Here is a 72089-nt window from a genome sequence, read left to right on the forward strand (position 1 = left end):
AAACTATGTTTATCTATATGTTCAGCAATTTTGTCCTTTATGATAGTCTCTAGCATTTTGCATGGTACTGACTTTAGACTTATGGAAATGGGAACAACAAGTGAAGTGATCACATTTGCAGATGACATAAAGCTATTCAAAAACTGTGAGAAATTGCGAGAGGACCTTGCGAAACTGGAAGGCTGGGCATGCAATTGGCAGAGAAATTTGATGTGCACTTAGGGAAGAGTAACCCCAATTATAGCTGCAAAATGCAAGGTTTTAGATTGGGAGTCACCATTCAGGAAAAGGATCTAGATGTTATCATTGATAATACTTTGGAATCTTCTGCTCAGTTGGCAGTAACAGCCAAGAAAGCAAATAGAATGCTATGAAGTATTAGAAAATGAATGAAGAATAAAACAAAGAATATCATAATGCTTCTGTATTGCTTCATGGTGCAAACTCACCTTGAATACTGTGTGCAGATCTGGTCACCACATCTCAAAAAAATATATTTATTTATTTATTTAATGTATAGTCTGTGTATCTAAAATACTAGGTGGATTACAATGGTACATCCTCAATAATGAATTAAAATTATAAATTAATCACAATAAAATATAAAATTTTAAACAGATAAACTTTAAAACAAAAATACTAAAACAAATTATCAAAACATGCCTTATTTGCTCATTACCGACATTAGCATTTAACTTGCTCATATAAATAACAACATTTGCTCATGTACTCCTTATCCATAATATATTGGGCTTGGTAGTGTGTCCGTCAGTGCTCGCGCATGTTCTCCAGCCCACCGATAGATGGCACTATAATATATCGGGCTTGAGGCGCAGGCGGCTCCCTGAACGCCTTGGAGGCTCAAACACGCCGCAACACCAGGTACAAGAGGTACTCCTGGAAGAATTCTGCAGCGGCCATTGCGAGACAGGCTGAAAATAGCTGAGGAGACCCTGGCATGCCGCGAATGGAGTGCGTCTCGTGACACACGCTCCGTTCGTGGTGAAGATGAAGACCCGGTGCGCCATTCACGGCGAAAAAGTAAGGCCCCCGAGTGCTGCAATCACCGCACCTGGGCCTTCATCTTTGCCACGAACAGAGCGTGTGCCGTTGTACACGCTCCATTCGAAGCATGCTGAGGTCTCTGCTGCTATTTTCTGCTCAAGGCGAAAATGGAAGGCCCCCGTGTGTTGTGAATGGCACGCCGGGCCTTCATCTTCACCGCAAATGGCATGCCGGACCTTCATCTTCGCCGCAAATGGCGCGAGTCCCATGGCATGCTGGTGAGAGAGAATGTGTGTTAGGGAGCGGAGGGTGGGAGAGAGCAAGAGGGTGTGAGAAAGAGCATGGGGAGATGCTGGTGAGAGAGAATATGTGTGTGAGAGAGGGGATGACAGAGAGCATAGTTGGTAAGAGGGGGTGAGGAAGGTGTGAGAGAGAGCATGGGAGGTAAGAGAGAGTGGGTGGGGGGATGCTTGAGTGTGGGTTTCAGAGAGAGGGAGCCTATATGAGGGGAGAGAGATGTTGGTGAGAGAGAATGTGTATACGAGAGAGGAGAGGGGGTGTGGGGGAGTGCGAGAGACAGCTTGGTTGGTAAGAGGGGGAGTGCGGGGGATGCTTGAGTGTGGGTTTCAGAGAGGGAGCCTATCTGAGGGGATGTGTGTGTGTACGAGAGAGTGAGGGAACCTGTATGTGGTATGTGTTTGTGGAAGGGACAATCTTACAGTGAATTTAAGTTTTCGCCAAATAAATAAACTTTGTCAGCCCTGGCTTTAGCAAATGTGCCTCCATGTCCCTTGCCCTCGGTGAAAACAATTTTGTTTTTCCTTTTCAGATAACGCTTCCATACAAGAGCATATGTGCCAATAAAAATGCTCGCCACCCAGGCATAGAATGGGTACAGTTGCTAGTAGTAATATAACGACCTTAAATATTCATGTAGAATACCTCAGATATTCATTTAATTAACAATTATGTTGCTTACAACTATAAAATCAGCTTTGCTTATAGGAAGTATTTCTTAATAATGTGAACCTTTAATTATAATCAATATAAAACACAACAATTAAAAAAATTGCTGGAATAAATATGTTTTTAGTATTTTGTGGAATATCATTAATGAAGACATTTTTCAAGGTATCTGGTAGTGTATTCCACAAACTGAGTCTTGCCACATAGAATATTCTCTCTCTACTCTCTTCTAATTGTACTGAGTGGAATGATGCAATTGACAATAGATTTTGTGAAGATTATTGTAGAGTGTGGGATGGACAATAGATCTTTAATAATGAATTAAAACTAGGAAGGGCCAGGTTATTCAGTGCCTTGTAATCCAAGATGATTAATTTGTACTTTATCATCCATGGGATTGGGAACCAATGAAGCTGTTCAAGTATTGGTGAAATGTGCCCCCTGGATACCAGTTCCTGTAATTAAGGGAGCCGCCACATTCTGCACCAATTGTAATGCTTTTATTGTACACTCTGGAAGACCCAAATATAACATATTATGGTAATATAACACTGAGATTACCAAGGAGTTTACAATTGTTTGTAAATCATTCTCATTCAGATATGATTTGATGTATCTAATCAGTCTTAACTTATAGAAAGCATTTCAAACAACATTATTGATTTGTGGTTTAAAAGAGAGTGATGATTCGATTACTACACCTAAATCCTGTATTTTTGTTGAAATTGCAATCTCGTTTCCCACAAAAATACATTGTGATGGAGGAGGATATGGAATGTAGCGAGATAGATAAAGGATTTCTGTTTTTTTCTTTTAATTTATGGAAATATTCTGTGCCATTAACCAATCCTTAATTGAACTAAGGAACTGGAAGACGTATATAAGAGCATTATCAGTTCTTGATGAAACTTGAATATAGAGAGACGATAATCTACTCCTAAATTGGCCAGAAATTGACATAATGGGAACAAACATATGTTAAAGAGTACAGTAGACAATGAGGAGCCCTGTGGACTCCAGCATCTAGGTTATGTGATGAAGATTTAAATCCCCCTATTGTTACCTGTTGACAGTGATTTTTAAAGTAAGAACAGAACAAGACATAAAGTGTATTAGTTAAAATATGTAGCTATCATTAAAAACATCCATTGTACCTGAAGACTGGAGGGTGGCCAATATAACCCTAATATTTAAAAAGGGCTCCAGGGGTGATCCGGGAACTATAGACCAGTGAGCCTAACTTCAGTGCTGGGAAAAATAGTGGAAACTATTCTAAAGATCAAAATCACAGAGCATAAAGAAAGACATGGTTTATGGAACACAGTCATTTATGCACTTTTGCAATGTTCTTGTAATGGCGGAAACGCATACATCAGAGGTTCTGTCCATGGTAGGAGGAATGCATCTTGTGACGTTCGACGAGTGCTGGTCCAGACTGACCTTCGCATTGAGTTCTGTCGCGAAGAGGTTGATCATTGGTTGTCCCCATTGTTCGAACAGAGTATCCGCTACTTGCTGACTGAGTGACCACTCGTGAGGGTAGAATATATGACTCAGACGGTCGGCTTGACTGTTGATGGCCCCCCGTAGATATGTCGCTTGAAGGTGTATTGAGTGATGTAAGGTTTCCTTGCAGAGGAAATGTAAGGTTTCCTTGCAGAGGGACCATGAACTGGACCCTCCTTGTTTGTTGATGAGGTACATGGCCACTTGATTGTCGGTGTAGACCATGACTCGCCGGCCTCTTAAGTACGGAAGGAATGTTTGGAGAGCGTTCTTTATCGCTCTGAGTTCGAGTAGATTGATTTGTAGGTTCTGTTCCTCTGGGGACCAGAGGACTTGTTCTTGCAGATGGTCTAAATGAGCTCCCCAGCCCTTGCAAGAGGCATCAGTGGTAAGAACTATATTGGGGGGGGGGGGGTATAGTGAACAATGCTCCTTTCTTGAGCGTTGGTTCCTTGAGCCACCACGCTATATCTTGCAGCATGGATCGAGTCAGCCGCACTAGGGTCATTAATACTTGAGGGTGCTGTTTCCACTGTCGCTTGAGTCCCCATTGTAGTCGACGTATGTGCAGTTGCGTGTTTGGAACAGTATGAATGGCTGCCGCCATGTGACCCAGGATTATGAGGACCTGTGGCGCTGAAGGTTACTTGAGCAACTGGATGGAGCGGAAGAGTTGTCGCATCTCTAGTCTCCGCTCTTTTGGCAGAAAAGCTCTTGTGCTGATTGTATCCAGACATGCCCCAATGAATTGAAGAGATTGCGTTGGAGCCAGATTGGATTTCTGATAGTTTACTATGATTCCCAAACATTATAGGTAGTGGAACGTCTGGTGAAGGTATTCGTTGAGACTCTGCAGTATGGATGTCACTATGAGCCTGTCGTCTACATAAGGAAAGATTTTGATGCCTTTCTGGTGGAGATGTGCCACCACCACTGCCATGCACTTGGTGAAAACCCTGGGGGCTGCTGAGAGGCCAAAGGGTAGTACTCTGTATTGGAAGTGTTCTTCCCGAAACTGGAAGGACAGGTATCGCCACGAGGAGTGGTGGATAGGAATATGGATGTAAGCATCTTTCAAATCTATTGAGCACATCTAGTCCTTGGCTTGAAGAAGTGGTAATATAGGGATACCATTTTGAACTTTTCCTTGACTAGGTGTTTGTTCAACTCCCGTAGATCCAAAATTGGTCATTGTCCACCTGTTTTCTTGGGAATCAGGAAATAAGGTGATTAAAATCCCTTGTGTCGAGCATGTATGGGAATTCGTTGGATCGCTCGTTGTTGAAGTAGGGACGGAATTTCCTGTGTCAGTCGAGTTTGCTGACCTGGACTTTGATTGGATATTAGGAGGGGTAGATTGGGTTTGTTGCGGAAACGAAGTTGGTATCCCTGTCTTACAATTTCTAGAACCCATAGGTCTGTAGTTATGTTCTCCCAACATGGTAGGCATAGTGTGATCCTCCCTGGAGGGTGCAGTGGTAGTGATGATGGTGGTTGTATTAAAAAGATGGGGTAGGTTTGACCTTCTGTTGAGGCTGCTCTGCTTGCGTTCTCTGTGGCCTTACTCTACCCCTTTTCGCCTGAAGAGGTAGGAGTGCTGTCCTTTGCGGTGGGTTGTACAGAGTAGAGCGAAACTGTTGATATTGTCTATAGGGACGCCGATGATATTATTGTCTGCGGTTGGCAGAGTAATATCTACGTTGTGTGGCAAAGGATGATGACTGTGTCAACAATTGGACAGCTTCTGCCTGGTCTTTCAAGTTCGCAACCATTTCTTGGAACTTGTCTCCGAAAAGATTGTCATCCCTGCATGGTAAATTCGCTAGACGCTCATGAAGGTCTTCTCTAATGGTGCTGGAGCAGAGCCAGGCCATTCGACAGGTGGAAATGGCCAATGCGGATGTGTGAGTTGACGACTCGAATGACTCGTGCACTGTCCAGAGAAGGTATCGAATGCCTTCCTCGAGGTCCTGTATCGGCTGAGTTATGGATGGCGCCTCCGGAATAGGTAAAGCCGCCTTTAATGTCTGCAGATTCTTGTATAAATATTGGATCAGGTAGAATTGATGTTGACTGATTCTGGAGGATAGCATAGACGATTGATACAACCTTTTATCTGAACTCATCCAGGATTCGTTGGTCCTTTCCTGGAGGAGTTGATGCATGAATTCTAGACCACTTGGCTCGCTGCATTGCAGATTCCACAACTAACAAAGAGTGTGGCAGTTGTGTCGTAGAATAGAATTGGGACTTCTGCATTCTAAATTTGAGGTCGGTCTTTTTTAAGACCGGTGGGATAGTGTAGGGCTTTTCCCACGATTTCTCAAGGACCAAATTCAATACCTTGTGGGATGGTAAGGAAGCGGGTTCAGCTGGAACATCAAATATCTTAAGTAGTCCAAGCATTTCTGCCCGAGGGTCCTGTAGTTTTTGGACCTGCAGGTTGAGTACTCTCCCCATTTTGTCCAGAAATTTGGGATATGATATGTCTTCTGGGGGCAAGTAAAGTTCAGGTGTATCCTCCGGAGGATCAGAAGGATACCCCGTTGACGATGTGCATGATGATGGAGGGGAATTCGAGTCTGTCCTTACAGGGGATTGTTCCCCTTTGGATTTTTGGTGGGATGGTCCTGACGGGGAGGGGTTCCTCACCCACTCTGGTGACAACACCGGTTCAGGCGAAGGTGGTGCACTACTCGCAGAGGATGAGGGAAGTTGAAAAGAGGATTGCAGCATTTCGAAGAGTCCCAATAGGGCCGACGACAGTTGGAAAAATGCCTCCTTGGTTTGTGGTGGCATTCGCGGTTTGCCCTGTGTATCCCCATGAAGTGGTGATGGATCTTCCTCACCCAACCCAGTCTTCCTCTTTTTTTTTTGTTTGTAAACAATTTTATTGGTCTTTTCAAAAACATAGTACAAACATCCCGGGAGGGTTGGTCACTTCACCCTTCCCAGGCCAACCACAGCATATCCATACACATATGGTCCCGCAATCCACCCACCCCCAACCCCTCCCCTCCCTTCCTATAAACATTTACAATGGATCTCCCGAGTATTCCACAAAGCAAGAGTAGAACATCAAAAACTGTCAAATCAAGTCTTTGAGAGGTCACCACAAAGCTTAGGCAGCTGAAAGCTATACGCACTCGTTAAGAATCCGACTTCTGGCAGGGTGTGGAAGAGTTTGAATATAGGGGTCCCATATACTCAGAAATCGCCTTCTAGATGTTGGAGAATATCTAGTTGACATTTGTTCCATATGCATCATGGCATAAAAAAGATTCCTCCAGGTCCAAAAAGAAGGCAAATGTGTACCACGCCAGCCCATAAGTATCACCCGCTTCCCCACCACACCAGCCTTTTGCAGCAATAAATGGGTGCCAGGATCCCATATTCTTAAAGGGGGTATACACCCAAACATGAGCCATAGGGGTGCTACCGGGATTGAAATATGCAAAATCGTCGCTAAATAATGAGCCATCTTGGTCCAGAAAGCTTTAATAACTGGGCATGCCCAGAAAGCGTGCGCCAAGGTGCTCTGCTCCTTATGGCATCGGGCACAAGAGCCTGAATGAGCAATCTGTTGCCTCTGCGCCATCTGGGGTGACATATATGCCCTGCCTAAAAATGTATATTGTAACTCACGATAGTAGGTATTATACAAGATCCTGGCAACCCGAGCATAACAAACTTGTAAGACTGAGGAAGTAACCACAAACTCCCCATCCCTATTCCAACAGTCTGCAAGTGTAGCAAAAATCTCTACAGTCCGCAGCTTGGACAGCCTTTCATAATACTGTGACAGGGAGGGAGTCCGAGTACCCGATAGATCCAGTAAGTTTTCCAATCTCTGAAAGACTCGGGCCGCAGAAACACAGCTGGTATAGTCTTAATGTAGTGAGTGATTTGCAAATAGGAGAATTCAGAAACCACGTTCCTCCCATAGTACTCACGCAAATCAGTGAAAGAGATCGGAGTCCCTTGTTCAGTGAATAAATGCCCCAAATGTGTAATACCCGCCTCCCTCCACCTCTGAAATGCCCGAGAGGTAGAACCTGGGGAAAAATCCGTGTTGCCCGTCACCAGTAGCAAATATGCACTAACACGAAGCATTTGAAGGAGTTTTGTCACTGCTACCCAAGCCTGTCGAATCGGCTGCACTATCCTGGATTGAGTCAAGAAGGGGGAAAGCTTCGCTGCTTCTACCTGAAGCGCATAGCACACATTAATTGGGTGGAGGAAGGCACTTTCCGCGGTGAAACTAGTATGAGATGAGGCTTCTAGCACCCAATCTCGAATGATTCGCAAGTTGCACGCCAGTTCATACAAGGCTAAATGCGGCACCCCCAATCCCCCCATACCCCAGCGCTGTTGCAGCCAAGACAAAGGAAGCCGCGCCCTGCCACCCCGCCATAGAAACTGTCGTAGGGAACGATCTAGTTGAGCTACATCACGCATTCACAGATGAAGAGGCAAAGTTTGAAGAAGGTACAACCACTTAGGGAGAATAACCATTTTGTACAGATTTGCCTGGCCACACAAAGATAGAGGAAGATTTTGCCACGCAGTGAGCGTGTCCTGTGTTGTCCGCATCAAACGCAGAACATTAACTTGATAGACCAGGGATGGATCAGTGGGAATATGAACTCCCAGAAATCAAAAAAAACCTGCAGCCCATTGGAATGGAAAGGTACCCCGCCAACGCTCCTGCAAGGCATCCGGGAAAGCCAACGCCGATGACTTATTTTCATTGAGCCGAAATCCCGAAAAAGCTCCGAAGGAACCGAACACGCTGAGCAGGAATGGTAATGAAGATACAGGCTCAGTTAGAAAAACTAGGAGATCATCAGCAAATGCGGCACATTTAAAAATCTCCGTGTTGAAACGCACCCCTCGAATATTGTGAACCTTTTGTATCGCTAGCAACAGAGGTTCTAATTGCAGGATAAAGAGAAGTGGGGACAGTGGGCAACCCTGACGTGTGCCCCTCAAGATGGGGAATATCTCCGACCGATCCCTATTAGCCAAGATTGTTGCTTGTGGTCCACTATATAACAACTGGACTGCCTGATAAAAGAAGCCCTCAAACCCCATGTGCCTTAAAATATAGAACAAATAGTTCCACTCAACTCTGTCGAATGCCTTTTCGGCATCAAAACTAATAACCAAATGGGGAGTATTCATATGTCGACACATTTCCATAACCACTAAGACCCGACGGATGTTGGAAAGAGCGTATCTTTTTCTAACAAAGCCCACCTGGCTCAGTCCCACCAGGGAGGGGAGAAAAACGGCCAGGCGGTCTGCCAATATTTTGGCTAATAACTTTTGGTCAAAATTTAATAAAGAGATAGGTCGATACGACTCGGGTAACAGGGGGTCCTTCCCCGCTTTGGGAATAAGAGTGATATGGGCATGATTCATCTGATAAGGAAATGCCCCCTGCTGAATAAGAGTCAAAAACAAAAAAGCCAAGGGTCCCGTCACTTTATCGACCAAACACTTGTAAAATTCTGCCGAAAACCCATCTGGTCCCGGAGTCTTCAACCTCTTAGACCTGTGTATTGCCATTCGAATTTCCACCTCGGAGATAGGTAAATTCAAAGCCTGCTTTTGCTCCTCAGTAAGCTTGGGAATAGAAAGGGAGTCACCAAAACGCGAGCATGCCTCCTCCGACCAATTTTCGGCCTGATAGAGGCACTGATAGTATTCTCTAAAAAGGCGCAATATAGATCGCGTATTTGTCTCCACTTGCCCATTGGTGTTCTTTAGATCAGCGATAAACCTAGTTGCTCTAGAAGATCGAATCAGATGAGTCATCAGTTTACCAGCCTTGTTACTATGCTGATAAAGCTGGTGTTGATAATATAATATACTCTTCTTTGCTCTCTGATGAAGTACAGTATTTAAGGTACACTGCACAGAAAATAGTCATCCCTATTCTGTCTAGTATTAGAATGAAGGAGACGAGCCCTAGCCCTGCATTGTTAAATGTAATACCCATTGATTGAGAGTCTTCCGATGATGTGAGGTGTATGAGATGATATCCCCCCGAATAACTGCCTTAGCAGCATACCAATAAAGAACAGGTTGTTCACCATGTACATGATTCAGAGCAGCATAATCAGACCATCTTTCTTCTAGGAATTTATGAAAGTGTCTATCCTCAGCCAAGTAATAAGGATACCTCCAGTTCCGAGCCTTCCTCTTTTTTCTTACTGGTGGTGGGGGTGCTGTTTCCCCCATTTCCTGAGGAGACCTTGGGGAATGATGAGTGGACTTTCGCTTTGGGGAGGATGAGGAGGATGAGGACATGAGTCTGATGTATTCTCCCTCGGATTGCAGCACCGATGTGCGCTTATCACTTCTGGGAGACAAGGATTAGTCCGAGAATCGTGAGCTATGGAGTCTCTTGGGGGGAGGGTGCGAAGTAATTACTGCTCCCCTCTCCGAGGATGGCAAAGACTGCAGGTCGCTGCCAATAGATTTTGCGATGTTATGGCTTTGTTTGTTCTCACTCTCTGAGTGGGTCACCCCTCTCAAGATCTGAGTTGAGCTGTGGTGTTGTCTTCGGTGTAGTCGCTGGGTGTGCTTGTTTGGACCTTGCATGCGTCGACTTTGACATATGTGGTGTTGGTGAGGCAACTTGCGTCACCGGTATTGGTCGCTGCGTCGGAGCCAACACTCCTGGTACGGCCATCAACGCTCCCTGCGCCGACCTCGACGCCTCCGGCGTCAACCCGGGTGTTTCTGGCGTTAATCCCAATGCTTCCGGCATCTACCTTGAGTCCTGTTGCAGCGCCATCGATGCTCTGTACGTCGGCTTTGCCTTCATGTGCATCGATCTTATGTGCCTCGATGCATGCTCCCTTGAATGCGTCGATCCTTTGGAGTGCTCCGATCCCAGCGTTGAAGGAGTCGATTGCTTTGGTCGAGTCTGCGACTCGTGTCGCGCTGGCTTTGATGCCGATGACACCCCTGCTGAGTTACTTGACGCAGGTGTACTGGAGTCCCCCGCTCCATGCAGCCTAGGCTCCTGCGATCAACGCTTTAATGTATGCCTCGTCGAGTCGTGGCTGTGAAGGCCTTGACTCAGGACTCGATCTACCACTGATCCTCCAGTCCTGGAGTTGGAGGATTCCACAGATGCCGCCCTCTTTACCTTTGGAGTCTTGCTTCATGGGACCCGGTGACGAGTGCGCCTCCAAAGGTGGGGGCATAGGACCCCGATTGTGCCTCTCTAAGGGCTTGAATCTTTTGGGCCCTCTGACACCTTGCTCGCAGCGACATCCTGCCGCAATGCTTACATGTGGCTTGCTGGTGATCTGGCACAAGGCATCAGTAGCAGTGATCATATCCATCTGTGATGGACGTGATTTTGCCGCAACTGTAGGGTTTGAACCCTGAAGGCCTCGGACTTAGTTTTTGTGACATTTTTCTTCTTTTTTTTGACTAGGTCTGAGGAGAAACTAAGCTCTGCGTGCGCTCCCGCACATGGAAAAAACAGACTGAGGAGAGACTGTTTTTCTGCATGGGAAGGCACGAGTAGCCGCACAGAGCAAAGCTCTGTATTCTACTCAGAAGCTCAGCCTCCTGGGCCCTGATGGACAGTTCCCATGTCAGCATGGCTAATTCAGCCCTGCTATCAACTGGAAAAATTGTGTGTCACTGAGTCGGTGAGTTGGCTCAAGGCTTCCTCAAGGTATTGGCATCTATCCATAATATCAATTCTTGCCCCTTTATCAGCCAGTTTGTTAATGATTGAGTTATCATTACGGAGAGAATCAATTGCCTGTCTTTTTGTTTAGGACAATTTTTTCAATGTCCCAGAGAACCAAATCTTTAAATACTATGTGGGTCTGGAGAATTAGGAGGCATCCAACAAGATTTCCAATATAAACCCTTATTATCAAATGAAATAGGTGAATTTAAAAAAAACCACACAGCAATCTTTAGTCTCCTAAAGAATTTATGAAAGTCAGTCTGTGTTGAAAAAGGATCATAAAATGTCTATGGTATAAATGAAAGACCTTTATTCAATACATTAATTTCATCTTGTAATAACAACCTACAAGATAAATTGAATACAGAAACTGGATCATTCATTAGTGGAACATTGGCAAATGTGTGGACATTCTTTAGATGATTTCAAGTTTTTAGTTGTGTATAAGGTCAAGTTATACACCACAATGGGAAGGGGGAGATTTTTTGAGTGTTCTCAAATAAAGGGAACAACATTTTATCTGTCAGTGGTGTTTGTTGTTTCTTTGCTTTAGAATGAAGATTAAGGATTCCATAGGCTTAAATTAGAAGTGGTAGGATTCCGGTGCGGGGTGGGGGGAGGAGTCAAGATGGCGGCAACTTGGTTGCTCAGTTTACTCCGCTCGGTGCTCTGATTTGGATTCTTGTTTTTCCTGTTGACGACATGCCTCCTAAGCACAAAGGGAAAGTACGAGTGTTTCCCTCGGCACCTTCTCTCCCTCCTGGGCAGCGAACCATTCGTGAACTGTCTACAATCCTGCCAGACACCTTGGAATGCCCTCCTCCTTCTTCCCGTAGCAACGCTGACTTTAAATTTCCAATATAGTAATCCTACACTAGTTTAGTTTAGTTTAGTTTATTGTATTTTATATACCGTCACATCAGACGTGCCTTCACAACGGTTTACAGAGATCAAAACATATAATAAATACAATACATTTATAAATAGTAACAACTAACTCTATTAAAAGCAGCAGCAGCAGCACAGGACTCAGCTGCTCACTCCGTTTCCACTCCCATTCTGCCTTTCTAATGCTGCGGGGGGCTCCTGCACTTCTCCCATGGTTCAGGCACAAGCACTACCCCCTGCAGCACCAGCGCCACTCTTCTCCCTCTGGGCCTGCCTGTCTCATGCCATGAAGAGCTCCTCATGTTCTTTTGGCTGACAACAACATCATGGCTCAACCAGCCATTGACTGCAACCTCTAAAAATAACCTCATTGTCCCCATACTTGCCAGGCCCACCAGGCTTCACCAGGCTTCACCTGCCATACCAGGCCCATTACTCCAGGGACCCCTCCTCCAAACCTCCCCTGGGACCAGGGACCCCATCTCCAAAATGCCCCTGGGACCAGGTATTATTATTTTTTTTTTTATTTTCACACAAGCATTTGTCCCCTATTTAATTAGTACTTTCACATATCTATTTGTCAAAATGTACAATGTAGGTTTTTCATTTACATATTGCATCTAATCTGACTAATGGAAATAAGCTCAAGACTGTACCATATGATAACTACATCTGTCTTATAAAATGGCCTCCTTCACATTTTTCTTCTAATGATCTAATTCAACAAATTTCCGTATTTAGGAAATGGATGCAACTTTATTGAAAAAAATACCGTTTATTGTTAATAAGCAGTTCATCAATCAAAACCCCAACCAGAAATTAACTTGGGGAATTGAGAAATGAAAGTCTTTGATCCTAGTGTGTGACTGTGAAAGTGGCCATTCAGGGTTTTGTTTTGTTTACTTTCAGAATCGTTGTGAAAAAGAAGCTCAATGTTATTTTAAGGAAGTGGTAAATTACAGAGCTAGATATGACCATAAACCTCACGGTTTGTGTTGTCAGTATTGAGAAACCAAGTGCTGAACTAACAGTGAAAAACAGGTATACCTCCTTTGTAGTAACATGTACAGTTCTGGAGACCGTATTTTCAAAAGCATATAAACCAGTTGGAGTCGATCCAGAGGGTGGCTATTGAATTATCAGTGGTCATCATTCTAAAGCATATGGAGATAAATGTAAATATTTAACATGTATACCCTATAAGAAAGGTAACATAGGGGGGATATAATAGAGACATTTAAATATCTCCAAGGTTTTCATGCACAGGAGGTGGGTCTCTTTCAAAGGAAAAGAGGCTTTAGAAGGAGGGATCATGGGATGAGCATGAAAGGGATTAGAATCAGGAGTAATCTAAGGAAACATTTCTTTACAGAAAAGGTAGGGGATGGATAGAACTGCCTCCCCATGGAGGTGGTAGAGACGAGGTCAGCATCTGAATCAAGAAAGCATGGGATAAACACAAGGGATGTCTGATGGAGTTGTAAGGTTTATAAAGCTGAATAGTTGGTGTGGATGGACAGACTAGATAGGTTGTATGGTCTTATTCTACTTTCATGTTTCTATTTCCTCCCACCCCACTTCAACTATTATCAGAGCTACTTTTTGAATAAGAGGGATAACAATTATCCAAACAAAACACAAAATCATCTTTAAACAAATATAAATGATATCAGATCTACGAAGGCCAGAATGGACTACCTGTACCTATGGCTTCCTGTTCGGATATATTCTGCCCTGTTGACAATAGCCACTATCCCAATGTTGTGTGGGCTTTCAGATATTATATAGTTGCTCAAAAAGGCTGGCAGTTGTCTCTTATACCAGAAGGCTAGGAATGCATTGTTATGGGTTAATAGGATGAATAGGAAACGTATTGCTTGACTAAATGATGCAAGTACACAACTAGTTTTTGTTCTGAGACAAAAGTTTACCATTTTCCAGTTTGAATTTCAACATCATCTGATAGGCTTCCAGAGATGAGTTAATTAAAATATCACTTCCCCTGATACAATATAACCCTGCCCAGATTCACTTTGGAGAAGTTTCCAGAGATGGGTTAGTTCTTTCTGCAAAAGAAGCTCACAAAAAGTTCAGTGAGCTTGGCTCAGGCACTGCTATCGTGGGTGGTGGTTTTTCCCATAGGAGATGTACTGATGTGGAATATAAATAGTGCTTCTGCATGAGGCTCAGGGAGTTGATTTTTTTTTTTTTTTATGATTGGATTTTGATGAGAGACAGAGAAGCAGTCAAGGATTCTTAGCCAAAGATTGTCTAAGTGAGAAGTAGGCAGAGCCGAGAATTGCATAAGCTGAATACATATTTATTTATTTTTATTTATTTAACAGTTTTTTATACCGACCTTCATAGTAAATAACCATATCGGATCGGTTTATATTTAACAAAGGAAAACTGGGGTAACAATTCTGGTAAACAATAGATAACAATAGAAAGGAATAAGTCAAAGTTACAATCAACAAGGAATAGAAACTTGGAGGCTTAAAACAAGCTGGAAGAAAGATAAAGGCAGTTAAATAATTATAAAGTGATACGATTGAATAACGGGTTAAAGCTTAAGATGCTTTAACCTGGAAATGCCAGTGTCCATTGTACAAGAATCTGAGTGCCAACAAGCCTGGTAAGAAGTGAGGCTCAAACTAGAGATTGTCTGGAGGATCAGGGAAGGCTTGGTGAAAGAGCCACGTCTTGAGTCTTTTTCTGAAAGTTAAGAGGCAGGGTTCCAATCTGAGATTTGATGGGATGTTATTCCATATAGATGGGCCTGCTATTGAAAAAGCTCTGTCTTTGGTCGTAGAGAGGCATGTGGCTTTCGTAGGGGGAACTTTCAGAGTGCCTTTGAGAATATCTCTGGTTGGTCTGTTAGAGGAGTAGAGTTTGAATGGGATTTCCAGGTCGAGTTGGAGTTGCTGATGGATGGTTTTGTGTATTAGGGTAATAGATTTGTACAGGATTCTAAAGTTCATTGGTAACCAATGTAGGTTTCTGAGGATGGGAGAGATGTGTTCACCGTGGTTGGTGCTGGTCAGCAATCTCGCTGCCACGTTTTGTAACATCTGCAGTGGTTTGGTGGTAGATTTGGGGAGGCCTAGGAAGAGGGCACTGCAGTAGTCTATTTGGCGAACAGTAGCGCTTGGAGGACTGTCCTGAAGTCTTGGAAAAATAAGAGTGGTCTAAGTCGTTTCAGAACCTGTAGTCTGTAGAAGCAGTCTTTGGAAGTTGTGTTGACCATTTTTTTTAGATTTAGTCGATTGTCTAATATTGCCCCAAGGTCTCTAACGTGCGTACAGGTGATGTGAGAGTTGTGAGGAGGAAGATTGTTTTCATTTGAGGAGATGAGGAGAAGCTCAGTCTTTGAGGCATTGAGGACCAAATTTAATCTGTTGAGTAGATTAGTGATGGATATAAGGCAGTTATTCCAATAGGTGAGAGCTTTTGAGATAGATTCTGTTATAGGGATTAAAATCTGTACGTCATCTGCGTACAGATAGTGAATTAGGTTGAGGTCTGTAAGCAGTTGGCAGAGGGGGAGGAGGTATATATTAAAGAGGGTTGGAGATAAGGAGGATCCTTGTGGTACGCCAAGGGTTGATTTTGTTAAAGGGGACTCCTTGTTATTGATTTTGACTTTGAAAGTCCTATTGCTGAGGAAGGACTTGAACCAGTTGTGGGCTGATCCGGAAATGCCGATATCCTCTAGTCGATCCAGAAGGATGGCGTGGTTGACGGTGTCGAATGCCGCCAAAATGTCTAATAGAACTAATAAAAAGGTGTGTCCTTTGTCTAACCCCATTATAATATGGTCTGTAAGCGAAATGAGGAGGGTTTCCGTGTTGCGTGATTTCCGGAAACCATATTGCGAAGGGTATAGGATCTTGTGGTCCTCTAGGTATTCAGAAAGCCAGGGTGTTTACCAGTTTTTCCGTAAGTTTGGCAACGAAAGGGAGATTGGAAATGGGTCTGAAATTAGCTAGCACATTAGGATCTAGATTGTGTTTCTTGAGGAGGGGCTTGAGTGAAGTGGTTTTTAGACTGTCTGGGTAGCTTCCTTGAGTTAGAAGGCTGTTAATGATACTTGTTAGTGGTCCTGAGATTGTGTTTGGGATGAGAAGCAGGAGTTTCGAAGGGATATTATCAGCTGGATGGCTAGATGGTTTTTGTCTTTTTAGGAGAGATTCAATCTCTTTGGTGGAGATTGATTCGAAGCTGTCAAGCTTGGGTTTAAAAAAGGAATTGGAATTCTCGCCTGACTTGAGAGGTGTTGTATTTGTAGGTAGGAGGGCGAGTGTATTTAAAATCTTAAGTTGAAAAAATGAAGCGAGCTCATTCGCCTTGGATAGAGCTTGTTCGTCTGGAATAGGTGGCGGGGTTGATTTGGTGATTTGTGTTACGTAGGCAAATAGGGCCTGAGCGTCGTACTGGTAATGATGTATTTTGTTGGCGTAGTATTCCTTTTTTTTTTGTAGAATGCAGGTCCTGTAGTGATGTAAGAATCCCTTGTAAGCTGAGAGGGTAGATGAGTTGGGGGTTTTTCGCCATCTATTTTCTTTATGGCATAAGTCCTGTTTCATCTGTTTTAGTTCGGTGCTGAACCAGGGTTGATTTCCCTTTTTGTTTGGATTGATTGTTTTGGAGGTCATTGGGCACCATTTGTTTGCGACTGCTTCAGTAATTTTTTGCCAGGAAGATAGGGCTGAGTCGGGATTAGATAGGTCCAGGTTAGAGAGTTCCTTGGAGAGCTGATCGCTGAGTATATCCGATGGACATGCTTTCCTGAATTGAATGGTGGAAAGGTGCGGAGAGGTGTGTGTCTGTTTGTATGTGGAGAAGGAAGATTCTATCAGGAAATGATCTGACCAAGGGATTGGGGTACATGTGGGATCTGCAGTGCATGTGAAATTAGAGTTAATGAATATTAAATCCAAGATGTGTCCAGCTTTGTGAGTGGGGCTGTTGATAGTCTGAGAGAATCCCATTGCAGTAAGGGTTGTGAGAAGGGCTTCGCAGTTCGCAGATCGAGGTATAGCGTCTGTATGGAGGTTGAAATCGCCCATAATCATTGTTGGTAGGTCAGAGTTAATATGTTTCACTATGGCTTCTATGAGGGGTGAAGGGTCCGTTTCTAAAACTCCTGGAGGAGCATAGACTAACAGAATTTGTAGAAGTTTTGACTTGACTAACCCCAGTTCCAATTTGGACTCAGTCTTTATGGTGTGTGCGGTCAGTCTGAGTTCTTTCTTGGTGGCTAGAAGAAGTCCGCCTCCTCTTTTTTTGTGTCTATGGAAGGTGAAAATGTCATATATCTGGATAGGTAGTTGATTTGTTAAGGCAATGTCCGAGTTTTTTAACCAGGTTTCTGTGATGGCACAGATGTCTGGGTTGGAATCCAGGAGGTAATCAATGAGAATGTGTGTCTTTTTGGTTAAAGATTGAGCATTGAGGAGGGTTACTGAGAGTAGCGTGAGGCCTAGTAGTTGGTTCAAAGGTGACGTCATGATTGGAATAATTCTTTTTTGTATGACGTTGATGGAGTTAGTTAATGAGATTTTCCTCTGGTTGTGGATGATTGGGATGTTGTAAGAGAACATGATGAATGGAGTTCTGGAAGAGGTTTGGTCTAAGAAATGTTTGGTTGGGACTGGATACAAACAGGTGAGAGTCTGTATGAATACAAGAGATGTCTGAGGGACGGATGAAAGAACGGTGTCTGTCTGAAAGAGGGGCAGTTTGGATGATTGCTGGAAGGGAGTCTGTAAGCTTGTTGGTTGACTGGTTGATTGCTCTGTCCTTCGTAAGCGTGAAATGGGGTTGTTTAATCAGTTGCTGATAGTGCTCCTATCCAGGAGGTAACTAAACTTAAACAGGGCTTGTTTTTATTTTTCTGGTTCCGAGACTTGTTTGAGAGCTGGTGTGCCAAAGACGAGAGGAGGGGTCTGTCTATTATACGTGGGTTTGTAGCGAGAGTGTTAGGGAAGCTCTCTATTGTGAAAAAAAGGTTCGTGTAGGCGTTTTACCTTCCGTGGCAGGGTTGAGGATGACACCTGGGAAGGTGGGTGGCTTCTGAGTAGGGAGTTTGGAGTTGGACCTGGGCCTGGGGCACTCCAAGGGGCGCGCTAAGGGGCAGGCCCCTTAGGTCGCGCTCCTTCGGGCCCGCGACGCCGTCGGGAGTGGCCTAAATTTAAAGGGATGATAGGTGCCTTCTGGTTGGCTGAGAGGCTTGTGCTGCGCTGGTCGGCGGGGCTTGGGTCCCAGGCGGGGCGGTGCCGACGAGGTCGGGATGACCGGCAGGGAGGCAGGTGAGCCGCGGCAAAGGGCTGGCCGGAACAAGGAGCCCCGATTTAAAGGGCTTACCTTTTTTTTTTATTTATTTTCTTTCGGCGTCAGTTCCTGTGCTCTGCTTCAGGCCTCCTATTGGTGGAGCGGGTCCCACGTGGTCGAATCGCTGTGCTGGCGGGTCGCAGAGCTGGGAGGCTGAGGCTGGGGCTGCGCTGGTCGGCGGGGCTTGGGTCCCAGGCGGGGCGGCGCCGACGAGGTCGGGATGACCGGCAGGGAGGCAGGTGAGCCGCGGCAAAGGGCTGGCCGGAACAAGGCATGAGTTGCTGGAAAAGCCTAGGAGGGGTTTTACCAAGATCCCTGGAGACCGATCCAGAATTATTAGACCTCTTGAGAAAGAAATAGAGGCTGTCTTGGCTGGGGAAACCCACAGTGAAGAAGAATTTAAAAGAACTAAGAGATTTAATCTGATAACCTCGGATTAAGTAATGAAAGGAGTGAATTGTGTTTGGGAGTTTTGCTGAATGAAACCATTATGTGACTGTTATTCAGTTTTCTTCAACTTTTCTTGTCTTTTTTTATATTAGACTGTATCCAGAGGTTTTGGCTGGATTTTATTTCTGAGATTGGATTTCTTTGGACTTTATAATACATTTTCGGTTGCTTTGGAACTCCAACTATGGTATGTATCTTGTTTCTTTTTGTGAGTCTCACCTTGGGCCTCCCAGATATATCTGGTCCCTGACTGATTGAACACTGGTGATGGATTATTGTTGTTGTTGTTTTCCCAGTTCAGGGGCTGCAGAAGGGTCACTTACCAGGCACAGCAGTTGCTGATCTTGACCCCAATAAGAAGGGGGTTACACATGCCAATGTCACACCAATGGTTTATGGTACTTTTCCATAGGGTTCATTTGGTCCCACCCCCACCTCCCCCTGCTCCAGAATGCATACTATGATGAAGCATTTCTCCTTCCAAACTTAAGAAAAAAAAAGATGTTGCAGGGACCTTTACATATCTCAACTATAATGCAGCTTAGACCTTACTATAAGGTTGGATATGTGCTACATTTAACATGGGGTACTTTCCAGTGCAAGGGAGGTTCTATGAGGTGTGGTTAGAGTGATGAGTGAAAGGGAGTTCTTCCCTTAAAAGGAATGGGTTTGGGAGGAAGTGTATTTAAGCTAAATGTCACGGTTTCACCTGCTATGGAGCCTCCCTGTGCCATGGTTCTACCTGCTATGTAGCTTCCCTACCAGTAGAGGTCTTCAGCGAGCCTCACTCCCAGCAGCACATGTTACCTCCTTGCTGATCACCTGATATCTCAGCCCCAGGTCTTCTTAACCCAGCCTGTCCTGCCACTCAATGCCTCTTCATTGAATCAACTCGGCTCCTTAAAATGGCCACCTCCTTCTTGCTATTCTACTTTGCTTTGTGGCCTACCCAAGTTTCCAGCCTTGCCTTGTGTCCTATTCTGGCCTCCTGCCTTGCCTTATGGCATTTTTTGGTCTCTTACCTTGCACTGTAGCCTACCTTGGTTTCTTGCCTTGCTCTGGGGCCTTCTAGGCTCTTCTACATTGCTCTGTGAACTCCTGAGCCTCTCTGTCCTGCCTTGTGGCCTTTGGGTCTACTAGAGTTACCTTGCTCTCTCTCGTGCCATGTCTTGTTTTATGATACCTGTCTAGTCCCCTCCTTGTCCAGTCCTTGTTCAATCTTATCCTTGCCCAGTCCTTGTTCAGTCCTATCCTTGTCCAGTCCTTGTCCTGCCCAGTCCAGTTCAGCCCCTTGTCTATTTCCAGGCCTTGCTCTTATCCATGGTCCTAGCTCCCAGCCAGTGTCTATATCCAGTTCCCAGCCAGTACCTGTGTCCAACCCCCAGCCAGTATCTGTATCCAGCTCTCAGCTACTACCTGTCTCCAGCTCCTAGCCAGTATCTGTATCCAGCTTTCAGCTATGATGTTCGTAAGGAGGAAAGTCCTACCAGCCCCCAATGCTCAAGGGCTCAACTTGTGGTGGAGAGGGCTGGTTAGGCAGAAGACTAACTCCAGTTCTGCCCTGTGGTCCTGTACTGCTTCTACGGGGTTGCTCCCTGACTCCAGCCTGCCAGACCGTTACACTGAGGGGGAATCAAGGAGTTGGAGAAGTGAAATGAGTGTGGGCTGAGGCTCTCATGAGTCAAGAAGCCTGCAAACTGAATCTGAGACTTGCAGTTTTGGTTGTGCCCTAGATTGGTTCTGGTGTGTGAGAAGATCTGAGAGAGTGGAAGTGTTGAAGAAGCCCAGGAAGATTTATAAGGAGATAAAGAATCAACAGGGATATTTTTAGTCTGCCTTGGGAAGCCCACAGTTTGGGACAGATACTTTTGTAAGAGGAGTAGAGTTTCCACTGCTGCATTTTGGGCCTTACAGGAGTAAGGGGCCTGGGCTGGTGTTGGTATGGAAAGCCCTCAGAAAAGTGGTCAACTTTGAAGTAAAGAGAACTAAGAGTAATCTTTGTGAAAGCGGAAAATTGTTTTGAACTCAATTTCTAGTTTTGTTTCCACTGAAATTAATTTCCTATCTTTTCTTACTCTAACTGTACTTTGATTTTTGAACTGTTAAATTCTGTCTTATTTTTGGAACAACACTTGGACTATGGAAGGTGTTTCTTGCTGGGTGTGAGACTTCCCTTGGGCTTCATAGCTTTTTCTGTGCTATTCACTGGTGAAAGAATCCTGATTCTGGAGCTGGAAATAAGTCATTTCCCAGCTTATCTAGCAGAGGGAGAATAACTAAATTACTGAATGCTCCTGTCACTGATTTACATGAGCACTCATCTAATGAATCTAGCAGTTAAAGTGAAAAATCTCACTTAGACTTCCTGCATCATGGACGGGCCGATACAGTAAGGAGCGGTAGGAAGAGCTGCGTTAGTGCCGGGCGCACCCGCGTTTGCCGCACGCACAGTCCGGCTCACCTACCGCTCGATACTGTATTTAAATAGCTTGCAAATGCAAGCCGCGTCCAAGAAGCGTCCGTGAAGCGTTCGGCCCGCGCAATCCATTTTACTGTATAGAGTGCTATACAGCGCCTATACAGTATCCTGGGTGCGCTGGTACCTGTCATTTCAAATGTCATTTCAAATGACATTTGAAATGACAGGTACCAAGAAGTGGATGGTCCTCTCTCCCTCCCTCCCGAAGCAAGGCACAGGGTGAAATTTAAAACAAAAGGGAATAAAGTGTGATAAAAGTAAACTTACTGACGGGAGCCGGCAGGCGCGCATTCTTCGAGGCGGGAGCCGGCAGGCGCGCATTCACCGAGGCGGAGGGAGCCGGCGGCGAAAGCGGCCTCCAACAGCCCCCGTCGGCGGTGAATGAATGCACGCCTGTATACGCCTGTGCAATTGGGGCGCTCAAGGCATGGTGTCACGATGTTTGGCGTCACGGCGTGTGACTTGTACAAGAGAGAGAGGGAGCTTGTGTGAGGGTGTGTGTGTGTGTGTGAGAGAGAGAAGGACAGAGGAATCCTGTGTTAGGATGTGTGTGGGTGAGGGAGAGAGAGGGATCTTATGTGAGAGTGTGTGTGTGTATGTCCGCGAGGGACAGAGGAAGCCTATATGAGGATGTGTGTGTATGTGTGTGCGAGAGGGAGATGGAGCCTGTGAGAGAGAGAGGGAGCCTGCGTGAGGGGGTGTTTGTGTAAGGGAGGGACAGAGGGAGCCTGTGTGAGGGGCTGTATGAGAGAGGGGAATGGAAAGTAGGGATGTGAATCGTTTTAGGACGATTAAAATTATCGTCCGATAATTTTAATATCGTCTTAAACCATTATGGAACACAATACAATAGAGATTCTAACGATTTATCGTTATAAATCGTTAGAATCGTGAGCCGGCACACTAAAACCCCCTAAAACCCACCCCCGACCCTTTAAATTAAATCCCCCACCCTCCCGAACCCCCCCCAAATGAGTTAAATAACCTGCGGGTCCAGCGGCGGTCCGGAACGGCAGCGGTCCGGAACGGGCTCCTGCTCCTGAATCTTGTTGTCTTCAGCCGGCGCCATTTTCCAAAATGGCGCCGAAAAATGGCGGCGGCCATAGACGAACACGATTGGACGGCAGGAGGTCCTTCCGGACCCCCGCTGGACTTTTGGCAAGTCTCGTGGGGGTCAGGAGGCCCCCCACAAGCTGGCCAAAAGTTCCTGGAGGTCCAGCGGGGGTCAGGGAGCGATTTCCCACCGCGAATCGTTTTCGTACGGAAAATGGCGCCGGCAGGAGATCGACTGCAGGAGGTCGTTCAGCGAGGCGCCGGAACCCTCGCTGAACGACCTCCTGCAGTCGATCTCCTGCCGGCGCCATTTTCCGTACGAAAACGATTCGCGGCGGGAAATCGCTCCCTGACCCCCGCTGGACCTCCAGGAACTTTTGGCCAGCTTGTGGGGGGCCTCCTGACCCCCACGAGACTTGCCAAAAGTCCAGCGGGGGTCCGGAAGGACCTCCTGCCGTCCAATCGTGTTTGTCTATGGCCGCCGCCATTTTTCGGCGCCATTTTGGAAAATGGCGCCGGCTGAAGACAACAAGATTCAGGAGCAGGAGCCCGTTCCGGACCGCTGCCGTTCCGGACCGCCGCTGGACCCGCAGGTTATTTAACTCATTTGGGGGGGGTTCGGGAGGGTGGGGGATTTAATTTAAAGGGTCGGGGGTGGGTTTTAGGGGGTTTTAATGTGCCGGTTTTGCGATTTTTAGATTTTTAGATTTTTCACGATTTTTCACGATTTTTCACGATATTTTACCCCCCCAAACGGCAACAATACGATTCCCTCCCCCTCCCAGCCGAAATCGATCGTTAAGACGATCGAGGACACGATTCACATCCCTAATGGAAAGGATTGAACCTGGAAAGGGAAGAAAGAGATAGTGGAGGGTGGAGGAGTTGGGGCCTGAGAGGACAGAGTGAAAGCGCTCTGGACACAGGAGTATGGAGAGAGGGTTGAAAGGACACTCTTACAGTGCACTTCTAGGGGAATTCTGCTCAAAATATTTAAAACTCTGCAACTTTGAGTAATAAATTTTCTGTATTATATTTTATATTAATTAGTCAAAGACTGTGATGTATATTGTGTTATTTTGGCCAACAAAAAATGTTGTGTGCAGAATTCCCCCAGGAGTAATTGTGTGAGTGTAGCACCGTAATCTTTCTAAGCACCTACTCCCTTATCCCCTTACTTGTGAAGGATGGCAGTGGGATCCAGGTCACAGGCTAAGCTGAAACAGCACTTTAGGTGGACTGGAGAGGTTAACAGCTCATTGTCTCTATCCTTTTCATCATTGCAGGTTATAGTCACACGCCGTGACGTTTGGCGTCACGGCGTGTGACGTCGGCGTTGGCTAATGCGCTGCCTTGAGCGCCCAAATTGCATTCATTCATCTTCGCAGGCGGGGGCAGGGGAGCGGCGAAGATGAATGAATGCAATTTGGGCGCTCAAGGCAGCGCATTAGCCAACGCCGACGTCACACGCCGTGACGCCAAACGTCACGGCGTGTGACTATAACCTGCAATGATGAAAAGGATAGAGACAATGAGCTGTTAACCTCTCCAGTCCACCTAAAGTGCTGTTTCAGCTTAGCCTGTGACCTGGATCCCACTGCCATCCTTCACAAGTAAGGGGATAAGGGAGTAGGTGCTTAGAAAGATTACGGTGCTACACTCACACAATTACTCCTGGGGGAATTCTGCACACAACATTTTTTGTTGGCCAAAATAACACAATATACATCACAGTCTTTGACTAATTAATATAAAATATAATACAGAAAAGTTATTACTCAAAGTTGCAGAGTTTTAAATATTTTGAGCAGAATTCCCCTAGAAGTGCACTGTAAGAGTGTCCTTTCAACCCTCTCTCCATACTCCTGTGTCCAGAGCGCTTTCACTCTGTCCTCTCAGGCCCCAACTCCTCCACCCTCCACTATCTCTTTCTTCCCTTTCCAGGTTCAATCCTTTCCATTCCCCTTTCTCATACAGCCCCTCACACAGGCTCCCTCTGTCCCTCCCTTACACAAACACCCCCTCACGCAGGCTCCCTCTCTCTCTCACAGGCTCCATCTCCCTCTCGCACACACATACACACACATCCTCATATAGGCTTCCTCTGTCCCTCGCGGACATACACACACACACTCTCACATAAGATCCCTCTCTCTCCCTCACCCACACACATCCTAACACAGGATTCCTCTGTCCTTCTCTCTCTCACACACACACACACACCCTCACACAAGCTCCCTCTCTCTCTTGTACAAGGACCCTCACAAAGCACTTCACACAGGTTCTCTCTCTCTCTCTTTCTCTCTCTCACACACACATACACTTACCTCTCTCACACACACAAAACACTTACCCTCAATCCCCAATACACACAACATTTTTCATACACACCCTCATTCACACACAGGCTCCCAATATCTTACTCACATACACACTACCTCACACAGGCTATCTATCATACACACATACACACTCTTCCTTCTCTTTCACAATAAGCTCACAGGCTATCCCCCGTCTGCAGGAGGGATGGGCTCAGCCTGCATCTATCCCGGGCTTCTATTCTGTGTCTTCAGCCGCGAATGGGATGTGCTCTGCTCGCAGACACCAGGCCTCTTTATTATCACCGCCAGAGGGATGGATTCTGATTGTGGCTGCCAGGCCTCTCTGATCCTTGGCCGTGAGTGGGATGGGCCCCACCTGCAGCCTACTGGCATCTCCGATCTCCGCCATGAGCAGGATGGGCACTCCTCACAACCCACAGGGCCTCCCTTGATCTTCGCTATGCTGCAAATGGGATGGACTGTGCTAGTGGCCCATAGGGCCTCCCTTCATCTTTACTGTGAGCAGAAAGGGCTCTGTTCATGGTTATCAAGCATCTCATCCAAATACTGTGCAAAACATTTACATTCTGCTCTGAATCAGAAGGGGAATTCTGCACAAATTCTTTGCTGTACAGTTGCTCAGAATTTCCCCAGGAGGTACACAATGCTGATGAATTGTGATGTCTGCCAGTTTTCAAAACAAGTTTTGAATAACTGTAGAAACATAATGCAACAAGGCCTTTTTGACAGAGATTATTAAGAGCATTAGTCTCCTCCATTGTAGCATAGGAGTGTGACATCTGGTGGAGAAATGATAAACATCTTGAGGCCATCTTTATAAAATAACCGCATGTTAAATCTTCAGGTACCCACCTCTTCCTGAGATGTTTCATGGACTTAAAGAATATATTATTTACCATTTCAAAATAGACATTTCTTCTAACTGCAAACCAGGAATATACATAGCTAGATGATGTATTGTGTTCTCAAAGGCACATTTCCTTAGCCCTATCATACATTTTCAATATATATATTTTATCTGCCCGCTTTCTCTTACAGTTATAAAATCAAATTGTATTACTTTTTTAAACCACACCACTCTACCAATAAATCAGTCCTCAATAAAAGAACAAGCAGAGAGATAACAGAAAGAATGTTCCCTTGGAAGATATGATGTTATCAGCTATGCAACAGTTTGGGTCGATTTTCAAAGGTTATCTGGATAACTTGTGAGTTATCTGAATAAATGCTGCTATTTGTTTAATTGTTCAATCTGTTTGATCAATCAATTGTTCAATCTGTTTGATGTAATTTTCTGTTCCTTGTTCCGTGTAAACCGAAGTGGTATGCACTAGTGCATGAACTCCGGTATATAAAAGCCTTTAAATAAATAAATAAATAAATTTCAAAATTGCCAGCGTTTATGCCGCTAAATTTTATTCAGATGTCATTATCTGGATAAAATTTAGCTGGATAACTTAGAGGTGTTTCAGGAACGTTCCAGTGTGGGGATGAGTTAGCGAAGTAACATATTTGACTAACTCCGATATTTGTGTTTTCAAAAAACTCTAAACTTAACCAACTATGTTCTAATGAATATAGCCTATAAGAGTCAATCTGGTAAAGAAAAACAAAGCCTAACAGCTCCACAAAATGAGACCTTCAGGCTCAAGTCTCAGCAAACATTGACAAAAGGTGAGGGGATTCGAGCTAATCATTGCCCCATATCTCCCAGTTAGTGACAAAGAGAGATACCTCTGGCCTCTCCTCCCTCCCCTTCCTCCATCTCACTCCCCCAGACTAACCCCTTCCATCTTAGCTGGCACCCTCCAAAAGCCCTTACCACTGCTGGGATTGCAGTACTCATACCTCTCCTAGCAGCTTCCAGAGTTTCGCTGACAGCAATGCTGAAATTCGCCAGCATGATAACTTAAGCTTCCAGCATTGCTGATATTCAAACATCATCATTTATCTGGATAATAGGGGTGTGCATTCGTTTTGAACGCATATGTAAAACGCAACGTAATTTTTTTTTTTTAACTTAAAAAAGTGATGAGGCGAAAACGATCGGATTTCCAACTTATTCATAGCCAAGGTATTCAACATAGCTATGTTGAATACCTTGGAAATCGCGATTGTTGATCCTAAATAAAAATTTAAACCCCTCACCCTCCTTAATCCCCCCCCAAGACTTACCAAAACTCCCTGGTGGTCGAGCGGGGAGTCAGGACGCCATTTCTGTATTCCTTTGCGAGGAGCACGTGACGTCGGCGTCACGTCGGAGTGACGCGGACATCACGTGATTCGCCGCGTGTTCGCTCCGGGACCCTCGTTGGACACAACCGGAACTTTTGGCCAGCTTCGGGGGGCCTCCTGACCCCCTCAAACTGGCCAAAAGTTCCGGTTGTGTCCAAATAGGGTCCCGGAGCGAACGCGCGGGGAATCACGTGACATCGGCGTCACGTCGGAGTGACGCCGACGTCACGTGCTCCTCGCAAAGGAATACAGAAATGGCGTCCTGACTCCCCGCTCGACCACCAGGGAGTTTTGGTAAGTCTTGGGGGGGGATTAAGGAGGGTGAGGGGTTTAAATTTTTATTTAGGGAATCGGTGCACGTATGGACATAGACTCAACTTATAGAATTCTACATATGTCCATATTGACCGAAATTGACCCCCCCTTTCGACTTATGGACTTATGAACATAAACCTTTTGTCTGCACATCCCTACTGGATAACTCACAAATTATCCAGATAAATACCTTTAAATACTGACCTCAAACTGTCCCATAGCTGATCACATCATACATTCTAAGGGAACATTCTTTCTGTTAGCTATCTGTTTGTTCCTTTATTGAGGATTGATTTGACAGTAAACACTAGGAGGGGTACAAGAGTACTACAATCTACAATATGATCAGCAGGATAACTGGGCCGACCTCTTACCATGGGCCGAGTTATCCCACAATACCCACTTTGCCTCTGCCACCGATGTCTCTCCCTTCTCTGTAGTGTTCGGTCGCCAGCCACGCCTGCCTCTACCAGTGCCACTCTCTGTACCCTTGCCTGCAGCCCAGTCTATGGCACAGATGATTCACCGTCTCTGGAATCAGGTCAAAGAGAGACTGGGTCAGGCTGCCGAGAAAGCCAAATGCTTCACTGACGCTCACTGTCGCACTGCACATTTGTTCCGGCGAGGCCAGAAAGTTTGGCTCAGCACGAAACACATTAAGTTACATCTGCCTTCACAAGGTTTGGCTCCCAGGTTCATTGGACCATTCCCAATCATCAGACACATAGGAGCAGGGACATATCAGCTGCAGCTTCCCAGCTCCATGGGTATCCACAATACTTTCCATGTCTCCTTATTAAAACCATTGGTCTAGACCTGGCCTTCTTGAAAGTCTCCTGCTCCTTCCAAGCTCACCGCTGAACCTGAAGGCATCCTCCAGGTAAAGGAGGTTCTTGACGTCTGGCGAAGAAGAGGATATTGGGAATACCTCCTGTCGTGGGAGGGCTTCGGTCCGGAAGAGAACTCCTAGGAGCCCACCCACCACATATACGACAAAGACCTCCTCACGGAGTTCCACAGGACCTATCCTGAGAAGCCCAGGCCAGTAAGGGGGAGGTCTAGAAGGGGGGGGGGGGGGGGGGGGCACTGTTGCGCTTCCCAACCATGTCTGCTCTGCGGCCAGGGCTGCTCACCTCTCTCTCCCGTCCACAAGTTCCGGGCTATCCACAGCCGCAGCCAATTCGTGGCATCCCTGGCTCCCCTGCTCACCGTCTCCGATGCCGGCCTCACAGCGGAGCTCCCATAGGGACTCCACGTCTTCCTGCTCCTTGGCCCCACCCCTAGGTGTGCATGTGGCCGACGTCGCCCTATTTAAAGGGCCAAGTGCGGGAAACCTGAGCCCAACGCTTCCTGATGATATCATGCAACCCAGGTATAAAAGGCAAGGCCCGTTCCCCTAAACGGTGCCTTGGCAATCGGGTCATATACTCCAGTGTTCCTTAGTTCGCCTTCCAGTGTCTCTTGTTCCAGTGTCTCTTGTTCCAGCATCTCCTATGTGTCCTGTTCCAGCGTCTCCTGTTCCTTCGTCTCTCCATCCCTGGTAGTACCCTTTGGACTGATCTCTCGGTACTGACTTTTGCCTGTTCTCTGACTACTCCTGATTGCTGCCTGACCTGACCTCTGCCTGTTCTCTGACCACTCTTGATCGCTGCCTGGAAATTGACCTCTGTCTGACCTGACTACTCTTGATTGCTGCCTGGAACTTGACCTCTGCCTGACCTGACTATGCCCGGATTGACTACAGGTTCTGACCCCTGCTTTGGCTGACCATTCTGGACTGACACTCTGGCCTTGATCCTCGCTATCCACTCGGACACTCTCTTCTGATATCCCTGTTTGGACATCGACCGCACACCCTTGTTCGTGGTGGGCACTCCTCTGAACTTCCTCTCTAGGAGACCCTGCGAGGCCCACCTAAGACCAGGCGGCCCGGGTAACCAAGGGCTCAACCTGAGGGAATCCCGGGTTGCTATTGGCGAAGCTCCAGCTAGCCTCTGTCTCCTCCTGTGCTCCGCCTCCTGGTGGCAGGCACTCTCCGGGTCCGACAGGAGGGCTGTACCAATCCTGCACCAGGCCAAGGTTCCACCTCCAGTGCAACACTTGTGCCTTGACCACATCCTCTGTTAACAGATTCCACAACTTGATTTTCAAAGGAGCCAATGAATTTAGGTTCCTAACTCCCAAATGGCCTGATGTAATATGGGGCGCTCAGCAGAGCACACAATGCAGCAAGGAGTTTTGTGTGCAAAAAATGTGTGTGCAGAGCTGTCCATGCTGCTTAGCACCCTCGCATGGAAATCCCATGCAAATGAAAGCATTAGCTATTACCTCCTAATGCAGAGAGGTGCACTGACTTAACATATTTTCTTAGCAGTGAAATTTTACTGTTTCTCAGAGGTGGAGTAAAGTTTCTAGTGATAATGTTGGAAGCTAGAGTTCTGGTGCTGGGACCTGTAGATTGTATTTTATGCACTGAAAACATGCTTTGGCGCAAAAAAGCATGTTTTCTGTGCATAAAATATAAGTTTTGCACATAAATCAAGTTTTTCTGTGTGATAAACCTTATCTTTGTGCACACTTTCTGGTTTGTTGTCATTTTTTAATCCCCATTGCATTAGTATTCCATTTAGCTTGCTGCATCAGTAGTTAAAAAACTTAGCTTGTGTGCTTAATAAACAGTGCACTGAGGGGTAGCTTTTTAAACAAATGTGCACGTGATTCCTGGTGTACACACATGGATGCGGCAATTTTATAACACGCTTGCATTGGCGCACACATGTTATAAAATAGGATTGACATGCGCAACATGTGCACCAGATTTTAATATCCAGGCACACATGTGCGGACAAGTGGCCTCTTTTGCGTGCAGAGTGGGTATTTTTTAATTTCTGTGCGGCGACGCAATTTCTGTATTAACTAGTTCCCTCCCAGTCTGCTCTAATAAAGGAGCAGACTGGGAGGGAACTTCTCTAACCCTAACCCTATCCTTCCTCCCTCTTCCCCTCTCCTCCACAACTTCTAAACTACCCCTACATATTCCCAAGGTTTTATTTTTCTACTTACTGCTTCTCTGGAGCAGAAGTATCTTCTGCGTGATGGCCAGCTGCCAGCACGCATGTCTAATGGGGCTGCCCTAGCACTGCCCTACTCTGCTCTTCCCCACCCAGACCACTCCCCCCAGCCTGCCCCCTTCTGAGGGCCTGGCATGTCTGCTTACCGGGGGTTATGCGCATGGCTGAGCCCCTTCGAAAATGCGCGTACAAGACCCGCCCACATGCGTAACCCCCGGTATTTGCTCGAGCGTACATTTTAAAATTCGCCCATGAATTTCTGCACACAGTTTTAATGCTTAGCTAATTACATCTGCCTCTAAGTTATGTACCTTGTCACAGTGAAAATTGACCCCTGTATTGTCCTTTTATAGCTCACAGATGATCAGACATTTGAGTGGGTATAGTGCGCATTTTGGAGATATCTAATTTCAAATATTGGGCATCTTCTCATACTTGCTTGATATTGATCAGACAGATATCTGATCAATATCTGTCCCATGAGGATTTCATGTTCCTAGGGGGGGGGGGGAAGGTAGTTGGATGGGATCTTAGAGATGGGGGGGGCGGGGGGGGGATGGAGCCTCAATTTGAAAGGATTCTTCTACAGCATGGCATCCTTAACTTTTTTCTTCTATATCCTGCTGGGGCTCACTAAGGAGCAGGCTGGAGATATCCAGTGTACTAACCTAATCAAATAAGCATACCTCTTAAATGCTGATCAAAAAATATATATAAACAGTATATAAAGTTAGCCTAGTAAAAATATATCACTTTCAATTTGCTTATTTTTGTGGACTAATACAGCAACAACAATATATCTATTTTCTGAAACATTTCCAGTTTAAAATTTTTAATTTTATTCAGATACTTTATAATCACTTAAGCAATACATTTGAAAAATGCATTATTTTCTTTATGAATTATTACGTAGTAGTCCTAGATTAAAAGAACAAAATGAGACTCTTGATTATTGAACTAACAACTTTGTTTTTCATACAGTAATTGAAAGATACTGCTGATAGAACACTCAGGGCTTGATTTATTAAAGCTTTGTCCCAGAGGTCTAGAATGGACAAAACCCTTCGATAAATCAGGTCCTTAACGTGAAATGTAATTATGTCAATTGCAGTACAGACTGCTAGATAGCCCTAAATTTCAGTGGAAATATATAGGCAACTCCTGAGGCCATTGTTTTAATTGGTGATCACAATGACAGCTGCTGTTCTAGTTAAGTTAAAGAGATGACAGAGTGTGATGCTAAGCCTTGATAAAGGCTTCTGTCTAAACCAAAATAGCTGCATATTGTGTTGTTCTTCTGCTGGACTTTTGGGCTCCTAGATTTTGTAGTGTTGCATTCATTTCTTTATGTTTTCACCTTCATTAAATGCATGTAGTGGGTCAATGATTTGATTTAGAGCATGGCTAATGAAATTTTGCTCAAATCCAGGAGCCAGACCAAATTCTTGGGATCCATCTGAACAAGTTCAGCCCTGCATGGACCATTGGATATGATCAGCCCCGCACAGTCCACTGGATAGTGGATGATGTTTTAGGTGAGCTCATAAGACCTCACTGGCAAATTATAGAAAAAAAACAATCCAAACAAGCCCTCCTAGTCACTCTGGCTTCTATACTCCCCACCATTTCCTCCTTTTATGCATTCTCTTGCTCCCTCTTTTCAAATCCTAGTCCTCCAGGTTTGTTTTTGTCATATTGCCCTATTTCACCTACCATCTTTCCCCTTCTATCTTCTTATTCTTCTGCTTCTCCCTCATTCACTCACACCTTCCCCGATGCATTTTACAAGACACTAGTTTCCATCCTCTGCCTCTCCCTACATAAAAAATAAAATAGAATTTGACAAATGTTCCCCTACATTTATCAAAATGCTATAATTTTGCATGGATAACACCTGTGATAAGAAAAAGGGGCATATTTATTCAAATTAAAGGCTTGCCGCAGCACACAACGAGATAATGCACACCGCATTACGTCATCATGGTGCGTGTACGTCATCGCAGCGTGTGTAACGTTATCGCAGTGCGCGGTACGTTATTACGAACCGTGATATTTTTTCCTAGTGTAAATGCTCACTTCTTGCCCCTCCTTCTTTGAGGGTGTATCGGGTGTTGGAGTGAGAGGAGAGGAGGTTAGTGGACTTAGAGGAGTTCTGGTGGTGTAGTTTCATGATTTCTGACTGAGTTGTGCAGTTTTCTGTTGTCATTTGTTTCCCTTTCCCTTTTTGACTTTTGTGATCTTTGTTGGAGTGAAAGAAAGTAAGTCCTGTTTGTCATTTTCTGTGGAGTAGAGGAGAAGTGGAGGAGAAGTGTGAGGAGCAGAGGAAAAGCAGAGGAGGAGTGTGAGAAGTGTGAGGAGTGGAGGAGGAGTTGTGGAGGAGTGTGAGGAGTGGAGGAGAAGTGTCAGGAGCAAAGGTGGAGTTTCAGGAGCAGAGGAGTGTATGTGAGGAGGAAAGCAAGGAGCGTGATAGGCCTGGGAAGAGAAGAGAGAAGAGGGGTGAGTATAACAGGGGGAGGAGGAGCCAGAGAAAGCGGGAGGAGGAGGGCAGGAGTTCCAGGGGGAGTAGGAGTAGGACAGGGGAACAAGTAGAGACAGGCAGAAGGGAAGGGATAGGAAGCTGGGGTGGGGGAAGGGGTTAGGCAGGAAAGAGTGGTGGGAGGAGTATGGCAACATAGGGTTACAGAGAGAGGGCAAAGGAGTGAAGGGAGTTGGTAGGGCAAGGTGAGGTGGGGAGGAGGAAAGGAGGGGAGACTACAGCGGGATGGAGAGTGAGGACAGGGAGGACACTTCTCTGGGAGAGGAAGTGGCACCCCCTTTGGCCAGCCAGCCACCAGTACGGCAGAGACTGCGGTCAATCAGGTTCAATGTGGCAGAGAATGAGCTTCTCATCGCTTGGGTCCTGTAGCACTACACCAGTCTGTTCGGAAACAGAACAGCCAAGATATCCAAACTAGGGGTGTGCATTCGGATTGACCGCATTAGTAAAACGCAACTCATATTTTTTTTTTACTTAAAAAATTGATTCGACATAAACGATCGGATTTCCCACATATCGAACATAGATATGTTTGATATGTGGGAAATCGCGATTGTTGAGCCAAAATAAAAATATAAACCCCCTCACCCTCCTTAATCCCCCCCCCCCGACTTACCACAACTCCCTGGTGATGGAGCGAGGAGTGAGGACGCCATTTCTGCAATCCTTGGCGAGAAGCATGTGACATCGGCGGCACGTCGAGTGACGCCGGCGTCACGTGATTCCCGGCTCGTTCGCGCCGGACGGCTCGTTCGGCCCAAAAAGAACTTTTGGCCAGCTTGAGGGGGTCAGGAGCCCCCCCCAAGCTGGCCAAAAGTTCTTTTTGGGCCGAACGAGCCGTCCGGCGCGAACTCGCCGGGAATCACGTGACGTCGCGTCTGAGTGACGCGGCGCCACGTGATTCCCGGCGAGTTCGCGCCGGACGGCTCGTTCGGCCCAAAAAGAACTTTTGGCCAGCTTGGGGGGGTCAGGAGGCCCCCCCAAGCTGGCCAAAAGTTCTTTTGGGCCGAACGAGCCGTCCGGCGCGAACGAGCCGGGAATCACGTGACGCCGCGTCACTCGACGTGCCACCGACGTCACATGCTTCTCGCCAAGGATTGCAGAAATGACGTCCTCACTCCTCGCTCGATCACCAGGGAGTTGTGGTAAGTCTGGGGGGGGGGATTAAGGAGGGTGAGGGGGTTTAAATTTTTTTTTTGCACATATGTACATATACCCAACTCATTGGATTTTTTTTATGTCCATATTGGCCGCAAGTGGGACCCCCTTTCGGACATAAAAAATATGAACATAAAATTTTGCTCTGCACATCCCTAATCCAAACCAGCTAAAGGATAAATTTGGCGCAACATTGCCCAGGCCATCACCCGGCACAGCGGCATTCAAAGAAGTGGGGAGCAGATCGCCCATCGCTACCAGGATATCAAAGATCATCTGAAGACGAAGGTAGCAGAGCGCTCCAAATATGTGCGCCAGACTGGAGAAGGGGCCCCCTGTCCCATTGTCATGACAGAAATGGAGCAGCGACTTACTGAAAGGCTGGGACCGGACGTGATCAAGGGCATGGATCAGTGGCTAGACACCACACAAGCCACTGCCAGTAAGTTTAGCTAACCCATAAATGGCCAGACAGCAACGGCTGTAGATATAGGAGGTCTTTTACTAGGCGTTTTTCCCAATGACCCAGAATGGCAAAAACCCTTTAGTAAAAAAGGCTCAGAAATTGCCATTAGATGATCACTTTTGGCTTGATTCATCAAGGCATTTTCCCATAGACGCAGAATGGGAGAAATGCTTTAGTGAATCAGGTCCTGTAAAGAAACAGTGTACTCTGATGGCAAAAAAAAACCCCTATTCTTGCTTGCTTATGTACTTATGAATATTTTTTTTCCTTCCTCTGTTTCCACAGCTCTCAAGTAGGAACATGCCGGTCCCAGCCAGGATGCCCAGGGACGAGCCAGGATGCTCCTGGGACCTGCCGCCCAATACCTATATTCCACAGGCCCTTACTCATGGATGCAGAGACACAGTGGGAGGAGGAGGAGGTGGAGGAGAAGCAGGAGGCAGAGCGATTATAGCCCCTGTATGTTATTCAGTCCCTGGGCTCCAGAACTCCTATTTATGTTTACCAAGATCTTGACAGTTTAATGGACTGGAAATATTCAGAGGAACAGCTGCCAGGAACCAGCACCCATGCCATTCTGACAGAAGTCCAGCCATGCCCAGACTGGAGCCCCTGACACCAAGTTCACCTCTGGCACCATCACTGCCACCATTGCACCAACCACCAGCAGCACCCACATCGCCACCATCAGGGCCCCCGCCAGCAGCACCCACAGATCAGCCATCAGGGCCCCCGCCAGCAGCACCCACCCCACCGCCATCAGGCCCACTGCCAGCAGCACCAGCAACTGCAGCAGGCTTCTTGTCAGCAGAGGCCCGCTAGTTGCATGGAAAAATAAGGGTCCTGCGAAGAAGTGTACAGCAGCAAAACAGATCCTGCAGCAAAGTATGGCAACCAGCATGCAAAATGCAAACACAATTGCTGCAGCCATCAACAATCATAAAAATGCAGCGGATGCCGGACCAGCCATCTGAATCATCTGCGACATCCCTTGGCTTGACACCTCACAGCAGTCCTGCAGAACCACAATAAGCGCAGGGCTCGGTCCCCAAAACAATGCCCCCTCCCCCAAGTGGGAAGTCACGGCATGGCAAGAGGCCTTGAAAAGAGGAAAGACATGGCAAGTAAGGTCCAACAAGGCAATTTAATCAAAATCAACAAGACGCACTCTTGACAAAGTTGCTGTGCCATCTAGATGGAAGACACAGGCTGATCATCTGCTCATTACAGAGTTGCTATGCCATCTAGATGTAAGAAACAGTCTCACTGTGTACTTAGTACAGAGTAGTTGTGCCATCACGCACATTGGATGCTGTTATGTCAAGCATTTTCAAGCAGGGCAGTCACTAACAAGCAGTCACTAACAAGCAGTCCTTCAGCCTCTGGGCCTATTAGGGGCCCCATTGCTGATCCTTTAAAACTGGAGAGGTTTGGTACACACACGCTTGGTCCTAGGAAGAGTGGGGCCAAGAAGCATGGGTGGTATCCTGCCACAGAAGTCAGCGGGGGCGTTCTAACACATCATGGCATGACATCCCACCACGTTGGAGAAAGAGACAGACAGCCCAGCAGTGTCAGGGGACAGCAAAGGAGGCCCGACCCAAGAGATAAGTGCAGCGCTTCACAGGTCCTCCCCGTGAACTGCCAAATGCAACACCGATAGTTGATAAATTAACTGAAGATTATTTACTTATGTAACCACACCCCAATGTGCAACCTTAGCATGGGTGAGGCCATAAACCACTTTGTAACTCTTCAAGGCAGGGACCCTGCTAGCTTCATTGACTCTTCCCTTCCCAAGGTGTAAATCCTTCTGACTAGGAGTAGAAAGGAGTTCTCTTAGGTCCCCGTGTGGTGTGGCTGACCTCCTACACTGAGTTCCCTGTGTTTGGTGAATGTTTTCGGAGCATGAAATGCTGTGTGCTGAATGCCAAATGATACACAGGGACAACTGTTTAGTGTCCAAAATAATACTTTACTGCAAACCTTAGTGTTGACTGGCACAAATAAATAAGATTTCTTCCAGCTGCCCTCTTTCTTCCTCTTTTACAATCCTGTTCCTCCATCTGTACAAGAGTTTTGTATTAGGGCCAGGAATCCAACTGCTGTCCTGGGTTAGGTGGAGCAGTAGACCCCTCAGGTTAGGGCCCCTTTGGTGGGTGGGAACCCCTCCTAGATGGTAAAAATCTAATCTTGGCAAAGAGAGTTAATATCTCTATTTCTCCAGGGTTTACTGAAGACTACGGGTGGGTGTCTTCTCCTATTTCAGATGATTTTATTACTCACAGTTAGTTGTCCTTTCTTTCAACGAGGATTTCCAGGTGGAAAGGATCCTGGATGGAACTTCAGGTCCACAGATGGGTAGGAAGAGGGCAGAAAATCACTTCCTCCCAGGTCTAGAAAATAACTTCTTTGTTCCCCAAAATAAATAACTTCAGATGTCCTCTGCAACAGGTCACCACCACTTCAGGGGCAGGTCTTCCCTAAACCTGGGTGTCTTCAACTCAGGGTTCCCCAGTCCATGAGTCTTGGAAAAGACCAGGCCTTCAGCAGGGCTCCTATTATTCAAAAGTTCAAAATCCAACAAATTCCCTAAGCCACAGCAGTGGAGCCCTGGCCCACTTTGGAGTATCTTGAAGGATTTGTCCAAGACTCCAAGTAGGCCCAAAATTTAACAAAGGAAAAAAAACCTCTCTCTCTAACTTCCAAATAAGACCACTACAAGTCCTACAAAACTCTGCTGCCAGAATACTCACTGGCAAGAGCAAAAGAAGGTGGGGGGACGTGGAAGGAAAGTTCCCTCCGAGGCCGCTCCGATTTTGGAGCGGCCTCGGAGGGAACGGAGGCAGGCTGTGCGGCTAGGCGCGAGCAGGCTGCCAATTTTGCGCAGCCTTGCGCGCGCCAACCCCGGATTTTATAAGATATGCACGGCTACGCGCATATCTTATAAAATCTGAAAATCTGATGTACTTTTGTTCACGCCGGTGGCGCGAACAAAAGTACGCGCGCGCGTATGTTTTTAAAATCTACCTCAGCAAGTGCAAAGGCTATCGGCGCCATTTTGAATACTGGCAGCCGACGGCCCGAGTGCAAGAGATCACTCCAGGACCCCGCTGGACCACCAGGAACTTTTGGCAAATCTTGGGAAGGTCAGATCTTGGGAGGTCAGCAGGATCTTGGGAGAAGAGGAATGCAACACCCGTCTTCCTGATACTATGAGGAGAAAGAGAGCGGGGAAAAAAAACTATTGGAGAGGTAGGAGATACCTATGACTGATTGAACAAATAACTCACCAATTTCAATGGGAGGGAAGCTTACAACTGCCCCTTACCATGGGAAAGAAGATAAAATAAATTTCAAGAATTGGTTTTTACATCTATAAATGGCTTTTACATCTATAAATAAATTAAAGAACTGGCTATTGCTAAGCTATCTATCTGAATAGTTTCACTTGCGCTGAATTGAAATGAGATTGGCTGATAAAGCTTTATGTCAGGCATCATGGAGAACTGTTTTTGCAGCCTTTCCTGATGTAGCTACACAGGCTCAGAAAAAATTTAAACAGTTTTTGTTACTATGACCTAAGAGGATAACTTGAAAACATGCCTGAGCGTGCCCATATACACAGCTATATGGACATGCATGTGCATGCATGTGCATTTATATTGTGTGCACAAATGGGTGCACACTATATAAAATACACTTAAATCTACCCAACATATTTGCATATCAAAAAATATGCAGAATGTATTTTAAACATACTTTAGCTGGATAAGTTTCAATTTATCTGGCTAAGTGGCTACAAATGTCCACCTAAGTAGCGCTGTGGTGATTTATCCATCTAAGTGGCACTGTTTAAGACTTATCTGGCTAAGTAAATACCTGAATAAATAAAAGAAAAGAGCTACTTAGCTGGATAAATAGATAGATGGATAACGAGTATTTGAAGACTTGTTCGGCTATCTTACTTATCTGGCTAAGCAGCGCTATTTAAGACTTATCTGGCCAACTGACAGACATCTGCTATGCGTGCATATTTGTGCTTCTAATTTTAATCATTTACACAAGGAAATGCAATTTGCAGATATTGCTTAGCATTTGTCAGCTTTTACGTGTGAAAATTCTCAAATTTTATAACATGTGCATGTGAAGGACATGACCAGTTTTAACAATTAGTCGACCAGTTTGCACAGTCTACCTCTAGGTCATCAAGACCCCCCCTCCCCCAGTTCTTCAACCTGCACTCCCTCCAGTTTACGCATATTACTCACACAGTTAGTATTTGGCTATAAAGAATTCTGATGTAAATATATGCAGGGAAGAGCTGTATGCAGGATGCTTTTGCAGGTTATAAAATAGCACCTTATACGTGTTAATGTTGGCACACCTTGGAATGCCCCTGGCCCCTCCCTTTTTTATACAAATCTATTTGCGCACCATTACTTGTGCGTGTATTTCTGTGGTTTATAAAATAGCACTTGCGCAAATATGTGCTAGTAGTGCTCATATGTACTCAATTTTAGGTGTGCAACTCTTTTAAAATTCACCATTATGGTTTTACAGTTAGCGTCTTTGTTTCTTTTGAAACTCCCATGTAAGTGATGTGTTAAATATAAAGGTAATGCTTATGGTTTTTTTGGGAACCTAATCAGTTATCCTTTTTTCTTAGTGATAAGATTGTACCAATTTCATCTACGCCTTCTCTGTCTGTTATAACTTAATTCTTTCTTACCGTTGGATGTTCTCTTTTATATAGCCTTGTGAGGATACTGCCTTTTCATAATTTTCTTATTTTATTACTATGTAATTGCTGTTGTGCTAGAGGTGGACCCTTGGCCTGGTGCAGGATTGGCATGGCCCTCTGGTCGGACCCAGAGAATGCCTGCCACCAGGAGGCGGAGCACACAAGGAGACAGAGGCTAACTGGAGCTTCACCAATAACAGTCCGGGGTTTCCGCAAGTTTGAACCCTTGGGTACCCAGACCGCCTGGACTTAGGTGGGCCTCTGGTGGTCCCTCGGAGAGGTAGCGGAGGGGTGTGCCCACCACGAGCAAGGGTGCACTGCTGATGCAGAGTGGATGGACTAGACCTGAACTGGAAGCTCTGGAAACCTCAGGGAGGCAACAGTTCAGGAAGGTTCTCCGGGCAAGACAGGCAGCGCCTGTGGGTCTAGCCAAGTGGAAGCCACGGTTGATTTCCAAGCAGGTTGGTCCAATGGTCACAGTAGGCCAGAAGAGAGTGTCCGAGTGAAGCACAAGGGTCAGAGCCAGCGTATCAGTCCAGGAGAGGTCAGCCAAAGCAGGGGTCAGTTCCAGGTGGCAGGCAAGAGAATGGTCATGCAAGCAGTGGTCAGTTCCAGGTGGCAGGCAAGAGAATGGTCAGGCAAGTAGTGGTCAGTTCCAGGCGGCAGGCAAGAGAATGATCAGGCAGGCAGTGGTCAGTACAAAAGGTCAGTCTGGAGTGGTATTACCTGAAGGATACAGGAACACACAGAGCCACTGGGAACGGAAGACACAGGAACACGGAGACGCTGGAAAAGGAGACGCTGGAACACGAAGGCAAACTAGTACACCAACTGTGTTGACCCGATTGCCAAGGCGAGGTCCTGGGGACAGGGCCTCGCCTTAAGTAGTAGGCTTAAGTGACGTCATCAGGAGGCGCCCCACAGGTTTTCCTGCCTTGGGCCCTTTAAAGGGCTGCACGTCGGACGCACACCTGCCTAGGGGCGTGGGCGAGGACGCTGACGATGCAGATCCCCGACGGGAGTTCTGCCATGAGGCCTGTGAGGAGGATGGTGAGCGGGGAGCCTGAGGACAACAAGAACTGGCTGCGGTCACAAGGGAGCGGTGCCCGGAGCTAGTTGAAGGAAGCGCGAGGTGAGCAGGCCCAGCTGCGGTGCCAACGCAGCTGGGAAGTGCAACAGTACCCCCCCCCCCCCCCCTTCTAGGCCTCCCCCTTACCGGTCTAGTTTTCTCTGGGTGGTCTCGATGGAATCCTAGAAGCAGGTCCTTATCAAAAATGTTATGAGAGGGTTCCCAAGAGTTTTCTTCTGGGCCGAAACCCTCCCATGACAGGAGGTACTCCCAATAGCCACGACGACGTCGAACATCAAGGACCTCCTAGACCTGCAGTGTGTTCTCAGGTTCCGCCGTATGCTGAGTAGGAGGAGGAGGCCTTCGGGAAGACCAGGACAGGACTAAGAACTTAAGTAATGACACGTGGAACTTGTTGTGGATCCCCATGGAGGCAGGAAGTTGTAGCTGGTAAGTGACTGCTCCAATGTGTCGAAGAATAGGGAATGGACCAATGAATCTGGGGGCCAACTGTTGAGACGGCAGATGTAGTCGAATGTGATTTGTACTAAGCCAGACTTTATGGCCCGGCCGGAACAGCGGTGCGGCCCGATGATGGACATCAGTAAAGCTTTTGACTCGCTCAGCAGCTTGGCTTAAACTCTATTTCACTTGGTTCCAGAGTCTGCGTATAGTTTGTGTTGTAGCCTGAGCTGCAGGTGAAGGTACACTAGGTGGAACCGGTAGGGGTAAGTGTGCTTGGCGGCCAATGTGAGTGTTATGGGATAGTTCCGCCCATGGCAGGAGGTCAGCCCAGTTATCTTGCTGGTCGTTGACATGTGATCGCAGGAATGTTTTTAAGGAATGATTCTTCCTCTCAGCTTGGTCATTCGCTTGTGGATGATAGGCTGAGGTTAAGTTTAATGTAATATTGAAGTTTTTATAAAAGGATCTCCAATATTTAGCGGCAAATTGAGGGCCCCGATCAGAGACAATTTCTTGTGGTAGTCCATGCAGACGAAATACGTTGGTTAAGAAGAGTCTAGCTAGTTCAGGAGCTGAAGGGAGACCAGGTAATGGGACAAAGTGGGCCATTTTTGAGAAGCGGATCAATTTTGACCCAGATTACAGTATTTCCTTTTGAAGGAGGCAGGTCCATGATAAAATCAGTGGAGAGACTTGCCGAGGGTTCGGTGGGCACAGGAAGAGGTTGGAAGAGACCTCATGATGGCCAGTCGGGGGTTTTTGCTGCGCGCAAACTGGACAGGAGTCTACGTATTCACAGTAGTCCTTTATCATACTAGGCCACCAATAGTGCCTTTGAAGCATCTTGAGAATCCGGGCTAAGCCAGGGTGGCCAGCCAGCTTAGTCGTGAGCCCAACAGAGTACACACTCACGGAGATGGCGGGGGACCACCGTCTTCCTGGCTGGTACCGTGGTGGCGACTGCAATTGATATGCAAGCTGGATCGATGATGTGCCTAGGAGTCTCAGGTATATCCTCTGGCTCGACAGAGCGAGAGAGCGCATCTGCCCGGAAGTTCTTAGCAGCCAGGTGATAGTGGAGCTCGAAGTTGAAGCATTCAAAGAACAGGGCCCAGCGGGCTTGTCTGGGGTTAAGTAACTGGGCCTACTTTAAGTGTTCTAGATTCTTGTGGTCAGTAAATATTTTGAATTTGTGTTGTGCCCCTTCCAGCCAGAGGTGCCATTCCTGGAGGGCTGGTTTCACGGCTAGGAGTTCATGGTCCCTTATTGTATAATTTTGTTCAGAGGAGGAGAATTTATGTGAGTAGAAGGAGCATGGTACTAAAGTTCTTTTAGTGGAGTATTGACTCAAGACAGCTCCTGCTCCGATGGCGGGTGCATTGATTTCGACGACGAAGGGGCGGTTAGGATCCGGATGACGTAGACATGGACCAGTATAGAAGGCTTCCTTCAAGGTGTGGAATGCTGACTGGGCTTTGGGACTCCACACTCGGAGGTCACATCCCTTCCTAGTCATGACAGTAAATGGAGCAGCCAGAGAGGAGTAATTAGCGCTAAAGTTTTGATAGTAGTTTGTAAACCCAAGGAATCTTTGTAGGGCGTGGAGGTTGCGGCCAATCTCGAATACCCTGGAGTTTATCAGGGTTCATGGTGAAGCCATGGTTGGAAATAATGTAACCTAAAAATGGAAGACTGGGTTGTTCAAAGATACACTTTTCCAGTTTTGCATAGAGATGATGGTCTCTGAGACACTGGAGGATTGTTTGGACGTGGGAACGATGAGACATTCAGTCTTTGGAGAATATTAGTATGTCATCTTGATAAATCACAACAAATGAGTATAAAAGGTCCCGAAAGATCTCGTTCATTAAGCACTGAAATACTGCAAGGGCATTGCAAAGCCCAAAGGGCATTACTACGTACTCATAGTGGCCGTCTCTTGTGTTGAAAGCAGTCTTCCATATGTCTTCTGGTTGGATTTGTACAAGATTACGCGGTGCCAACGCGGCCAGGAAGCGCAACAATTGCTTGTTGGAACTGGGTTTGAATCCCCATTATATTTTGTGCTGGAAAAAGAGTTGTAATTGTTTTCTTTTTCTTATAATTATGAGGTATGATATTGTGCAGCTCTTTATTTCTATTTCAAGTTGTATCTTGAATGTTGTAATTTGAAAGTATAAATTTATTAAGGTCACAAATGTATTAAGAAACTTGATTGTAACCTCTATATTTGAAGATTCAGCTCTAAAGATTATTTTATCATTGCCCATCAATTCAACAAAAGTATTGCTGGAGACCAGCTCAGTTTCCAGTGTGTTGTTACTGCATAATGAACTAACCATGCATCACTGCTCTATAAAAGAACTTTATTCTGGGAAATAATTGAATGCAATGCACAGGGTCTAGACGACTTGTCTTTCCCCGCCCACTCCTGCCGCCGCCTGGATCAAACGCGTGCCCACCCGCCCGCTGGCTCCCGCCGCCGCTTGGATCAAATGGGCGCCCACCCGCCCGCCGGCTCCCGCCACCGCCTGGATCAAACACGCGCCCACCCGCCCGCTCCCGCCGTCGCCTGGATCAAACGCGCACCCACCCGCCCGCTCCCGCCACCGCCTGGATCAAATGGGAGCCCACCCGCCCGCCGGCTCCCGCCACCGCCTGGATCAAACGGGTGGCCACCCGCCCGCCGGCTCCCGCCGCCGCCTGGATGAAACGCCTGGATGAAACGCCTGGATGAAACGCCTGGATGAACGGGCGCCCACCCGCCTGCCGGCTCCCACCGCCACCTTGATGACCGGGCCCGCCCGCCCGCCCGTGTGGTCGTTCAGCGGGGGTTCCGGACCGCCGCTGAACGACCTCCTGCACTCGATCTCCTGCCGGCGCCATTTTCCGTACGAAAACGATTTGCGGCAAGAAATCGCTCCCGGAACCCCGCTGGACTCCCAGGAAACTTTTGGCCAGCTTGGGGGGGCCTCCTGAACCCCACAAGACTTGCCAAAAGTCCAGCGGGGGTCCGGAACGACCTCCTCCGTCGAATCGTTTTTGTCTATGGCCGCCACCATTTTGCGGCGGCCATTTTGAAAAATGGCGCCGGCTGAAGACAACACAATTCTATTGAGGGGACCGTTCCGGACCGCCGCCGTTCTGGACCACCGCCGGATCCCCAGGTAATTTAAAGCATTTGGGGGGGGGTTCGGGAGGGTGGGGGATTTAATTTAAAGGGTCGGGGTGGGTTTTAGGGGGGTTTAGTGTGCCGGCTCACGATTTTAACGATTTTTCACGATAGTTTACACACCCAAACGGCAACAATACGATTCCCTCCCCCTCCCTAGCCGAAATCGATCGTTAAGACGATCGAGGACACGATTCACATCTCTAATGTATTGTATTAGTTACACCAGTTTTCAAAGCAGTCATACGCATAAGTCTACTTTGAAAATTATCCCAACAAATCTACCCACTCAAAAATAAACCTGCTACAACATCTGCACAACTTTGCTGTGAAAAGTTAATCATGTATTTTTTAAAATCCAAAATATGAATGTAAGTGCAAAACCCTCCCCAACTCTATACTCAGGAGTTTACCCACTTAGACTGGATAAACTTACGCATAAAGAGGGCATACACACATAAGTTCACTCACATATCGGACAGGCAGAAATGATTTTGCAAATTAGCTTCCCTGTCTTCAGAAGTCTTTTCAGGTTTCACAATGATGAAAAAATATCCAAAGACAGAGCAAGGAAGTTTGATCAAAGTGAATTTAAAGCTTCCTGCTAGATGCTGTGGAGAAGGAAACTGTGAAGCTTATCGCAATAACTTCACAAGACAAGCTCAGTTGTTTATTGTTTTGTTTTGCCTTGTCCTAATATACTCTAGATATATCTCACATTTTGCGGATGATTTAAGTTTCATTGCATGCCTACAAATTGACATGGTAAAGACTAAAATGGTTGGAAAGCAACCAGGTGCCCATCAATCACTGTCTACACAATGGCCTGCTGGGATTCTCTTGCTTCTCCTAGGGAGTGAAGAATTCCCCTTATTAAGTCACTGGAATCTTCTCTAACTATGAGCTGAAGGGAAAATTGACTGCCACCCACCTGCAGCAGTTTGCTAACAAGAACAAGATACTTTATTATCGACCCAAGGCCAAACACATTTCTGAAGAAATATATTTTTATTGTACTAAAAACATCAATATTGTGCTATCTGGTTTCCACAAACAATAAACCAGATTTATACATCAAATAAGGTTATGCATCAATGCATGTATCTGGGGAACAATTATCTTAACTCAGAAAAAATGAAAACGGTCATTTCATTTACTGTACAAATAGTTTTCTATTCAGTATATTGTGATAATGACAGAAAAGAATAGGCTAATATTTAAGCTTTTATTAATCGTTATTCCAATTTTTTTGTATTAGAATCAGTGGCTTAGATTTACATCGATAGAGGGCAAAGTCTGCATGTATCTTTTATATGCAGGCTTTAACACAAATTTTCAAAGCGAACTTACACACATAAGCTTGCTTTGAAAAATTGAGGGTAACTGGCCTGATACTCTCCTCTTCAGAGGGTGCATCTTTTGCATACTTTGTAATTTTAAAATTAAAGAAGTAGATCTTCAAAGAATAAAAATATCTGGCTAACTTTTCCAGGACATTCAGCAGCATGGCTACGTTAGCCAGGTAAGTTTATCTAGGTATCTTTAGACATGCTCAATAGCAGGTCTAATTTTATCCAGCTAACTTATAGGTGGATTTATTAAGCTGTGACAAGGAGATATTGCGTGTTAAACATCATTTAATGTGCGATATTGCCATATCACGGCACAATATCGCATGATATTTCACAAGATTTCCTCTGCCTATGAAAATACTTTGCCTGCATTTGCATGCACAAAATTGCCTAATGCATGCAAAGCATATTATACATAGACAATCTTACGTTACTAAAATAATGCGGCTGACGTCGAAAAAAGTCAGCCCTGTTATTTTAGTGCTATTGAAGGAGCTATAGATATTTTCCCAAGGGAGCTTCAGGGCACTAACGTGGGTCCCCGATGGTCCCATCTGAAAAATAAAAGGGCCCAAGGCCCAAAAAATCATGGCCTCCAAATCCTTAAAAAATCACCCCAGGGGTATTTGGAGACCCCACCCAATCCCACTCCTGCTTCCTATTGAGGCGGCACCGGCTCCCTGAAATTAAAAAATAAATGAGTGCATCTGTGTGACAATGGCCCACTACTTCCCCATCCTCTTCCCTAAAATGTAAAAAATGACCCATTAATCTCAAGACATCCCCCTGACCCCTCCCTTTCCCCCTCGTCCAAAGAAAATACAATCCTTGGTGTCTAGGAATCCCTCCCTCCACTAACTCAAACCCCCCCCCCCCCCAAGCTAAACATAGTTGCCTGGTGGACTGGTGGGCTTTCAGACTCCCACTCCCATAATGCTCCCCCATACCTGAAAAGTGGGATTTAGTGTGGGCTTGGAGTGCCGCTCTGATCCCGTTGATGTCATTTTTAAAATGGCATTGATGTGACCTTACCCCTATGACATGACAGGGGCAAGGTCCTGGGATCAGACAAAGGCTATGATAAATAGCCAGATAAATATCTCTACAGTTATGTAACAGTTGCTGAACGTGGCCAAATATTCAAATGGAGCCACTTAGCTTGATAAGTCCAAACTTATCAGACTAAGTCGTGCTAAATATTGACCTAAAAATGTATGCTATAAATTCCAATTCCACCTCAGATTGCCTCTCCTCAGTTCATATAAAAGTACTTGTATATCGGTGTTACGCATGTACTTTTACATGTACAGATCCCAGACTATTTTCTAATAGCCATTAATGCACATATAAAACACAGTTTTATGCTCATAAATAGTTTTGAAAATTCAGCCCAATGTGTACAGCAATTATAAATCTTTGCATTATCCAGTTACACTACTTAAGTGAGAATTATTTTTCCTGATTTCTTGTTCTTGCTTTCTTGTTTTTCAAGTGAAATACCAAAATTTTAATCTTGATTTATTTTAATTGGGGTATATTTATTCTGTCTCTACTGCACTTTTCCTATATATGATTTAAACAGATAGCTTAACTTAGTCATCACTTCACAGACAGAGGAGGCCACTTTTTCAATTCTAAACTTTATTAACAAGTAAACATGTACACAGAGTAGTACTGTGAATAAACTGGAGAAAAGAACATTCTGGATCACAGCAAATGAAAGGCCTCATTAGGCTAGGGAGAGGGGGAGAGAGAGAGAGAGAGAGAGAGAGAGAGAGAGAGAGAGAGAGAGACTTGCTATAGTGCCTCCTCCCTAGACAGGTATTTGTATCCCTATGGGAGGCCCACCTAGTAACTCGAGGTGGGGATTAGGAATGAGTGTAGGGGGTTGGGGGCCACTTGCACATTCAACATGAGACGTACGAACAGAACAGTGGTCTCTTGTGAAGATTTGCTGGCCTTCGGAGTGAGGAAACTCACTCCAAGATGAGATTTGTGCAATGTTCTCTCCACCTAGCTTGTTGTTGCCCAGGTAGAGTGTCCATCAAGCTAGGAGAGTTTAATTATGTGCGCATAGTTGAACTGCATATAAATCAGGGTTTTACACAAAGTAGGTTTTTTTTTGTGATAAAATAGTGTGTAAAATATACACACATATGTTTTGAAATAGGTAGAAAAAGTTGGCCCTTTCAATGCATTGCTGATATTCATGCGCAATGAAACATGTGCACGTATGCTGAGGGATGGACATACACGTATTTTATAAACTGTGCGGACCTGATGCGTACAGGTTCTAAAATACTATACTAAATCTCCATGAGTCTAAATATGTGCATCAATGGGGCTGCACGGCGTTCTTTGAAAGTTATCCTATTAGATTGCACAGGACGAGGTGATTTTTCAAAGGCATTTTCTCAAGCAAAACAATGCTTTCCCTGTAGAAATGGCCTTGTACTAAATTTTCCACCTGGCCAATATACAGGTGATCTTGCATATGTATGGCCTGTATGTACATTAGTTTTCCTGGACTGCGTGGAGGCATTCCCAGGGGTGGGGGTGGGGAGAGTTGTGCACTTACATATATTCTTTGCATTTTCAAAATTATGTGCATATATTTTCTCTCAAAATCTATGCACACCTATTAGCAGATGTAAATGTTTGCTGGTAATTTTGGTGGGATAATTTTCTAAAAGAAAGTATCCATGTAAGTTTGCTTTGAAAACTGATGTCAAATACATGGATAACTGCTTTAAAATCTATGTGGGCTGTGACAAAATTAGCCCCTGTGCCAGCAGAACAAACTAAATTGACCCAAATGCAATGGCATTTTCCCCTCCTGAGTCATTATTAGCATGCATTTATTTTTATCTAAGCTTATGAAACATTTCCTGAGGGAAGTTAAAACTGAAGGACTCACTGAGCATTTTAAAAGTTGAGTCAGCGTTGCATAGGTCCCTAAGGCTCTTAAAAACTCAGTGCTTCCATATATTATTAGTACAAGAAATGGAGCATTCCAAAATCACACTCTCAAAATAGCAATAAATCATAAGACTTACTTAATAGTCAGGGTCAGCTGTTCTGCAGACAAACACAGCTATTGCTGAATATGGATCAAGTGACAGAAATTTGGAAATCTTATGTAACAGCAATGCGGCAGTTTATTATTTGATTTCTATGTAGATGTACACCTCTTGGAACATATTTTGTAATTTTCAGTTTATAAATGTAAGTAATAACTAGGCAAATAAACAAACAAACAAACAAATAAATAAGGGCTCGATTTTCCAAGCGAATTCCAAGCATCAAACCCTGTTTTGTGTGCATAACTGCCTCTGAAAATTAATTAGGGGGTTGCGCAAGGAAAAATAAGCATGAAACTTTTTTTCACATGTACTTTTATCCGCATTAGCAAGAGGCATTCTGGGAAGTAGAGTTGGGGCGGGGAATGCATTTGCTCGCATACTTTTGAATTTCAAAATTATGCACTTAAATGTACATGCAGAAAGTAGCACCTGCTAGGGAGCAGCTATAACTTTGTATGTGTTTGTGTATACATGTGCAGAGACAACCCGCACGTTTTCATAGCGGATTTACACGCATAAGTACATTTTGAAAATTCAGGCTGAAGTTTGGGAGAACAAAGTACCTGCAGACTTTAGGCCTAGACTGTCTGGATTAAAATTACTCTCTAAAATACTTAGAGCTTTTTTTAAGTTTTGATCAAAGATTAGGGCAAACATGATGTATAAAGCCTGTGAGTAAGATGGTTTGACCAGTTTTCAAAATGTATATTCTTATCAAAGGATTTCAGTTCCTCCAACATCACAGAAACAAAGGAATTGCTGGCAAATAAGGTCCATTTGGTTCGCCCTGTCTGCACATTTGTACTTTTCTTCTATACTGTTGTAGATCTTCCTTGTTGTATGATGTACTCCTACCCATAGCCTTCATGGTCTTTTTGTATCTATCCCATGTATAGTTGAAATCTGCCACTTTTTTACTTGTATGATCACTGCTGGAAATCTGTTTCAGGTGTCTACTATTTACTCGGTGAAGAAGTAGTTTCTCACATTCTTTTTTACTCCCTCATTTCAGCTTCCTATAATGACATTTTGCTATTGAGCATTTCATTATGTGAGGCATGCTTCCTTCTGGTACCTAACTGGAGCCTCCTAGATATTTGACTGTTTGTATCATATCTCCTTTTTCTCTTTTTCTTCAGTAGAGAATATCATCTTTTAGTTCTTCCTTTCTTTATTTTTTATTCCAGCTCAATAAGAACTAGTGCTAGGATGCTGGTGTCACAAGCCTTCATTTGCAACTGTAAGGATCTGTTGCCAATTTCACCTCCAGACTGCAGGTGGTGCTGTGAGCTGCCAATCCTCCCAGCCCTGTGTTTCTCACTTCCCCTCCACTAGCCATCTTCTTACCTAGCTAGACACGTGTTTCTACTCAGGCTTTTCCTCAATCAGTTGCCAGAGCTTGGTTCTACTTCCTGGTCCTCATGGTCTGGCTCTGTATTTGTTGCTTGAATCCAAAAGACTTTTTTTTTCTGGTTTCTGCTTTCAGCATTCCTGCTTGCCTTCCTTCATGTTCCTGGTTTTCTGGTTGAATTCCAGCATCCCACTGTGTTCCAGACTTCTAGCTTCTTGTTTATATCGGCGCTACCCCTGTTTCTTATGGCTCAATAGCCACCAGCACTTGAGGGCTCAGCCCAAAGGAAAGGTGCTTGGAATAGGCAGAAGACACCCAGTGTCTTTGTTTCCACTGTCAGCTGCTTGGATTTCCTTCTCCAGATTTTAGACTGTTCATTCCTATGGCAACCCACAGACAGTAGATGTCACAGCAATTGTGCAGGGATTTTTCCTTTGTTGTATTCTAGTTTGGTCATTGGAGCAATAGTTCTGAGGCCTGGAATCATGCATCTAGATTCCTTTTGGAACCTTGTACTACTGACTAGGGATGTGCAGAGGAAAATTTTATGTTCATATTTTTTATGTCCGAAAGGGGGTCCCACTTGCGGCCAATATGGACATAAAAAAAATCCAATGAGTTGGGTATATGTACATATGTGCAAAAAAAAAATTTAAACCCCCTCACCCTCCTTAATCCCCCCCCCAGACTTACCACAACTCCCTGGTGATCGAGCGAGGAGTGAGGACGTCATTTCTGCAATCCTTGGCGAGAAGCATGTGACGTCGGTGGCACGTCGAGTGACGCGGCGTCACGTGATTCCCGGCGAGTTCGCGCCGGACGGCTCGTTCGGCCCAAAAAGAACTTTTGGCCAGCTTGGGGGGGCCTCCTGACCCCCTCAAGCTGGCCAAAAGTTCTTTTTGGGCCGAACGAGCCGTCCGGCGCGAACTTGCCGGGAATCACGTGGCGCCGCGTCACTCAGACGCGGCGTCACGTGATTCCCGGCAAGTTCGCGCCGGACGGCTCGTTCGGCCCAAAAAGAACTTTTGGCCAGCTTGGGGGGGCCTCCTGACCCCCCCAAGCTGGCCAAAAGTTCTTTTTGGGCCGAACGAGCCGTCCGGCGCGAACGAGCCGGGAATCACGTGACGCCGACGTCACGTGATTCCCGGCAAGTTTGCGCCGGACGGCTCGTTCGGCCCAAAAAGAACTTTTGGCCAGCTTGAGGGGGCCTCCTGACCCCCTCAAGCTGGCCAAAAGTTCTTTTTGGGCCGAACGAGCCGTCCGGCGCGAACTTGCCGGGAATCACGTGACGTCGCGTCTGAGTGACGCGGCGCCACGTGATTCCCGGCTCGTTTGCGCCGGACGGCTCGTTCGGCCCAAAAAGAACTTTTGGCCAGCTTGGGGGGGCCTCCTGACCCCCCCAAGCTGGCCAAAAGTTCTTTTTGGGCCGAACGAGCCGTCCGGCGCGAACGAGCCGGGAATCACGTGACGCCGGCGTCACTCGACGTGCCGCCGACGTCACATGCTTCTCGCCAAGGATTGCAGAAATGGCGTCCTCACTCCTCGCTCGATCACCAGGGAGTTGTGGTAAGTCTGGGGGGGGGATTAAGGAGGGTGAGGGGGTTTAAATTTTTATTTTGGCTCAACAATCGCGATTTCCCACATATCGAACATATCTATGTTCGATATGTGGGAAATCCGATCGTTTATGTCGAATCAATTTTTTAAGTAAAAAAAAAATATGAGTTGCGTTTTACTAATGCGGTCAATCCGAATGCACACCCCTACTACTGACTCTTAATCTGGCCAGATGTCTTGCCCTTATTGATAACCATCACTCCCTTATTGATAACCATCAGTCTCTCTCGCTCTCTCACTAGTCATTGTCACCCCTCTTCCCCAGATCAGTCTCTCTCACTCCCTCACTAGTCATTGTCACCCCTCTTCCCCAGATCAGTCTCTCTCGTTCTGTCACTAGTCATTGTCACCCCTCTTCCCCAGATCAGTCTCTCTCGCTCTCTCACTAATCACTGTCATCCCTCTTTCCCAGATCAGTCTCTCTCACTCTCTCACTAATCATGGTCACCCCTCTTCCCCAGATCAGTCTCTCTCGCTCTCTCACTAATCATGGTCACCCCTCTTCCCCAGATCAATCTCTCTCGCTTTCTCACTAGTCACTGTCACCCCTCTTCCCCAGATCAATCTCTCTCGCTTTCTCACTAGTCACTGTCACCCCTCTTCCCCAGATCAATCTCTCTCGCTTTCTCACTAGTCACTGTCACCCCTCTTCCCCAGATCAGTCTCTCTCGCTCTCACTAGTCACTGTCACCCCTCTTCCTCAGATCAGTCTCTCTCGCTCTCTCACCAGTCACTGTCACCCCTCTTCCCCAGATCAGTCTCTCTCGCTCTCACTAGTCATTGTCACCCCTCTTCCCCAGATCAGTCTCTCTCGCTCTCACTAGTCACTGTCACCCCTCTTCCCCAGATCAGTCTCTCTCGCTCTCTCACTAGTCATTGTCACCCCTCTTCCCCAGATCAGTCTCTCTCGCTCTCTCACTAATCACTGTCACCCCTCTTCCCAGATCAGTCTCTCTCGCTTCTCACTAATCACTGTCACCCCTCTTCCTCAGATCAGTCTCTCTCGCTCTCTCACCAGTCACTGTCACCCCTCTTCCCCAGATCAGTCTCTCTCGCTCTCACTAGTCATTGTCACCCCTCTTCCCCAGATCAGTCTCTCTCGCTCTCACTAGTCACTGTCACCCCTCTTCCCCAGATCAGTCTCTCTCGCTCTCTCACTAGTCATTGTCACCCCTCTTCCCCAGATCAGTCTCTCTCGCTCTCTCACTAATCACTGTCACCCCTCTTCCCAGATCAGTCTCTCTCGCTTCTCACTAATCACTGTCACCCCTCTTCCTCAGATCAGTCTCTCTCGCTCTCTCACCAGTCACTGTCACCCCTCTTCCCCAGATCAGTCTCTCTCGCTCTCTCATTAGTCATTGTCACATGTCTTCCCCCGATCAGTCTCTCTAGCACTCTTAATAGTCACTGTCACCCCTCTTCCCCATATCAGTCTCTCACTTGACACTGTTGTCCCACCCCTTGAAATTAGTCTCTGTCTCACTCTGAGAAGTCAGTCACCCCCTCCCCCCCCCCCCCAAATCAGTCTCTCTCTCGCACCAGTCACTCTCACCCTCCTCCCCAGATCAATCTTTCACACTTTCCCAATCACTTACACCTCTTCCCCAGGACAGTCTCTCTTGCATTATCACCCTTCTTCCCCAGATGTGTTTCACTCTATCACCAGTCTGTCAACCCCTCACCCCAGATCAGTTTCTCGCTCATTCTCACCAGTCACTGTCACCCTCTCCCCCTGACCTGAATGTCTTTCTCCCTCTCTCTCTTTTCAGTTGTTTCTCCACTCTCCCCTCCCCCTCCCCAGACCAGTGTTCTCTCTCTCCTCTCCGGAACGTGCTGTTTGGCCAAATTCAGAGGCTGTTTTTTACATCCTGCAGGGGCAGCACTCAAGCAGCGCAGCAGCAGACAGTTCACACCACAGCACAGCACAGGTGGCAAGTGGACAATTTGAGCAGGGCAAACTTCGCTTCAGTCCTGCTGGCACTGTATGCTTAGTGAAGTCATATAGCATAAGGCAGAGCAAAGGGGTGAGCCTGCACACCGCGATGTGGTGGGACGCTCGTGCTGCACCTCTGCTTTTAAATGTTTGCTGCTCGGGTAAGGTGAGGCACTGAGGTAGGCACTGCAGGGGCATTTTGAAAGGGGCATTCTTTTGCCGCCTCAAAATTATGCTGCCTGAGGCGACCGCCACACCCTGCCTCATTATAGAACTATCCCTGCAAGCCAGTAATAATCAGTCCTCATCCTCTCTACTGGTGTTGATCTGCTAGGCTGGTGAAATGCTAGTAGCGGGTGCAGTTGAAGTAGCTGAATGGAGCTCCTTCTCCAAAGTCTGTGTGGGGAGCATCTTCTGGCTTGCTTCTTGTCCCAAGTTTTAACTAAAATAATTAAGTGTTCCTCCAATACTCTATCTCCGCGTACCTTCCAAAGATGTACTAGACATGAGTTCTCTAAATATATGTCCACGAAGGTTTGTTGGAACTTGGCTAGCTAATTTTGTATTAAAAGAAACCCAATATTTAAAGTTCCCTATTCTCACTAGAGCACAGAGGAAATTTCAGAATCAATGTGAGAGAAATAAAGAAACTCTCTCCTTCCTTTCTACTCATAGATCTGGCACACTCAGTCACTGTCTTAACTGCTGCTGTAGATGAGCATATAAGGAGGACCACTTGGAGACTATATGTCCTTTTTGAATGCTCTGCCAGGAACAGAACTCTGTTGCCATCTATCTTAAGCTGAATTTGTTCTCACTGTACTGTCATAGAATTGTAAGCACAGTCAAAATTCTCTCTCTTTACCATACCAAGTATGCCTTCTCCTTGTTGTTAAAGATTATTCTTAGATTCAGAATTATTCTCAAATCTACACTGTGACTTATTACATATGTTTCAATATTAAGGAATCTGGTATCTAAAACCTGTGACCCCTTTCACAGATAATATTTTTCTGATTTATAATTTGTTTCCCTTCAGGGAAAATGTTAATTTAACTCTTACAACTGTACAGTATTTAAGCAAAGGAGAGATCTGAGATTTTACTTCAATGAGAATGAGAATGAAGTAATCTATTTTATAACAAACTCTCTCTCTCATTCTCTCTGTCTATCAAAGGTGGGCTTCAAATCCTGTGTGTCCACAAACATTTTAAACAAATCACTGAGTTTCCTGGACTTATTTCTTTCCGTGAACTCCAATTTCAAAGACACACTTTTTCTGCACATTCACATTCATACACAATTTTTTCACAGAATGGTATGCCTATCCTCTCTGAGCTTAACATCAGTGGTTTTCCGGCAATTTAGAGCAGTCTCTGAAGAGATAAGGTCTGACACCTTCTGCTACCTCATTCAAATTAAAGCCAGATTGACTGACTTCTTAACTGCCACCCTCTACTAGTACTCTAGGGAGGACCTCAGCTTAAATAGTTCCCAAGAGCACTTTAGAGCACGTTTTAATCTACAGTTAGTCCATAAACGGCTCCCTTCTTTATATGAAGTTGTAGAAATAAACATGTTGGCATTTTTGAACCCATTAACACATCTGCATGAGGTTTGGATTTACTTGATTAGTGGGGAACTAAAATGTTCCCCACCAGGCTCTTCACAGTATATTTTTTAACACATGCACGTATCTCATTTACATAGATACTGGCAGAAATTTTCACAGCTCTAGCCTTACCAGTGCTGACTTTGTAACTGAAAGAAAAAATCTCAGCAGCTCTGCTCCTCTTCCTTGGCTGCAGAGAAGGGGGAAAAGATCTCTCGCAGCTGTCTGCACATCTCCCCAAAAGGAGCTTTTCTTTTTCTGCCAGCATCCCAGCCTTATTCTTCATTACTCTTGGGCTATGACAGCCCCAAGCAGAGGCTCCCCAGGGAACAGGTAAATATAAGAAAAAATATACTTCCCCCTTCCTTAATTTTTAACCTCTGGTTACAGAGGGATGACTTTTAGGTATATATGCAGATAACACAACTTCAACTGTAAAACTAAACAATGATCTTTTCTAACCTTCTCTTTTTAGCAGGTTTTCAGTTCTTTACAAGGTGGCTCACTCCAGCCTTATCAAGGCCCAGCCACACAGCTCTCCATCTTGGCATCTCTAGCACTCTTCTCTGGTTTCTTCCCCACAAGTGAAAGAGAGTATTCCCTTGAAACTTGGCTCATGAACCTCCTAGTATATCTCAGCAGTGCAGCAGATGAGTGTTACTATTAGACCAAGGCAGCCCAGAGTCATCATTGAGACGGCTGAGAAAAGATAGGGTCCACTTGATGAAGAAGGGGCACAGCATCTTTCAAAATCCCCCATTTATGTTTTAGAAGCGGCATTTGCATGCATAGACGCACGTCCACTTAAAACTGGGATCTATGTGTGGTCAGGCTATTTTATAATATGCGTGCATATATGATCGTTTCTTATAAAATGTCCCTGTCCCTGGGCATGGACTGACAAATGTGCACACATGAGCGCCCCCATGGCTGTTTAAATTTTACCATCGGTATGGGGAATAAAGTCCCAGATCTAGAGGCAGTCATGGAAGAAGCTAAATACGATATAGTACCTGTGACGGAGACCTGGTTCACGGAAAACCATGACTGGGATATAATTATATCTGGCAACAATCTATTCAGGAAGGACCGGGTAGAAAGGAAGGGAGGAGGTATAGCATACTGTGAAGTTGTTACTCCTGTCAGTCACAGATGGTTGCAGCCACTAATGCTCACCTCTTTCTTTGCTGCCTTGTCATCCTTTGGAAGAACCATCTGGCGTTCCTGGGATGGCATGGATGCTGCCATCTTGTTCCAAGAATTACTTAGGTTCGCGTGCGCATGGGCCACCTCTGTACACGTAATGGCGGGAACCTCGGAGGCGTCCCCTCCAGATGACGTCAACCATTTTCCTGTACTTGAACCAGCTGGTTCAAGTACAGGACTTTTGGCCAGCTTGGGGGGGCCTCCTGACCCCCATAAGACTTGCCAAAAGTCCCTGGGGGTCCAGCGGGGGTCCGGGAGCGATCTCCTGCACTCATGACGTCGGGTGACAGGAACCAAAATGGCACCGGCGCTACCTTTGCCCTGTCATATGGTAAGGGCAAAGGGCCACCGGCACCATTTCTATTAATGCAGCCGTGGCCTGAGAGCGGGAGATCGCGGGAGATCGCGCCGGGACCCCCCCACTGGACCCCAGGTAATTTAAAACATTTTGGGGGGGTTCGGGAGTGTGGGGGATTTGTTTTAAAGGGTCGGGGTGGGTTTTAGGGTTGTTTTGGTGTGCCGGTTTTCCCGCCCTTCCCCTCCCCCGATTTATGATTTTTTGACGATAAATCGGGGGAATTGTTATTGTATCGCGGCTCTAACAATTTTTGATGATTTAAAATATATCTGACGATTGTTTTAAATCGTCAAAAATGATTCACATCCCTAATGATTGATGCTCTAGGAGCTAGCCTCATGGACTGTCGCTCACATCTTCTCCCCAGTCTAATCAGACACACCATGTCCCGGTGTGGAGAGACCTCCCCAATGCACCATGCTGCTGCCCACAGCAAGACGCTGCCAGCAACCCTCTCACAACAGGACGCCACAGCCAATACCTGCAAGACACATCCTCCTAAGATACATGTGTAAGCCCTCTTGCTAAATTTAAAGGGACCACTGTGGGGAAAGCTCCATGGTCCCTGAAGATGATGTCTAATGCTAGGCCTATAAAAAGCCTCTTGACTTTGCTTCAGTTCTTTGGCAATAGGTCAACTACCTTGTGTAGAGCAAGTTGCCTCAGTATGTTCCTGGTCTTCACTCCTATGTTTCTGGTCTTCATTCCTGTACATCTCTTCTTTCCTGACTTCCTGGTCTTTATCCCTGAGTTCTTGGTCTTTGTTCTTGCATCCTGGTTTTCATCCTTGTCCTGTAGTCGTTCTTCAGTTCTTTGTCAGATCTTCATCTGTTTCTATTGTGCCTGCCCACCTATGCTGTTCCTTGTCTTCTTACCTGCCTATCCATCCAGCCTTCCCTCACTCAACCTAAGGGGAATGAGGGCTGGTACAGGGCCTCTGCCACAGCTAGTTCTGCCAGCCAATGGTGGGAACTTGAAGTGCTTCTCCCTGCAGGTTGCACCTCTACCCGAGTCCAAGGATCCACGCCCACAACATTCTTCTGCTGTATAGTAAACAAGATGTATTAGCTAGAACAGCAATAAAATGCAAAGAATCATAAACAATGTTGATAACAATACTAAAAATGTCTTTTATATACAAGATGTTTTTTATATACTAAAGATGTACATACTCTTGACATGGAAGTTTGTTCATTGTCCTTTAATCAAGAATGACTGTTCAAGAACAACTGTCAGATAACCCTTCTATATTTAATTTAAGATGTTAAGTATTAACCCAAAATGTGAATTGTAGGTTCAAGAATTTTATGCTTTGTGCTCATCGTCCTATTGTTGGTGTCCCAGTTTCTGCTGCCAGGTAGTAGCCAAAAAAGTAAGCATCTTTACTTTAATACTAAAGTGGTAAGTGTCTTTTTATTCGTATTTTCCTTTATTAATCTTGTCTACTCAGAGTTGACTTGTAGCTGTCTCTTTCTTTGTCTGTATAAGTATACACTCTTTGTTTGAACCTGTGTCTTTCCCATGAATTGTTCTGGTTAGATTGTAAGCTGTGGGGCAAATATACTTAGCTCAAAGGGGCCAATGCAATATAAAGCGTGGAAAGCAGGCGCTGAAAAGTCAGCGCTCACGTTCCTAATGCGTGCATGGTGCCCGCAAGGGGGTTCCATGCAATACCCAAATTAGGGGGTCGTGCTAGCAAGGAGGCGCTAGAGTCGCCGAAAGGGGGATGAGTGGAAAACGGCATTTAAAACTCGAGACAGGCACTATGAGAACCTTCTAATGCCATTTGGCTTGTGCAATGCCCCCGTCATTTTTCAAAACATGATAAACAAATTCTTCCGCGATCTCTTATACAGTTCAGTGGTTGTTGATTTAGACGATATTCTTGTGTTCACCAAGGACCTACAAACTCACCACCAAGATGTTATCCGAGTTCTTCAATGTCTCCAAGGCAACCGGCTGTTTGCCAAGCTGGAAAAATGTACCTTTGAGGTAGAGTTTACCATTCCTCAGTTACATCGTCTCCTGCCGTGGTTTCCAGATGGACCCAGAAAAACTCCAAGGTATCCTGAACTGGCCTCAACCTGTCAACCTGCGGGCCCTGCAACACTTCTTAATGATCACAAATTATTACAGAACTTTATTCCATAATGACACTAAACTAGTAGCTCCACTCACCACCCTGACCCGTAAGGCAGCAAATCCGAAACTGGCCCGTCGTGGCCGTGTCAGCCTTCCAGTGCCTAAAGACCACCTTCCTTCAAGAACCCTGTCTTCGGCACCCCAACCCATCACGACCTTTCATAGTCGAAGTGGATGCCTCTTCCTTGGATATAGGAGTAGTACTCAGCAAGCATTCCATGACGGGTAGTCTGCACCATGCTCATTCTATTCCAGACAATTCTCTCCTGCAGAACGCAACTACAGGATAGGTGATAAGGAGCTCCTAGTGGTAAAACTCGTGTTCGAAGAGTGGCGGCCTTGGCTTGAGGGGGCACAACATCCCATCAATGTATACACGGACCATAAAAAATTAGCGTATCTACACCAAGCTCAGCGATTAAATCCTCGTCAGGCCTGCTGAGCCCTCTTCTTCACCCACTTCAACTTCTGCCTAAGTTACCGGCCTCTGCCAAAAACCTTAAGGCCAATGCCTTGTCCCGTTCCTTTGCCACAAAGACAAGGAGGAGCCCCTCGTCATATCATCGATCCCGCTCGGATCTTCCTCTCAGCAACAACCACTGTTCCTTTGGGCAAGATGGTCATTCCTCACCGGCTCCGAAACACAGTTCTGCAAAGGGCCCATGACACCCACACCGCGGGCCACCCCAGGAGAACTCGTACCCTGGCTTCCCTTCAATGATTTTATTGGTGGCCCATGATCAGACGTGAAGTCTGCAACTATATAGACTCTTGCCCAGGCTGTGCCAAGCAGAAACCTCTCACAGGCTGACCTTGGGGGCTCCTACAACCCCTGCCAGCACCCATGGAGCCCTTTGTGCACATTGCCATGGATTTCGTGTAGATCTTCCACCTTCCAACAGCAGCACAGTCATCTGGACTATAGTGGATCAGTTATCCAAGATGGCACACTTTGTCATTCTGCCCGCTCTTCCCTCGGCTCTACAATTGGCACAGCTTTTTGTCCAGCACGTCTTCCTCCTCCATGGCCCACCCCAGCATTTAGTCTCGGACTGTGGAACCCAGTTCATGGCCAGGTTTTGGAAGGCCCTTTGCAAAAAGTTTAATATTTCACCACGGCCTATCACCATCAAGCTAATGGACAGGCGGAGAGGACCCACTGAACCCTTTAACAGTTCCTGCGTAGCTACATGAATGCTCGACACAACGATTGGGCATCTCTTTAGCCCTGGGCAGAATTTGTCTTGAATTTTCATGTCTCCTCAGCCACTAAGACATCTCCTTTTCACCTGGTATACGGCCAACAGCCTCTCCCTCCACTGCCAGTACCATTGACGGTATCATCCAACTCTTCAATACCGATAAGGAGACGGTATCATCCAACTCTTCAACACCGATAAGGAGTTCTTACCTTACATCCTTCGAGCCACCATCCTCTTTGGAGATCGAAATCATCCTCAAAAAGCTAAAACCGTCTTCACACCCGGCAGATGCTATTCCCTCCAATCTTCTTCACTCCATTCCGAACACCATTTCCAAATCGTTGGCAGACATCATAAACTGCTCCTTATCTCAAGGAAAGGTTCCAGATCAACTAAAACTAACCATTCTAAAACCCTTACTAAAAAAACCTAACCTTCCGACGTCTGACCCAGTTAACTTCCGCCCTATTGCCAATCTTCCCCTGATCTCCAGAGTGATGGAAAGAATTGTCAACAAACAACTCTCCGACTACCTCGAAGAGAACAATATACTCTCCTCCTACCAGTTCGGTTTCAGAAAATCTAAAAACACTGAAGCCTTACTTTCCTCACTATCCGACACTATCCTACTCAACATGGAAAGAAAACAACCTTACCTTCTCGCCCTTCTTGACTTATCCGCTGCTTTCGATACGGTTAATCATTCCATTCTACTAGAGCACTTATCAGAAATCGGCATCCAAGGAGAAGCACATGGATGGCTTAAATCGTTCCTTGAGAATAGATTTTACAAAGTAAGAATTAACAATAAGGAATCACTCCCAATCAAATCAAACCTGGGAGTCCCTCAGGGTTCATCACTCTCCCCCACGCTTTTCAATATCTATCTGCTTCCTCTCTGCCATCTACTCTCCAACCTCAAACTAAAATACTACATTTTTGCTGATGACGTTCAAATCCTCCTCCCTATCACCGAATCCCTGCAAAAAACCTGGGCCCATTGGAACGCTTGTCTACAATCCATTAATAGCTTGCTCACCAGCCTGAACCTTATCCTTAACTCTAATAAGACCGAAATTCTCATCATCTCCCCAGATGATACCCACAATCTCCTTAACTCACAAAGCGCATCTCAATTTGAGAAAACGTTCATCAACCACTACGCCTCTGTCAGAGACCTAGGGGTTCGGCTTGATAACCTTTTCAACCTTAAATCTTTCGTACTAAACACAACCAAAGATTGCTTCTTTAAACTCCAGGTCCTCAAAAATCTGAAACCTCTCCTGCATTTCAACGACTTCCGGCTTGTAGTACAGTCTATCATCCTCACTAAGTTAGATTACTGCAATTCTCTTCTCCTAGGCCTCCCAGCGATAACTATTAAATCCTTACAGATGGTCCAGAATGCTGCGGCCAGGTTACTCACTAACTCAAACAAAAGAGCCCACATCACTCCTATACTACAAGGCCTCCACTGGCTCCCCATAAAATCCAGGATCACCTTGAAACTTTTGACGATGATTCACAAGGACATTCACGGCATCGCCCATCTCAATCTAAGCTCTCAACTCCGCATACACACATCCGATAGACCAATCAGAAACGCTTATAAAGGAACTCTATACGCACCACCGGTCAAAACCACTCTAAGAAAACGCACCATGTCTACAGCTGGGCCTAACATTTGGAACTCGCTACCTCCGGAGCTCCGTCTAGAACCCTGTCTTCAAACATTTAAGAAACACCTCAAAACATTAGAGATGTGCAGTTGTTTATCACGAATTAGGCAATTACAATGAAATTGCCTAATTCGTAGTGGTTCGGGGGCCCCGAAACCGAAAAGGATTTTCCCCGAACTTTGGGGAAACTTCGTTTTTCGGGTTTGCATGGGGAGAGGGGCACATTTTTTTTTTTTAAAATTAAAAACCACCCCAAACCACCCCAAACATTTAAATTAACTATAATACACCCCCCCCCCCCCCATCCCGATCCCTCCCCAAGACTTACGAACATCCCTGGTGGTCCAGCGGGGTCCCGGGTTCCATTTGCCCTCCGTGCCCGCTGTGCTACTGCAAGCTCCTGACCCCCCCAAGGCTGGCCAATAATCCCTGGGAGTCCAGCGGGGGTCCGGGAGCGATTTCGTTGTCGGCTGCCAGTAATCAAAATGGCGCCGAAAGCCTTTGCCCATACTATGTCACAGAGGCTTTCGGCGCCATTGGTCAGCTCCTGTCACATGATAGGAGCACAAGATGGCGCCGATGGCCATGTGACATGGTAGTTCAGAGGCTATTCGGCACCATTTTGAGGAGCACGGCTTGCAGTAGCACACCGGGCATGGAGGGTAAATGGAACCCGGGACCTCGCTGGACCACCAGGGATGTTCGTAAGTCTTGGGGAGGGATCGGGATGGGGGGGGGGAGTTTGTATGTATGTTCAAAAATGATTTTAAATGCTTGGGGTGGGTTTTTTTTAACTTCGTTTCCCGCTTCATTTTTTGGCCCGGTTTCGGGTTTCCTCGTTTCGTTTTTCAAAAAAACTAAACGAGAAAACCCGAATTTTACCACGAAGTATCCGAGTCAAAAAACGACCCGGTAGAAAAAAACGAAGCACATCTCTACAAAACATGGCTCTTCCGAAAAGCGTTCCCGGAGTCTCAAGAACACTCAGACACTGGTCAAAAGTCATAACTGGACATCAGAGAGACACATTCTCGGACCGACTACCTCAACATGTCTCCTTAGCATGAGCTAATGCCACTTATCCCTTACCTTTTCCTCCCCTTACCCCCCTCCTTCCCTAGACTCCCCTTACCTCCCTCCTTCCCTAGACGCCTCTTTTCGCAACGCCTCACCACGGCCTTGATGCTCTATTTATATTTCCACATCCAACATAGGTTTGTTTGGATTTGTTTTTGTTTTTGAAGATGTACTCTACTTATAATGTTATTTGTTATTTGTTATTGGTTATTTGACTTCTTGTTCTCAATGTAACGCCACTACAGTGATTGTTTCTACTTATAAGACGTGTTCCACTTATAATGTTATTTGTTATCGGACGAATTTGTTTCAATGTAACGCCACAGCTGCGATTGTTCAGTTTCAATGGAAACCAATATGATTGGATATCTTCTTTCAAGAATGTCAGTATACAAAAATTCTAAATAAATAAATAAATAAATAAATAAATAAATAAATAATCATCCCCGGCAGCCCAGCTAAAAGCCCAGCAGCTACACCATCTTTGGAATGAGACCCAACGGCTTCTACAGGAAGCTGGCCGCAGAGCTATTCCCAAGCGGATGATACTATTTTGAAGTATGGTAATGTATTGTATTGTCTTTGTTGGATACCTGATGGTTAAGGTAATTTTTTGTTGTTGTTGTTTAATTTTTGGGGATCTTGGCCAAGACCCCGGCATCCTGCTTTGGGCCACAGCCTATGCCCTAGGCAATGGCCCAGTTTCAGGCCTATGTCAAAACGCTGGCATCACCCTCGGCATAGGCCCCAGCCCCTGCTGTGGACCTCAGCCTACGCCCTAGGTGAGGCCCTGGTTTATGCCCTAGGTGAGGCCCCAGCTCCGGGCCTAGACGTAGGCCCGAATCATTCGTTTAAAATGAAACAAACAAATAAGATTTGTTTCATTCAGAGGAGCTCCTGATTTATTTCAGGGCTTCCCAAATGAAACAAATTAATCTTATTCTTTACATTTTGAAGTTTTGTTTTAACAAATGCACATCCCTAATGAATAGTATATGCCAGGGATGAAGAGTACCTCCTATATCATGCTTTCCTAACTAATAATGTTTAACTATTTGCTTTGTGCGGACTCTAGACAATGTGTATGATTTCTTAATTATCTAGGCAATGTGTATGATTTCCTAATTATCCTATAAAGTGCTTTGCCCTAGCACTTTATAGGTACAGAAGGTATTTGTCTATGAGGGTACAGTCACTATTACAATCATGTATATTTTCTGTGCTGGAAGTTAAGAAAGAGACATTGGATGGCATTGCCATTACTAATCTCTAGAGTCTTTTATGCTAAATTCACCATGTTCTGGAATTCAGGTGTGGATTTTTCCAATTACTACAGCTCTATAGGTGCTACCACTTGGACTGCTAAGTGCTGCCTTATATGTGCCATGTTCATACCTTTCACTCCAGGTGTGTGATATTATGAGATTTGTAAGCAATGATGTGACAGATGCCAGATGCAGCTCACTTTCAGGTCGATACAGTACAGTGCACTCCGACGGAGCGCACTGTTAACCTGCCCTTGGACACGCATTTTCCCTTACCCCTTATTCAGTAAGGGGAGGAAAACGCGCATCCAACCCACGGCACCTAATAGGGCCCTCAACATGCATGTTGATGGCCCTATTAGGTATGCCCGTGCAATACAGTAAGTAAAATGTGCAGCCAAGCCGCACATTTTACTTTAAGAAATTAGCGCCTACCCAAAGGTAGGCGCTAGTTTCTGCGGCACCGGGAAAGTGCACAGAAAAGCAGTAAAAACAGTTTTTCTGTGCACCCTCCGACTTAATATCATGGTGCACCCTCCGCCTTAATATCATGGTGATATTAAGTTGGAGGTCCCGAAGAGTAAAAAAAGTTAAAAGAAAAGAAAAAAAAATTAAAATGGGCCGGCGGCTGTTGGGCCTAAAACCGGATGCTCAATTTTGCCGGCGTCCGGTTTCCGAGCCCGTGGCTGTCAGCGGGCTCGAGAACCGACGCCGGCAAAATTGAGCGTCAGCTTTCAAACCTGCTGACAGCCGCCGCTCCAGGCTAAAAGGAGGTGCTATGGATGTGCTAGTGTCCCTAGCGCCTCCTTTTGCCTGTTTCTACCACACCACCTAATTTAAATACTGAATCGCGCACGCCCGGAGAGCGGGCGTTCGTCCGCTCTCCCGCGGACTTTACTGAATCGGCCTGAGTGTTAGGAAGACACCAGCTGCCTATGGTATATATGGGAGGAAAAAGCCTAGATCCTGAATACCTTGGAATGAGTACTCACTAAGTGGCCCTCCTCATGTTAGTAGTCAACAGCAAGATGTAACACAGCTATTGAGTAATAAGTTACCTGAGCCTCCACATGGGCTTGTGGCTTAGATAGCTTGGAGATGCACCTTATTCTGATGATGCAATTCTGAAGGACATTGCACAGTCTGAAAGGTAGGATATTGGAATGGATTAGGGCATAATATTCTTACCCTATGGTAAGTAAAGGTGCTTACCAATGGCTCCATGTCTAGCACATTCCTTATCCAGCAAGGCACTTGCAGGATTCACCATTGTGAACCCTGCTGTTCAATTTATCCATAGAAGTTCTTGCTTAGGTGATCTGTTCAGACATGAAGATCGCAGGTTTTATGTTTAATAGTAAATCCCGCAAGATTACCTTGTATGCAGACAATGTGCAGACAAGGGGCCGCTTGGCAATAGTGATCATAATATGATCAAATTTGATTTAATGACTGGAAAAGGAACAGTGTGCAAATCCAAGGCTCTCGTGCTAAACTTTCAAAAGGGAAACTTTGATAAAATGAGAAAAATTGTTAGAAAAAAACTGAAAGGAGCAGCTACAAAAGTAAAAAATGTCAAAGAGGTGTGGTCATTGTTAAAAAATACCATTCTAGAAGCACAGTCCAGATGTATTCCACACATTAAGAAAGGTGGAAAGAAGGCAAAACGATTACCAGCATGGTTAAAAGGGGAGGTGAAAGAAGCTATTTTAGCCAAAAGATCTTCATTCAAAAATTGGAAGAAGGATCCAACAGAAGAAAATAGGATAAAGCATAAACATTGGCAAGTTAAATGTAAGACATTGATAAGACAGGCTAAGAGAAAATTTGAAAAGAAGTTGGCTGTAGAGGCAAAAACTCAAAGTAAAAACTTTTTTAAATATATCCGAAGCAGAAAGCCTGTGAGGGAGTCAGTTGGACTGTTAGATGAACGAGGGGTTAAAGGGGCACTTAGAGAAGATAAGGCCATCGCGGAAAGATTAAATGATTTCTTTGCTTCGGTGTTTACTGAAGAGGATGTTGGGGAGGTACCCGTAATGGAGAAGGTTTTCATGGGTAATGATTCAGATGGACTGAATCAAATCACGGTAAACCTAGAAGATGTGGTAGACCTGATTGACAAACTGAAGAGTAGTAAATCACTTGGACTGGATGGTATAACCCCAGAGTTCTGAAGGAACTAAAAAATGAAATTTCAGACCTATTAGTAAAAATTTGTAACTTATCATTAAAATCATCCATTGTACCTGAAGACTGGAGGATAGCAAATGTAACCCCAATATTTAAAAAGGGCTCCAGGGGCGATCCGGGAAACTACAGACCGGTTAGCCTGACTTCAGTGCCAGGAAAAATAGTGGAAAGTGTTCTAAACATCAAAATCACAGAACATATAGAAAAACATGGTTTAATGGAACAAAGTCAGCATGGCTTTACCCAGGGCAAGTCTTGCCTCACAAATCTGCTTCACTTTTTTGAAGAGGTTAATAAACATGTGGATAAAGGTGAACCGGTAGATATAGTATACTTGGATTTTCAGAAGGCGTTTGACAAAGTTCCTCATGAGAGGCTTCTAGGAAAAGTAAAAAGTCATGGGATAGGTGGTGATGTCCTTTCGTGGATTGCAAACTGGCTAAAAGACAGAAAACAGAGAGTAGGATTAAATGGGCAATTTTCTCAGTGGAAGGGAGTGGACAGTATCGGGACCCTTACTGTTCAATATATTTATAAATGATCTGGAAAGAAATACGACGAGTGAGATAATCAAATTTGCAGATGACACAAAATTGATCAGAGTAGTTAAATCACAAGCAGATTGTGATAAATTGCAGGAAGACCTTGTGAGACTGGAAAATTGGGCATCCAAATGGCAGATGAAATTTAATGTGGCTAAGTGCAAGGTGATGCATATAGGGAAAAATAACCCATGCTATAATTACACAATGTTGGGTTCCATATTAGGTGCTACAACCCAAGAAAGAGATCTAGGTGTCATAGTGGATAGCACATTGAAATCGTCGGTGCAGTGTGCTGTGGCAGTCAAAAAAGCAAACAGAATGTTGGGAATTATTAGAAAAGGAATGGTGAATAAAACGGAAAATGTCATAATGCCTCTGTATCGCTCCATGGTGAGACCGCACCTTGAATACTGTGTACAATTCTGGTCGCCGCATCTCAAAAAAGATATAATTGCGATGGAGAAGGTACAGAGAAGGGCTATCAAAATGATAAGGGGAATGGAACAACTCCTCTATGAGGAAAGACTAAAGAGGTTAGGACTTTTCAGCTTGGAGAAGAGACGAATGAGGGGGGATATGATAGAGGTGTTTAAAATCATGAGAGGTCTAGAACGGGTAGATTTGAATCGGTTATTTACTCTTTCGGATAGTAGAAAGACTTGGGGGCACTCCATGAAGTTAGCATGGGGCACATTTAAAACTAATCGGAGAAAGTTCTTTTTTACTCAACGCACAATTAAACTCTGGAATTTGTTGCCAGAGAATGTGGTTAGTGCAGTTAGTATAGCTGTGTTTAAAAAAAGATTGGATAAGTTCTTGGAGGAGAAGTCCATTACCTGCTATTAAGTTCACTTAGAGAATAGCCACTGCCATTAGTAATGGTTACATGGAATAGACTTAGTTTTTGGGTACTTGCCAGGTTCTTATGGCCTGGATTGGCCACTGTTGGAAACAGGATGCTGGGCTTGATGGACCCTTGGTCTGACCCAGTATGGCATTTTCTTATGTTCTTATGTTCTTAAGCTTAAAACATCTGCTCCCAGGCTACTGAAGATGCTGGAGGAGTATGGCATTGTCTGGATATAGTTCCCTACCAGACTGTATGTTGCACTTCTGACTGGCCAAAGAGGAGGTTTAATTATTTAGGAGTCTTCCTTCCAAAATATTGGTCTAACATTTATAAAACAAATTATATACCCATGTACAATATAATACTTGAGGATATCCAGTGATGGTCAGGGCATGATCTCATGGGCTGGCAGGACTGGTATTCTGAAGATGAACATACTGCCCAGGCTTATCCATCTATTACAACATCTCTCCCTTAATCTTGAACTGCAGGAAGGGTTGAGAGGTCTTTGACAGGATTAGGGCATGCCTCTCTAAGTCAGAAGGGGTGTCCCAGATACAGAGATTGCCTTCATATTTTTGGCTGAGGAGGGATAAAAGATCATTTCCACTCTGTATTGGGCTATTACTTTATCCTATGAAGAACAGAAACCAACAACTCCACTGATGAATCAGTGGAATGAGGATTTAGGGTTGTATTTAACAAAGAGGGATTGGGTCATAATATAGAAAAGGGTCCATAGAGTTTCCATATTTAGTTGGAGAGTGGAGTTAATCTACAGGTTAGTCCAGAGAACTTACAGATATCCCCTTTTTTTTATTAAATTTTCTCTGCTATCATCGAGACTGTTGAAGACGATGCAGGGAAAAAGGAACATATATTCATGACTGGAGGACATGTTCTCTAGTTAAGGACTTTTAGGGAAAGGTTGAATCCAAACTTGCAGACATACTGGGTCGGTGTGTGTACCTCCTACCAGTGATGTCTCATAGGGATTTGGGTTGAGACAATCTTGACCGGTCATCTGCGCAAACCTTGTGATCATTTCACGTTTCACTATTGCAACTCACTGGAAAACTAAACCGGCACTTGGGCATTGGTATAAGCAAGTACATGATTGAAAAACTGACCTTCTCCCTTAGGAAAAAGATGGCTTTATATGATAAAATGGGGACCCTATTGGAAATATCTAGAGATCTGAACCTTGGGTCCCTAGGGAAGACAATTATGTGAGTTTTTGGGAGGGAATGATGACTAATGTCTATCCTAATGCAAACAGTTTGGTATTTTGCTTGGCTGTTGGTGAGTCTATTACATGTCTGTACAGAGGCTTCATGTTTATCATTTGTAATGCACAGAATGTTATGTTTTTGTCTGCCTGTTCTATAAATAAAGATTTCAAAAAAATAAGAAAGCATGGGACAAGCACAGGGAATCTCTGAGGGAGTAGAAGGAAGGGATTGTAGACATGGGGAGACTAGATAGGCTATATGGTCTTTTTCTGCTGTCAAATTTCTATATTTTTTTCTATGCTTATTTGTGTGCTTGTTAAAGTGATTTAATGTATGATAATGTGCTTTAGTAAATCAGACTCTTTAATACTGATACAATCCCTGTTTTTAAAATTTTCCTTTCTGGATATTTCTGCTCTATTCATACACTATCAGGCAAATTTTCAGTTGGCTGCTTAGTGGTGACATACATGGGTACTTTGTATCTGCCAAGATGGGATAGTTTCTGTTTGTTATTCTTGAGAATAGTTGTGGATGGATCCTTGGACCAGTGGCAGGTGACCACGCCCTTGGGGGAGATCCTGAGAGGGACCACTGGTCAGGCTTAGTGTAGGAGACAGACACACACTAGTTCTTTTAGTAAACAATATATTAAGCCACCAGAGGTGGCAGTAGTGAGCTGGAAGCGCCCGGCTGGGCTGTAGTCTCTCAGGTACTGGAACAGTGATCCCAGGGTGGCTGAGCTGTAGAGAAACTAAGAAAGTGAGTAGGCAGTATATGCAGAGTTCTGGAACAAGTCCTTGATGATAACACTCACACCATAGTCTCTTGAGGCAGCCCCGGAGTTGGAATGCAGTAGGCCCTCTAGGAGTGAGTACCTGGTCCCAGGGAAGGCTCTGAGAGATAGATGGAAACTCACTAATGTAAGCAGCGATGACTTCTTAGCAGAAGTGGTATTCAGGAGCTGGTCCAGGACGTGGGCCCTCGAGGAGCGAGAACCGGTTCCGGACTGCGATCCAAAAAGAAAAAGAGAGAGCGAGGCCGCCTAGGAGCGGGTACCTCTAGTGAAGGCCGAGGAGGCAGAGTAGTTAGGTTTGCGGAGAGCGAATCCCATCCGCAATGATACCCGGAGGTAGCGAATCCCCTTGCTAACTCGTCTTGTTTGCGAAAACTGAGACTTAAATATCTGGAGCTGATGACGGCATCTCAGGGGGACGCCCCTGAGTTTGCGCCAATGCCGGTACATCAGTCGGGCCACGCGCGCGCGTGCCTTAGGCATCTGGTCAACATGGCGGCTTGCAGCGTCGAGCCAGTCCAGGAACGCCGGAGGATGACGGCCTGGAGACACCGCAGCAGCTAGCCTTCCATCAACCCCGGAGGGATTCGCCAACGAGGTAAGGTGGGCGGAGCAGAGATGTCAGACAGCGACGGATACAACACTGTTTGAAAATCTACCTAACAATATGTAAATTACTTGTACCAGATATTTCTACATGTTGACTTACACAGGAAAAACTACATATTTAAACCGGAAAATACAAACTATGTATATAGTTTTCTCTCCTGACCTAAACATGCCTCCAGGAATGTTGATCTTTTATGCAGCTAAAAGTATGTGCATTATGAAATACATAGGTACATTTTGAGCATAATTTCATAACAGCTCGTATATTTTCAGATGAATTTTAAAAGCATTGCCACATTAAATGGCCCATATACACATGCATATAGGCTTCACACGAATAACGCATATTTTAAAAGCAAAAATTGCATGCTTATATGCATGTGTGCAAGTTAAAAAAAAAAGGGTGAAGCTGTGGCATTTCACGTGCATTCCAGGGCAGGGCCAATATTTATTCACCTAAATCCAAATTTTAATTCCGCTGGCCACAGCGTGCTATGGGCTGTTAGCCGCACATGTTTACTGCTGCTCTTGATGAGGTGTAAGTCTGCATAAATCTATATTTAGGCCTAAAATGACTAGATGAGACTGGGGGGAGTGCAGACTGAAGAACCAGAGGGGTCTGGATGACCTTGAGACAGGCTGGGCAAACTGGTGGATTAATTGGTAAAACTGGGAATGTCTTTGTGGGCGTGTTTTAAAATCCACTTACCTGCACACGTTAAAGGCAACAAAGTCCAAAGGAAGATATGTGACAAACATTTGCTTGAGTAACTGCTTAAAAATTAGAAACACATATACGCGCGGTAGGCATATTTTAATTCATACACGTGGCATTGCAGACATGATATAAAATTCCAGTATATGTCTGCTTGCACTCCCATATACATCTGTATGGGCTCCCACATACTCGTTTTAAAGTTACCATCTGTATGCGCACAAATAGCTTTTGAAAATTGCTATGATAGTATGTTACATTTACACATGTAACTCCTTTTAAGATTCACCTGATTGTGTGCAAATCCCAAATCTGCCCCCTGGAATGCCTTGTTGCAGTTCAGAAAAAAGTATGCCTGAAACAGTTACACGTGTACTTTTACATAAAATGAGCCAGGGGCTCTCTCAGGACAGCTATTTACGCATATAAAACCAGGTTTTATGTACCTAAATTGCTTTGATAATTACCCCCTTAAACAAGCAAAGCAGAGGTACATTTTGAGTTAGTCAGCTCTTCCAATGTAATACCAAAGTTATGCTGGTACATCCCAACTAACTGTTTTGAAAACTGCCACCTATCTGTATTGGCATAATTTCTCTGTGGGGTTGTAATGCGGGTCAGTACATCCAGCACACAATTCCTTTATATTCATAATGATGTAAGTGGCTAGGTAGCTCTAAAAAACTAAATATTACTATCTCCTCAGAAATTAAACAATTCATACACAAAAGACGCAGTAATATTTATTTTATGTTCTTTAACTGCTAACTGAATTAGGCTTAACATTTTGCTATTAGAATATGTTGGCTGATGCTAATATCAGGTTTCTAATTACTGCCATCATTTGGATGACTGAAATTATCCCCACCGAATCACATATCATTACTCCAAGTCTCCTAAATTGAGATCTGCAGACCTAGTTTTTTTGTGCTTGGCTCACCCTTGTTCCGAGTGGAATGGAATAATCTGAAAGTAATCTCTGGGAGGTCAAAAGCAATGTCAAGATTCAGCTCTGTGACGACAAATTTCTCACACCCTTCCATCCTGCTAGGACACAACATTCGCAGTTCTGTCCCCAACCATATTGCTCCTTTAGAAGCAGAGTAGCCAATCAGCATTCTCAGCTCTTTTCTGATATATAAAGATGTCATTCTGGTGTCCTTTAGATGAGTAAACTTCCTTTTCTATCTTTCATAAAGCAAATCTCTTCAATATGACCTAAGGTAACTATCCCAATGTAGGGGCATAAATTTTCAATAATCTTTCCCATTCAAAAAGTAGCCGTTATGATGCAGAATG

The sequence above is a fragment of the Rhinatrema bivittatum genome, chromosome 2 (assembly GCF_901001135.1).
Source record: "Rhinatrema bivittatum chromosome 2, aRhiBiv1.1, whole genome shotgun sequence".
In the NCBI taxonomy this organism is placed as follows: domain Eukaryota; kingdom Metazoa; phylum Chordata; class Amphibia; order Gymnophiona; family Rhinatrematidae; genus Rhinatrema; species Rhinatrema bivittatum.